Below are 72,089 nucleotides of genomic sequence, written 5' to 3'. Positions count from 1 at the left end.
AAATAAACTTGCAGAATCACATGGTTCAAATGTGGATATTCAGTAGTCTTATGCCTCAGAAAGCATAAGGAATAATGGAGATTGTTTAGGAGAAGAAATTATAACCAAGAGGGCACTAGGCATGACTTATACAGCCCAACATCATTGATTAGGTTTTGTACAAATTATTCTTGAGGGCTCAGTATATCTGTATAAAACTCATTTTCCAGACTACTGATCATATTCATAAAAGTAATAGTTTTAGTGTTTTATCTCCTGTTTTAATTTCATATTTGAGAAATTGGAGAGTCTTCCTTTCAGTGTGAATTATATTTCCTTTTTTATCTTGATTGCATATTGATCTGATGGAACATGAATATGTGGAGCTATTGCTGCAACCTGGCTTTTGGCATCTACAGACTGGGAGTTTATGGATGTACTCCCGCCAAGAGGACATTTTATTTTTTGTATTCAGAGTAAATATTTGCTTAGAGTGAAGCTGAGAATCGGTAGTGGGCAAACACATGCATTTCTTTACTTTTGTTTTCCTATTACTACACAGATTATCATTAAAATTGCTATAATGTCAATCTCTACTTTCTCATGAAAATCTGAAATTCTGAAAATTAGGACACCACAGAAGAGCTGTTTTCGAAAAAATGAGGTTCAAAAATTTGTATGCACAAAAATGCAACAGATTGCTAGCTGCTCCAATATTTATTCCACCAAAAAAAAATAAAGAAAAAATCATTACCTCATTTAGTCTGTTCTAAAGATTGTCAGACTCCCGATGGCACAAATGAAGTAATCTTTCAGCAACCTCACATTGGTCTTTAGAAATGGTGAAATCAGGAAGCCACTTAACATTGAATCCCCTCTCTATTAAGAATTCTTTTGGAGAAACAGGAGAGTTGCTGTTTGGCACCTACAAGTGCATGGGAAATCTGCTGACTGAGAGCGGGCCCAGGAATCCAAGTCTAGAATGGTTTCCTTGTTCAGGAAAGGCTTGCTGTACATGCGTGTGTTCGCAGAGAGGGTAGGGGGAGAAGAATGGTGGTAAGCCAAAAGTGCCAAAAGATTTCCGTCGTGTTTCAAAATGTAATATTGTTCACCTTCCAAAATATTTATTAGACTAAATAAAAAATATTATTTGACCTAATAATTGTTTATGTAAAGGTTAAAATGGTTTCAGGAAATAATTTTTAAAGGACCTCAGTTCCTAAGAAAGAATTGTGTCTGCTTGCAAGATAGTCTTTTAGTGGCCTTAATATTCCCAGCTGTGTTCATTGTGGGGCAGAAATACATTGGGTTTTAAATAACATAAAGTGGTTTCAAAAGTTTGTTTTAAATAGACAAAGTATTTAACTGTGGGAAAAAAGGACGAGAGCTGGAGGCAAATTGGATTCTATTTTTCCAAAGATGAAAGTATGTAAAACTGTACCAAAAAACCCTTTACCCAGCAAAATTAGCAGATGCTCTAAATCCCCTTGGGGTACACAGGCTCAATTCAATACTTATTTGGGATTATTCATTTAAAGAGTATAATCTCTTCTGAAAATTTAGTAAGCGGGGTAAGAATAAACTGTATTACTAAATTTGAGCTTTATAATTTGTCTAACATGATTTAAAAGAGTTATTTATGCTTTGGAAAAACAAGAATAACACACAATTTATTGTTGGTGTAGAACTATTTTCTTACAGAGTTAACTCCCATGTGGATTGAACTTCTAGAACTTGGCTTGGTGAAGCAAGTATGATTCTATTATCTGTATTTGAGATAAAGCTGGACAGATAATGAATACATGGGAGACCAGATTTAGGTTTCCAAAAGAATCCTTCCTCCAAGAGTAATGAGTCAACTCAAATAGGATGATGTTTATTGTGAATAAATGTAATTTCCTTCATTTTGGGTATGAACAAATAAAAACTAAAACCAGAAATTTTAATTATAGGATAGGAGCGATGAAGTTTAGCAGCAGCATATATAAAATTAGCTTGCTGTGTTAGTCAGGATTTTCCAGAGAAACAGAACCAATAGAATATCTCTCTCTCTCTGTCATCTTTATGTCTATCGATTTATCTATATATCTATCTAGGGAATTTATTAAAGAAAGAAATTGGCTTATGCAATTGCGGGGCTAGGATGTCCAAAATCTGCAGGGCAGGCTGGCAGTCTGGAAATCCAGTGAGGGGTTGATGCATTCTTGAGCCTGAAATTGCAGCAGGTGGGAACCTCAGGTAAAGCTTCCATGTTGCAGAAATGCTTCTTCCTCAGGGAACTTCTGTCTTTATTCTTAAGGCCTTCACATTGTATGAGGCCTATTTACATAATGGAGAACAATCTGCTTCACTTAAAGTCTACTGATTGTAAATGTCAATCATATCTAAAAACCGTCATCAAAGCAACATCTAGATTGGTGTTTGAACAAATGACTGGGCATTATAGCCTAGCCAAGTTGACACATAAAATTAATCATCACACTTGCTTAACAAACATATGGTTTGAGAGGCACAAGGTTTGGAATACTTAAGTAATAGTACTTTTCAACTCTGCGTCGTATGCTCACTAGCTCCCACCTAAAGGATTATGTTTGCTTCTAGAACCAGAGACAGAGGACAGGATGCTGCTACACTAGCTGTAGGCTATTTAGAAGTGAACATGATATTAGGGAGGCTTTAGCCTATCATAAGAATGATTGAAGGAACTTAGGTCATTTTGCCTGAAAAATGGAAAAGTTGGAGATGATGTATTAGCTGTATTCAATTTGCTGTATTAAAATATATGGTGCTGTCACACATAATTTGTATTGTTCCAAGGAGGAAGAATAAGTAGCTATAACAGAAAGATACTGTTTACTTCAACATAAGGATGAATTTACTGATAGTCATAGTTGCTCCAAAGATAAAATGGATTACCCCTCATCAGAAACTGTGAGCTCTACAGGGGGTTTACAAGCATAGACCAGCTGGTTTTTGATAAGGACATATGTATATATCCCTATATATACACATATGCATGTATATATATGAATATATGTGTGAGTGAGTGAGTGTGTGTGTGTGTGTGTGTGTGTGTGTGTGTGTGTGTGTGTGAAGAGAGGGAGAGGCACTATGAGACTATGTACATGAATGGTTACAAGAGATTCAAGCATCGGGTGGTGTATTGGATTAATTAGATGGCCTCTATTATTATTCAAATCATTTTTGAAATAACTTCATGAATTTCCTTTGACAGCTGAAGCATTTGAACCCTATAATGATTTTACATGGCTACACAGAGCTAGAATAGAAACTGGTTTGGCTTCTGCTAGACTATCACTCAGTCACCTGTCCTTTGGTGTTCATTCCACTTAGTTTTTTATCAAGAATAAATATAGAAATAAATAAATATTAGTTAATAAAATTAAATATTCTGCAGTTCACACTAAGTCACAAAATTGAAAAAAAATGCCATTTTTTTTTAAACAGTAAAATTAAACTACCAAGACCATGTTGTGTTCATTTGTGGGCTTGGGTTCACGGCACAGGCAATGGTCTTAAGATGGCCATAGATATTTTCTCCAAGACAACTTGAAAAGTTAATTATTTGTGTCTCAAACTTATTCAGATTCATTGACTAGCCTCACTGCTACTTATCAATGGTGTGGTGGCTCGTTTTATGTTATTAAATGATTTATTTTCTTTCTTATAAAAAAAGTCTATATTTTTATTTTTTAGGAGACTCCTTTATGGACAGTGGTTTTATAAAATCTGTTAAACAATGACTACCCTGAAACAAAACTTCGGTAGTGATTTTTCCATATATAGTGCTCTCATTTCAGCATTTAATGCTGGCTATGTGGAGAAGGATTAGACGGAAGAAAAAACATTGAAAACGGGTGAAGGAGAAAAAAGATTGATTAATAAAGTTCCATTCATGAAGGAAGGGTCAGGATATGAATACTTTTCCCTATACGTTGCATTCTAATGGAAAACTTATATATTTCTGTAAGTTAAGCAATATATTAAAAAACCCAGAAAATGTTCTAACCTGATTAATCTTGCTCATCTTCCATCCTCTGCTTGGTTAAAATAACACCACCTTAATTTCTTTCTGAATGTGTAAAAACGTAGCTATGTGATGTTATAGCTAACCTACTTTGAAAAGATTGTAGGAAAAGTGATATCAAGATGATATGTTTGGGCTTATAACTTTTTCCTTTCCAAATGTGGCACTTTTTGTATGCTGAAAATATATACATGCAACTTCGATGCTGGGCCCAATGGACATTCCCTATAAATGGGCATACAGGATCCACTCTTTATTCAGGAGAATGCCGGTCCTGGCCAACTGGGTAGTGCTGTCCAAAAGCAATGAGATTTTAGTAGAAAATTATCCCATAGTAAGAACATATTACTGACTTGTCAGACTTCTAGATAAGGTGAATAATTGGAAGCTCAAGTGTTTAATCCAGTCCAAATATGTGCAAATGACTAAAAAACATGATAATCATATAAAATTTGGGTGATTTCAAATAAAAGCCTTGATTGCATTTTTTTTTTTTTTTTGTAAATAATTGAGGTTTCTGGCAATGTTGGATAGCGTATTCCTGGATGGCAGTAATCTTCTGGAAGAGTATAGCCAACCACTGCTGCCTTGAGGCAAGGAGGCGAGCTGTGTGCTCTCCAGTTGGACATGGCTCCTGCTACTTGCTGAATGTGTCCATATGCCCATTCACCAGGTGGCTTATATTACTTATCACCTTCCAGCCTTGGTGGTCCTTAAAGCTTGTTTCCTGTTCTAGAGAAGAAGGGATGCTCAACTTAGCTACTGGGTTCAGGACAAACTCCCACAATTCTATAACGTGTATTGAAAGTATTGCAGTAGTCTGTTTCTAGCTTGCATGTTGCTTAGAATTGTTGGCTTTAAAAGGAATAGCACTGTCTATGACAATAGAAATATGATTAGAACAATTTTTCCTACCATTATCCAGTTTGTGGCTTTCAACAAAGATTTGCTGGAAATACAAACCTCAATTTCAGTGCTTTTATGGTCAAATAGGGCAGTATTGGTGAGCTGATACAGTAATTGCACTTTAATAGCCATCAGCACTCCAGTTTACAATTATTTTAAATTTAATGCCTTTGATTAGGCATTTCCAGAAATAAGTAAGCTTAAGTAATCCAAGAAACAAGAAAATGCCTTACAAATCTGGGGATGATTTAAAGGCTTTCTTAAAGTTATTCAATATCAGTTACCTAGTAAAGCTAGTTCCTGGAATTGATCATCTGTAAATAAATAACTGTGAAGAATTATAGTACCATAAATACTGTATTCACCATGAATTCTTCATTGAAACCATCTAGAATATATTAATAAATCTTATATGTAAGGGGACTTATTTAAAAATACCTGAAAAACAAACAGAAGTTTAAGTATCATGCCATGTAAGAAAAATACATCAGTATTTCCACTAATGGTCTTAAAGTAATAAATTCAGCATTTTAAAAATAACATTTTCCCCTTTTGTGGTAAAATAATATAAAATAATATGTATAATACAATAAAACTTTAGCCTTATAGCTGCTTGCTAAGTTATCAACTAACAATTCATGCTGATCAAAAGTAAGGCTAATTTATTTAGGTTTTAGACTCCTGAGATTAGAAATATTTGGTTAGATTACTTGTCGAGCTGGGAAATCGATTGGACTTATGTTTGAAGCTTGTTTGGGCCTTCTTTGAAGTGTGGCTGAGTCTGTTTTTACAATTTGTCTACAATGCTGTGTGCCCTGAAATTCCATTAGGACATACAGCCAATTTATTTGTGTATAATAAGAGTACCTGGACTACAACTCATTTTGTAAGTAACTGAAAAGTCTATAGCCCTCCTATAATTCAGCTCTGCAGTAAGAAAGCCATTACACTGTTTCTTTGATATAGCAACATACTAGTTAAAAATAAAAGGTAAAGTGAGCTGGGCCAGGGTGGGGGATGGGGGTGGGATCTCCGATGTTCAAAACTATTTTCTGACTGCTGGATTAACTGATTATTTTAATCCAAATGAAAAATCAATATACATATATTTGTATGTTACTCAGTTTAGGCCCAAAAAGGAACTCTGAAAATGACGCTAAACATTTGGATGGAAGCTACGGACTTCATGAAGCATAGGGGTTTAGAGACACACATTTCTTTTGTTTGTTTTATAATGTCGTGCTTTAGTGTGAAGCTAAAACTTTGCTTTGAAGACAGAATGTAATCTGTTTTTCCCATATTTAAAACGTGCTTATATTGAATAATATAAAGGATATAATTCTCCCATAAGCGAGATCCTAAAGTACTAACTTACTATTCTTAATTTACAGCTCCCTGTGACAAGGAGGACTTTTTACTTTCATTTTCTAACTGGAGTAATTCAGTCCTTGAGAGTTTAGTTATGTGACTTTTAAAGGATGATGGGAATGAGCCATTTAGTTAGAAGAAATAGTTACTAGTCAGAATGCCTTCTTAGTCTAAATTCAACCTTCTTTAGGAACTAAAGGGCATTGGCCACTTTTCCTCTGATTATGAAACATTAAGTCCTTTTCTGGACAGGATAACTCCTCAGCTTTCCACTTCTGGTGCTATCAGACAATGATGAATATTTCATATGGCTAAAATTATTCCCTGATAGAAGCATATGCTGCATGTACAACTAATCAAATATTCAGCCAAGTCACCCAGCCTGTAAGACAAGAAATCTCCCTGATAAGGGGCTCCGTGTTTTCCAATAACTGGTAAAATTTCCTTTGAAATTTTGTGGGATGTATAACATTGTTGTTCATCACATTTTAAAAGTAAAATAGTAACAAATAATGTGAGCTACTTTATCTCAACTATTTTATCTTTTCCTTGCTGAAAGCCTCTAATGGAATTACCTTCTTCTTAGCTAACCAATTTGTAGAGTATGTGGGTAGTGGTATTCAATATTTATGAAATGCTCATTTTCTCATAGGACAGAGCTACTGATTTTTTTTCTGTAAATGTCAGAATTTATTAATTGCTACTTGAACCTGTTGCATTTTCATTTTAAGTTTTAAAATAGTAGAAGACTTGATGGTTATGTGTTCAAAGCAAAACCTAAAACATTGCTTAAAAATATCTGGCTTGAAAGCTTCATTATAGAGTAGAACACACATAATAAGTTTCTGGAGAATGAGAAAAAGTTGCAGTTACTGTCAACATAATTAGGAAGACCTAGAAGAAGTTTCTCATAACCGTTTAAATTACGTATTTACTTATTTACTATTGATACATAATGCACATATTTGGGGGCACATGCAATAATTTGATACATTAATGTTTTTATGTTTTTAATGAGTACCTAACCCCCTCACATACAAGAGAGCTTATATTATAGGTATTTGAAAAATCAGTAGATTCATGAACTTCATATTTATTCATGGGTAGAATAGTATTATAAGAATGCTTGTTTGTGGTGAGACACTTCTCTGCAGAACATGAGCCTGGATTTGTTTGGTGTAGAAAGTGCCAAGCTCTCACTCAACACTGAACAGAAAATAGAAGGCAATGTGAATAGCTTCTGGCTATTACATTTTTAGTGGTTACATTCGATTTAAAATCACTTACCATTTAGGGAAAGAGTTTGATCCAAGGGGTTGACTAGAAATTTTAAGAGGCTGAACTCTTGGATTTTAATCTCAGTTCGCAGTGGCCATAGGCAACTTGCCTCTATCCCAGGGGTAACCAAGAATGTAACTATTGTAAGAGTATTTCAAGCCAATTAAATAAAATGAAATCTTATAAAGGTTAGGCCAGTAGAATCACTGATAGAGCAATGTGCTTTTTTCAGGGTAGCCATTTTTATTAAATGGCAGATGGAATAATATAAATCAATACAAAAGGCTTCAATCTTCCACACAATTATCCCTAAGCACAGTAGTGCATTTCGGTACTAAAAGAGTAGCCAAGTATTTCACTACTTCACTATGGCCAAAGCATCCTGAAAAGTGTTCGCTGTGGTGCCTGTATCCCAGCTCCCCACTCTTTTTTCCAATGAGAAATCATAATAGCTTTTGGAGTGGAATGCTTAGATGACTTCCAAACTGGGTTCCAAGCACCAAAGGCTGGTGGAGGCGGGAGTTGGCTGGAGGCCCCTAAACAAAAGCAGAGGTTGTGAAGCAGGTTCAGTGTCTAGCTTCCTACACAATTGGGTCCTGTTGGGTTTGTTTGCATTGTCGGCCTCTTAGTCATTATTATTCCAATCAAACAAGTTTCCACGATGATATTCCATATCCCATTTTCATCACTACTTGAAATGTAGTATTGAAAGGGCCCGGCGTCTTTCACAAAGCACAACAGGACATTGATAATTGTGCAGATTAGCTCCACTTCCAATCCCAGGCCTTGTTTCTTTATGATTTTTTTCCAGCAGGCTTTCCCTCATCAGGCTAATGATAGCTCACTTCACATATACCACTCACGACTTCTGTACAGTATAAAATACAAGCTCAAACATGGGAAGGGGAAAAAAAAGAGTAAGGGAATGAAATGAAAACAAAGAGAAATAGAAGGAAACAAAGATCTCTAAAAGATGAGCTCAGGTTTCGTGGTGGTGATGATTAGTCTTGCAAAACCTTGTGAGACCTGTGGAAGCAGTTGCTTGTCTGAAATTCAGTTTTTTCTTTCTTTTTTAAAAAAAGATTTCAAAAAGAGCAGCTCTTCTCTCATTTGAAGGCTCGACTCCTCTCTGAAACAGTTTGGTAAGGTCGGGCGTTTAAGCGCTCATTCACATGCGGCAGAACCTAGCACATGGAGGACAGCTGACTCCACAGAACCAGGGACTTGGGTAAGTGCCCAGCACTGAAGCCACCTGAAGTGACTAAAAATGCTGCCTTTTTAACCAAGCATGGAAGACTCAGTTTAATTTAATAATGTTTTCTTTTTAACACACAAGACAACCTTCAGGAAAACTCCTGTAGTTGTCGTGGTTCTGGTGATGGGTAACGTTTGGCTTGGGAAGTGTCTTCCGTATAGCAAAAGGAGATGAAAAACATCTTCCCTTATTTGGGTACAGGAAGATAGAAACAAAATTGTATTTTGTAAATTTCAATCCATCCCACGTATCTTGATTATATTTGAAGGAAGGACTGCATCTTTTGGCAGTTTCTTCAATCTTGAGGTTAAGGTCAAAAGTTGTGCAGGATTTGACACACCATTGTGTTTCAGACGTGAATTCCAGCCACAGACTTTGCCAGCCGGCTACAGCCCACAGATGTCATGAATGAAAGCAAATTGTTTATATTTTAGATTTCTTATCAGGGTTCTATTGGACCAGAGAAGCTGGCTGGATATGTGTGACATCATCTTTCATTACAATGATGATATGATAATTGAAAATAATTATGGTGTGATTTTCTTTTAAATAAAAATTATTCTAATGATTAGCCTAGTATTGTTAAAATTGACACAAAATCTCACATAACCTGGGAGAAGTTATCTATGACTAAGAAGAAACATCGTGATTTCCATTTCTTGGGTGATTTCTAAGGCTCCTTCCATTCCAGTGGCTTATTCCATTTTGTCTGTGGTAAAACCAGTTACTTTTTGGTGTTAAGGAAGGGACCTTAGATTTGCATATTTGAGATAATCTTCTTGGCTTTCAGGGTTATGACATTATTCATTTTGCTCCTTTGAATTGGGTTCTTATAATTCACTTTAAGGGTCAAAAATAAAGGAAAACCAAAAACAGTTCTAAACTGTCAGTTTAAATAAATTTGGTAGCAACAACAAAGAGGTTAAATTTAGTTAAACACCCATCTTTCATATGTGACACATTTCAGAACTTTCATTTGAATAATTGCACCTAGTTTTGTATTTTTGTTTCCCTGTGTAAGTTTTTATTTTTCTTTACTATTGTAATACTTAGCTAAATATAAAAATCTAGAAATGTGTTGTATATACTTTCATTTTAGAGATTTTCAGAAACATCCTCAAAATAAAGTAGAGTTATCATTATTGTTAATAGCTGCGTAATAGAGTAACAAGATTATGGTAGACATTACTGCAAATTCTATATTTCTTTCTTTCTCTCGGTTGTCTTTCATGGTTCTGGGAACTAAGGAAAAATTCTACATTTCTTTCAAGACATTTAGAGCTTTTATTCCCTTAAAAAGGCCTATAACAATGCAGAGGTAATAAACCATTGAATTTTTTTTTTTGCAAGGAATCCTTATTTTAAACATAACTTTTGAACCACCAAACTGTGAGCAGATGCTCAGACTGTAATCTATTTAGTTATATCAAACAGTAAATGACTAAAGGTACATGTTTTCATAGCTTTTTCAGTAGCTTCAATCACATTAAGTTCGTGAGTAGAGAATGATAATCTTTTGTGTCATTTAACTACCTATTAGAAATGTTTGCTTGCAAGGAATTCATTTTTTTAATTAATTTACCAAATCTGTGCTTTATTTTTTCCCTGTATTTAAGCTGAAATGTAATGTAGATCAAGGCTATTAATTAAGCTTGATCCGGTTTGCTGTGTATTACAAAGTGGTGTAGCTGGAAGCCAGACACAACAGCTGAATCAAGACATGATAAAGCACTAGACTGGATTTTACAGATTCAGAGTCACTACTGATTATTATTAGATGTCTTCGTTGATTTCAAGTGGGAAATTTTAGGAATTTCAAACTCTCAAGACTTCAATGATGAGGTAAATAAAGGTATACCTTACAAAAGCAGCTGATCAGTTCTACCAGTTTGAATGAACATCATGGTAATTTATTGCTAATGGACAATGGCCTTTACCAAGGCTTACAGAAAACTATATGAATGAGAAAGTACTAAAAGACAATATTTGCCGAAAGGAATTTCCTTAGAAATAGATTGTGTCCTGCTCACCAGTTTTATATGTTGTGCAGTATATAATCATATTGTAATTGTTTATAGCAGTGTCGGCAAACTTTTTGTAAAGGGCCTGATGGCAAATATTTTAGTTTTTGTTGGCTTTTGTTATGATTACACAAATATGCCACTGTATCTCAAAAGCAGCCAAAGAAAATTTGAACACAGATCAACTGTGTTCCAATAACATTCCATTTATATATACTATTCTTTGAATTTCATATAATTTTCACTTTTCATGCAAGGTTATTCTTCCTTTGATTTTTTTTAACCATTTGAAAAATGTGAAAACAATTTTTAGCTCATGGGCTATACAAAAATAGGTGGCGCGCAGAATTTGCCTTGCCTGCTGTAGTTTACCAATCCCTTGGTTTAAATTTTAATTTTCTAGAACTCACAATAAGATATCCTAGAACATCAAGAGATATAAAAACCAAAATTATATACATGGAGCTTTATGGAATTTTTTCTTGGAAAGTGGCAAAAATATTTTTTAAATTATGAAACCAAAATTTTTAAAAAGTGGCTAAGCCACAAGAACAGCAAAGTTAAAGTTATACTAACATAATAATTTGGTTATATCTATTGCTGTATCTGTGAAAAATACCGATGCTAAGCTCAAAAAATATATTTAGTTTGATTAAAAATTACCTAAGGCCGAGTGAAAATGTCAATGGCTTTGTTTGTTTGCAAAGTTGGGATTCTCTATAAAATGATATTTACTTGAAACTTTCACTAACATTGTAAGTTCTTGAATCTAAAATTGCATCATTCAAAAAGTAAGAGAGCCTGAAGACCACTTACTGTCATCTGCTAGAGTTTAAAGTGTGATATTTGCTCATATGTGCTTATCTGTGCAAAGCCAGAGTTATAACTACACTGTCTCTCAGTTGAACAAGACAGAATATAAATCTTTACATTACATGGGTTGTATTTTCAAATTAAATCATTTCTCTTTAAATGAGAAATATTATGGAATTGGAAAGAATTGATGGCCAACTTTTCTATTTCAAGTGTAATTTTTCACAATTTTCATTTAATAATTTATAATAATTGATTAAAAAAATTACTCATCTTTTAGAAATTCAAAATTCTTATCAATAGAGTACACACACAAATTTTTTGTGCATTTGAGTGTTATGTATTTATGCTCATGTATTTGAATTCTGGCAGAGCAATTCTAATTAGAGACCTCTTGAATAAATATTTAAAATTAAAGTAGTATATTTCTGTTTTCTAAAATTCTTTATCACTTCTATTAAAATGTGTGCCACTGCTGTCAGTAAAGTAAAAAGGAGACTTCATAAAAGACAGTATTGTTTGACTTTTTTTAGTTTACAAAAATCAAAGTTATTTATGGGGCATAAAAAGTACATTTATGGGGCATAAAAAGAGCTTTGTTTGAAAAAGTGAACCAATTAATTAAAGCGATTGAAAGAACATAAAAATACTAGTGAGATTTTTTTTTTAAAAAAAACTAAACCTATGAACTCAATATTCAAGCAATTTTTAGTATGAGTTTTATATACATAGGTATAATTTCAAATCAATTTCTAGACCCTAAGTCCCATTTCCCTTTGTATTAAAAACATACAAAAATAAATATAAATTATTTCTAGTGACGGGTAGATTGATTGGATGATTTTAATTTGATTGATGTCTAGACAAAATTGAAAAGTTTAATCAGTAATGGAATATTTAGACAAGAAAGCATTATCTTGAGGACTAAATGTTGATACACTTATTTTTCCACATTTTGATGATGTGGTACTATCCCTTTTGTACCAAGATAACCGTTCATTTAACAAACATTACTTGAAAATCTGCAATGGACCCGGCACTCTAGTATCTCCTAAATACGAAGATGAATATAATATTCTTGCTGTCACGAAGCTTAGAGATTTACTAAGAAAGAACAAAGATGTACAAGAACAAAGATGTTCTTTCTAGGAAAGAACACAATCCAAAGGGTGATTTTGCCCCCTAGGAGACATTGGCAAAGTCTGGAGATATTTTGGGGTATCATGGCTTGCAGCGAACTATTCCTGGTATGTAGAGGATAGAAGATGCTGTTAAATATCCTACAATGCTGTTACGGCATTATCTGGCCCAAAACGTCAATAGTGCTGGGGTTGAGAAATGATGATCTAAATGCATAGCATTTTTAGAAATGCTACTAAAGTATGATGCATAGGCTCTGATAAAAATACGGAAGAAGTGGTGATCAATCCTATGAGCAAGAAGGGGTTGTTTTGATAGAGGAGTGTCTTGGAAGAAGAGCTTGGGAAGTCTTGAAATGCTGAATGGAGAGATGTCTTTGTGGAGCACTGATGGGCTTGGGAAGAGCTACTTTATAGCTGGAAGCAGTAAAGTGAGCAAAGGTATGGATATATAAAATAACTTATTGAATTTGGGAGCTGTAAGAAGTCTAGAGTGGATACAATGGGCATGGGGAGTAGAAACCTGACATTGGGCAGGTAAGAACTTTTTCTTGTTGTTTTTCTGTGGTATGATGTAATTGGAGCTTTCTCCTGAATGGTATTGAAAATAATAAAGGGTTTCAAGCAGGGACATGACATGATCAGGCAGTCTATTTATGAGATTCATCAACCTTGGTGTGAAATGTCACAGTTATTAAAGGAAGCACAAAGTTTTGTATCATTTGATCAGAAAAGAGCCACAGGCAGAATGAGTCTCTCAGTGGGAAGAAGAATCTCTCCTTTTTTCCCTACAAATGTTTTGCTTTTGATCCAATACTTGTCACTTTATTTGTGAGGACTCTATCAAAGAAATACAAACATTCTGAATTCATTTTCAGTGGGTTCATAGCCCATGATGTTGCTGATTGACTTCTTTGGTAAACCGCCATGTTATAGCATCAGGGTTCATTGTCCTTTCTTGGAAGTTCAGATTTCAGATTCCAGCTATGGAGTAATGGTGAAGAAAAAGAAAATATGCTTTCCAATAACAAAAGACGGCTAGAAATGGAATCTCAACTCTAGCCAAAACTTATTTCTCTATCTCAGTGGTTTTTAATACCAAAGCTTATTAGAATCACTGTAGGAGCAATTTGGACGTTCATATTTCTCAAAACTCCTCAGGTAATTCAAATTAGCCGTTACGATGGAGACCATTATATTACCTTAACTCAAGGAACTCTCCTATAAATACAGAATATTAATCTTCCAATTTTATTATGGCTTCTTAAAAATTTTTTGAAAGTTTTTTTTCTCCAGTAAAGTTACCTTCTTATTTGTTAAAATAAATTTGGATTTTCTTTTTTTTTTTTTTTTAAGATGGGGTTTCACCATGATGACCAGTCTGGTCTTGAACTCCTGACCCCAGGTGATCCACCCACCTCAGCCTCCCAAAGTGCTAGGATTACAGGCATGAGCCACCATGCGCCCAGCCTCAAATTTGCATTTTCTAAGCATATACCAATTTTTAAAGAGTAGCTTTCTGACATTGTTATGGTACAAGGTGGACCTCAACTATGATTTCTCACCTAAAGTTCATGAGTTAGGTGACTCTCCCTCAAGTAGCAGAGAGATAACTAGAGATTTCAACATGGAGTTTTTCAACGGTGGCGTGCACACTCTTAAAAAGTCTTATTTTGTGCTGCTCAGCTCCGTAATTGATTGGTTAACATGGCTAGTAAGTAGCGTGCTAACCATGGAAAGGCTGGGAAAGGCTATAGCTCATTCTCTACTCTTCAGCTATTGATCACATACTCCATCCTAGGTAGCTGCCTTGGAAACGGTTTTTTTGTTTGTTTGTTTTGTTTTTTACTAGAGTACTACAAGAGAAACTACCAAGGCTAATTCGTCCTTGTAAAAAGTAACCAGTGATGTCAGCTTTAATCCGTTGTTTACAATTAGTTGTTAATTATCTGCTGTATATAAGGGGATTATTTTTTTAAAAATCCATGAGGAAGCAGAAAGGAAACTAAGGTTCAGTCTTGGTTCTCTATGAATTAATTACAACACTGCATCAACGGGTAAAAGAGACAACACTATTGGTATAAATTGTCCTCGTCTCTCCAGTCTCTCGAATATACATATGCTTTGCATTTCCTTTCTCAGCCAAATAATAATAATAATAATAAATCGTGAATGTCAATGAGAACAGGGTTGAAGATGTGCTTTAGGCAGAATAAAGTACTATTATAGAATACCAGCACCCAATTTATTTCGTGATTATTGTTTCCTAAAGGCCTTTGAAAAACAAAAATGTAGGCTCAAAAATGGAGTAAAATAAAAAAAGCAATAGCAACTTATTTTTTTCACGTAATTTTAGTTTTACCATTTTTGTTTGGAAGGAAGGGCAAAATCATCCTAAAGCAGAAGGGCTAATGTTTTTCTTTGGCAACACTGAGATTAGGTTGTAAGACCTCTTGCTGGTGTTATCGCTTGTACCATGACAAGAGGTAGATTTGAGGGTTTTGGGAATGCGTCACTTGCTACCTCTTCAGTTGCCATGGATGAAGCAAGAAGACCATGGAAGATCTCTAAATCCTTTTGGAATAGTAAAGCCCATGTTCTGATAAAGGAGATGATATTTGAAGGTAGATCCCAGGGAATGTATTACTATTTTATCCCCCAGTTAAAACATCAGACTTTCATAGACACTTTATCTCACTCATCATCATCTCACTCATCTTCTAGGCCAATACTTCATTTCACATGTGAAGTAATTGGCAGTAAGGCCCAGCATGTGACATCCCCAAGCGGGTACACGTAATTAGTGACAGAATGATAATTAGAGTCCAAGCCTATAGTTATATTTCTTCAAGGGTGTGCTCGAGTATATGGCCTAAATGACATGTTATATGAAATACAGACAACATGAAGACACAAATATCACGGTGAGCCTCTAGAAGTTGTTGGCAGGCTCAGCCCACTGTTTATGATGGTAAAACATTTTTTTTTCTGAAAAACTTCCACTATCTCTAGATCATAAAGATACTTTCCTATACTAACTTCTGCAAGTTTTATTGTTAATGCAATTATTATAAAGCTGAAGTGTTTCCCTTTGATTATGATGTTTTTGAGGGAAGAAACAGATATTCTATGCAATGAGTGAAGTCACATCAAACTGGTGTTTTTATTAACAAACTCAAATATATATTCTCAGAAAAAAGAGAAGCGCAATTAATAAAAATAGTATGTGTAGTCTTTCTGTTGTTCCAATGAATTTATTTATGACCCTGTATAAATATGAAAGAGAATATCAAACTGATTTGCTTCCATTGGTTTCAGTTCTCATAGAACTCTCAGTGTGGGCATCTCATCTTATAGTCTATGATTTTACTGCTTAAAGATTTGAATCTTACATCTAACAAGGCTTCTGAAGCAAAGCAACCACTTATTTTGTGCTCATTGTGAGATGTTTTTGATGCCCTACACTGAATTGTTTAAAAATACATTCTAAAGTGTTAAGCATTGATAGTCAAAATAGCTAGGCTGAAATCTAGTCCTCAAGATTTTAGGTTCGAATTCTGATTTTTAAACAAATTCAGGGAGCCAGGCGACCTGGCTTGGCGGGTACCACCTCCGCAAATCAAGCAATGTGAAACGCTGTGGATTACTAGTTTTGCAGCAGGTGCAGCTGGACCCAGGACGGTCCAGCTCAGTGTGGGGAAGGGCGCCCCCCACTACCGAGGCTGTCAACAATAATGTTTAAGTGGTCTTTGAAAAATGCTGCATCTTATATGCAAAAAGAGTTAATTGATGTACTGAAAAAGAAATCAAACATACTACATTTTAAATAGGGTCAGCTTAATATGTTTACAGGAGTTTAATTATCTGCTATTTAAAAATCTCAAGCATTTAACTAATCCTTAAAATTAAAAAAATTTTAGGATTAAATCTTAGGTTTTATTAAATAACCTAGGCTTTATTTTATATATACACACACACACACACACATATATATGTATATGTGTGTGTGTGTGTGTGTATATATATATATAAAATATGCACCATACATATATGCTACCAAGGAGACATCTATATATCTATATATAGATGGAATATAGATATCTCCTTTGTAGTATTTCGGTTTTACATAAGAAATTTCAGTTGTGTACTTGTTACACATTTTAAGTAACAATAAAAAGACTAACCAGATACCAGATAGGTCAGATTCTCTAACACATTTGAACTGCTAAAAAAACCAACATGCATAGATTCTTTAACATTAAAACAATTATCTAATTGTTAATTCTTTTAAACCTATGCTTACATATGCCTGGGTTAAGTGATGCTCATCCACTTGAAATGCATTTATCTTCTAAACTAACTGAAATTACCTATTAGTCAAAGGTTTTGGCTGGGTCTATGACTAGATTCTTATTTGCAGCCATCTTGCAATATAACCCTATTTATAGTCCACATAAGGACTTAATAAATTAGGGAAGCTCCTTTCATTGATGTTATAGCCCACACAATTCATCTAGCTCATGTAATCTAAGTATCTAACATCCCTTAGATGCAAGTGACACATTACCCAATTCTTTCTGCAACCATGCAGCTTTTAATGTTTGATTAAACTTTGCATTTCTTGATTCTTAACATATTTGAATAATTTGCCATGCCACTTTATTTCTGATTTGACAGGATCTTGCATTTTCTCCCATTCTTCTAGTCTGGTAGGACCATGAAATTCTTATAGATTTAAAATGGTATCTGAGGAATGGCAATTTCTATATACAAGAAACTAATGGAATATAACAACCAAATGTAATACATAATCCTTTTCACTTAGTTGTATTATCTCTGTGGCCTCCTTTTAGGGGTTCCTGGATTGGGGGGAAAAGCTATGTAATATACTTTTTAAGAATTGAGACAGTTTCACCATGACTTGGTATTGGATGCTCTTATGAATTAATTGTAATTTTGTTGAGATTGATAATGTCATTGTAGTTATGTGGAGAAGGGCCTTATTCTTGTGAGATGTGTGCTGGAATATGGATCAAAATGTCTAAAACTAACTTCCAAATGATTCAGGATCCACCACCACCACAACAGATATATGGAAAGATAGATAGATGCATATGTGTATAGACTGATACATAGATTAAAAAAGATGAGAAATATAACATCTCATTGGAATCTCCATATCTCAAGGCTATATTAAACTCTGTTATAATCCTATTTTCTGAGAATATAACTTGCGAATCATTCTTGATTCCTTTTTCATACTCACTCTGCACTTAGAATTTAACCAGTCCTATTATTTCCTTTTCAAAATAATATGTTAAATATGCTTAACTTAATGTACCCCTCGTATTATAACCCTAGCACTCAATTCAAAGGTGACAGTGATTTTCCATTCCACTTAGGAGAAAATCCTCTCTGCTGCCTACAGGGGGACTTAACTTCTGGCCCTCTCCTCCCAGCTCAGGACGATGGACTTTCTTCCACATTTGAGGACCTATGGTCACGTGGTGAACACTACCTAGTGTGCCCTGCTCCCACCCTCATCTGATTACCTCAAATCAGTCCTTTAATAGTTTTCAACTATTGCACTTCTCAGAAAGTCTTTCTTTGATGCCTGCCATCTCAATCAGGCTCTTCTGTGCTTTACTTTTCTTTCATAGCATTTGCCTAATGTATTTTTTAAACATTTTTTAATGTTCGTGGTTATTAATTTAATAACTCCCTCTGTCTTTAGTCTATTAGTTCTGTGTGGCTAAAGGCTATGTTTGTTTTGCTTACTACTGGCTCCCCAAGACCCTGAGTTCAAAATATATGAAAGAAATAAATAAATACATTAATTCATAGAAATCTCAAAGAGAGGAGCACTATTAGAAAGGGAGCTGTTTTATTCTTAGAAAGGGTTGACAAAGATGTGAAATTATATTTCCATTATTAATTGTCGGTCCTCACGAACATACTTTTGAACATTGGGGAGTGGGTTTAAATTCAGCCAAATGACATTGGTATTGTGTCCCTTGTGATTGATTTCTGTGGTATTCCTTCTCATAAATATTTTGCCTATCATCTCTACTGAGAAAGAAATATATTTATTCTGAAATAATCATACCAATAGTCAAACTTTAATTAGAGGGAAATGAGCAATTAAGATAACTAGTAAAATTATTTTATTATTAATTTGTTTGATTACACTTCATGAAAGGAGGAAGGAAGTCAATACCCTAGCGTTTCTTCAAAGCTGCTTCAGAAGAATAAAATGTGCAAGTATCTTGAAAAGGAACCTGGTGAATTATTAAGGAAAAGCTTTTAAAGGACTTAGTTCAATCTATCATTTCACTTACTCCCCAAAACTAAGGTACTACAATAAATGTTCTAAACTAAACACTGTAGATCATTTAAATGCTGTAGATTATTTGAGAAAACCCTCAACAGCAAGACAAATGAGGAAGGCAGGCAAAGGGAAATAAATGAACACTCACTTTGTGTCAGAGAAAATTGGAGTAGGTTTTTCTCTTAGGAGCAGCCTTTAGTATTCATATTTCCTTATGGTATACATCAGCATCTTAAGAGCCATAAAATTTCTCAATGTCTTCTTGATGGCTAAACATATTTCCTTCTTTGTTTGAGGCATTATTCTGAAAGTACATGGTGTGTTTTATTCTTTGTTTAGCAAGACAAGGCCATTCTACCTTAAGGAATGTATATGTACATAATAATAAATATTTCCAATGAAGGTCTTATATTTTCATTTTTTTAAAATATATATGTTGCCTCTAATGTCCAAGTGCAGGATAAAGATAAAGAATATAGAGCTTCAGTCTAGACACCCCATCAGAAAACATGTTTCTTTATTAAACAGTTGTGATCCTTAGCACTTTAAAGCTAATGATTTAGGGCTGGGGAGATGGTTCATGCCTGTAATCCCAGCACTTTGGGAGGCCAGAGCGGGTGGATCACCTGAGGTCAGGAGTTCAAGACCAGCCTGGCCAACTTGGTGAAACACTGTCTCTGCTAAAAATAAAAAACTAGCTGGGCGTGGTAGTGGGTGCCTGTAATCCCAGTTACTCCAGAGACTGAGGCAGGAGAATCACTTGAACGCAAGAGGCAGAGGTTACAGTGAGCCGAGACTGTGCCATTACATTCCAGCCTGGGTGACAAGAGCGAAATTCTGCCTCAAAAACAAACAAACAACAAATAAACAAAAAACATTGATGATTTTGGAGGGCAAGTTAACATGTACTTTTCCTGGAGAAAAGACTGTGTAACATGATGATTCTTAGCTGAGCAATACAGTTGACCTACCTGCGTGGCTTTGGTGCCTCTGTACCTAGGTTCTGCTAGTTGTGTCCAGTGCTGGAGGAGAACATAAACGTTGATGTCTGTTAAAATACACACATATTCTTCTCCTTTTTTCAGAGAACTTTTAATGTTTCCAGTAATTTAAACCTTAATGAACTGTCGTGATCTTTTCAAGAGCAGGCTTGAGTGGGTGATGCAGAAGCACCAGATATGAGGCCATGCACCTGCAGGAGAGGCAGCCTGTGGAGAGTAGCTGCTCAGTAAATGCAGAGGTGACCCAACAATGAGAGGATTAGGGCATCACTGATGCCAAAGAACTCATTTTATATTTTTGTGAATCTGTATGATAAAAACTCCGCTTTAGTTGAGTGGGGGGAACCTGCATACATCTTGGATTGATGTTTAACATTGGAGAGATGATATTTAGTTTGAATTTTCTCTTTTTCTTTCCAACTATAACAACAGATCAGCCTCCATCAAGGCAATAAAATTAAGGAAGCTTAAAAGTTTGATAAATCGTTGAGCTCATTTGTCTCTGCAAAAGTTATTTCTTGAGAGCAGATAAAGGCACTTTTGAACATGTTCACTTTTTTCGGGTCACAGGGGTGCTATTTAATAAATTACTTATCTCAGGCACTAAGAGCCACCTTTATTCATCTGAAAAGGTTAATGCAGATTTTTAAAGTGTCCAAGTTATTCCCAAAGAGTAATTTATGCACTAGGAAAGTCCATTTTATTTGGGAAGTACCTAAATAGCAAGAAAAAAAAAAGAAAGTGAGGTGCAAATTATAGACACATAGATCTGGTTCTTTATAATCAATATCCTCTCAGAAGCTTCATTTATATGGGTTAATTTTATACATATATACACACACACATATATATAGACCACTTTATTTAAAATTTTAATGTTTCTTTCCTTCTACCTTAGAGCTTCCTACTATTCTTCTTGCTCTGTTCTTCTTCGTAGCACTTATCACAAATATATTCTTTATTTTACTTATAGATTTTGGTTCCTTCTGACTTCTCTTAGAAATTAGAATGTGAATTCTATGCAGATATGCAGATAAAAAATTTTCTAATTGCTGTACCTCAGCCTCCCTTCACGCCCTGGAGAATACCAGACATATAAACATTCAATAATGATTTGATCAGTGTATACAAGAAGAAATCAATACTGATCAAATCTACCAAGAAATGGCCAAAGTTCCATTTTATTTAGCATTATATGCATTGTTTTTTGGAAGGTGGTGACACATCATAGTTGAGAGTGATTTCTGGAATCTTTGTCTTGCGCGTGAATCCTGAATTTAACACTGGCTGTCTGCTTAGTGTTGGGCAAATGAGTTCACATTACTGTGCCTTTGTTTTCTCATCCCCAGTATAAGGAGAATAAATTGCCTATCTCATAGTTATAAAACACGTATAAAGGACTTAAAGCATTCTAGTACACAGGCAGTTCTCAAAACTTATAAGTATTATCATTAAATCAACTTTTGAAAAGAACAATATTCTTTATGCACTCACTGCCTAAGTGGGAGTCATGAAAATTATGTAGATATTAAAAATATTTTGTCTCAGTAATCTGAATAATTTAATTCAAAGCATATTTTAAGCATACATTATTAATATAATTTACTTTCTGAAAATTATTAGGACATTAATTTTATTTGTTTGACAAACTCCAATCAAGTTAAACAGAGTAATGTAATAATTCCAAATGTCCAGCTCATTTTTGAATTCTGCATTGCCATTTACTATGTCTGTGACCCTGGGTGAGTCAATTAAAACCTTTAAGCTTTGGTTTTTACATTTTTATAATGAGTAAAAATTAAATCTATGTAATTAGTTGAATATTACACATAGCACAGTGCCTGGTACATACAGTAACAGATCTCAATAAAAAGATGAAACAAAGATTATTTTATAATAAAATCTAAAGAACAATGTTTGTGACAGAACTATATCAATTAATATAATTGAGTAGGAATTGAAAATGAATTATATTTTTCTGACTCCAAATTTAATACTAAGCAAAGCAATGAAGAGATTTACATGTTGGAAGAAGTTATTTCTTTGATATGAACGATATTGACAAATTTAACAGCAACTCACTTAGCCTATGACTTTGTCTACTAGTAACAGTCGATGAGATGAAGGTGTCTCTTTTTTACATAAATGCTTATGAATTTCTTAAAATTCAACATTGTACTTATAATCCTCCTTTTCCTCCCCATTCCCATCAATTTAAACTTATAAAGATCCTAAGTAAGAAACACATACAAAATTCTTGTGCACACATATCTTCAAGGCCATTATTATCTCAGAATGTGTTATTAATATTTTGTAATGTCGGATGTATGAGGCATCTTGTAAACTGCTATTAGAATCCAAGCAGAGGCACTAGTTGCTGTACTTAGATGTGGTGGAGAAGGTTAAAAATGCTTCTGCTCAGTTTCTCTAACAAGAGTCTGCTGGAGCCACAGTGGGACTGCAGGCACCTCAGATCATTCCAGAGTAAACCACAGGAATCAAGTTCTTCATTCTGAAAACAAACTCCACTAAACCTTTATAACCAGATCAGGACTAAACTACACATGTCTGGAATTGCACCTAAGAGCTAGGGAGCCTGAGCAGCCTGGACAATATGTTTTGAGGAATGTAAAGGGTATTAACATAATCCCCCAATCCCAAACAATTCAATTTCAGAAAAGAATTTAGGGACTGTGGTAAAATAGCATCTCTAAGCTGGCTACTGCAAAATGATGCTCAGGTTTTCCATGTGCAAAGGGAATGATGAAGGTAGGGTTGAGGATGGGAAATCTGCAAGATAATAGTTCATCAGTTTGTTTTAACTTGTAGGCGAACTATAAAGAACCTCCAGACATCTTGAAAATGTCATAGGCTCTCCCAAAATTATAGATTCAAAATATGGATACTGCCTCTATAAGAGATATGGGTGTCCTTTTAAAATCTCTTTCCTAATGGGCCTTAATATTAAAACACAGATCAGCACAAATCTCGTTGTAAATCAAGTAGATATTCAACTAATTAGGGATGTCACTAGCCCATGAGACACTTTGGGTTTTAGCTTAGCTCTAGAATATATGGCTAGTCCAAAGAAATTCAGACCTAGTCATTGTTTTCCTCCATTGGATGCCCTAGTGGAGGGTACAAACTACACATCAATATGTGGTGGCCTTGAAAATAAGATTTCAATGCCTTCTGTATGTCAAACTGTAATATTCTTTATGTTCTTATGCTTTATAAAGTGTATGATCATCATCTTTATTTTTAAATAACAAATCTAGAGAATGGCTAAGAAGGGATTCATTTGAATCCACACCTGCTGACATAAAAATCAATATATTTTCTGTTAAAGAAAGCTGCCTTCTACTTCCACCTCTTACTCATTAGAAAAATGGTTAGGGTATTAATCACCATGAAAGTGCTGTAGGTTTTGTGAAACAATGTGGGACAGTGGCATGCCTTTTTAAGACGACCTCAGGTGTGATTTAAAGCCTTAAGGCTAAGAGTTTACTACTTGGTCTCAGTGAGCTGTTTCTATTAACATAAGTTTTTCATTCATTTTTGGTCAACACAAATATGTCTAGTTTAGGCAATAATTATTTTTTCTGTTTTCACAATGAGAAATGAAGGTTCCTCTCTGTCTTTTTTTTTTTAAAGTAATTTTATTCCTCATAATGCCCTATTATAACATATATCTATAAAGCAAATTTTATTAATTATGTAAAAATTTATTTGCTCATTTTAAGATGAACAGATCTATTAAAAAGCTAAAGAAAACAGCTGATGGTAAAAGGGAATCAAGAAAACCTTAAATTTGTTTAATAACAGATGAAATTTAGGTAGCTTGTTCAACAAACTTTATTATCAGGAAGACTTTGGGTTGAATTCTAGTTCCTCCACTTAATTTTCATGTCATTTAAACTTCCTGAGACTCATTTTTTTTCTCTGTACATGCAGTAATAATTCTAACCTCACGATCATTATAAAAAATATAAATGAGAAGCTAAGGAAAGTTATCTGGCACAAAGTGCCTTCTTTGTGCAAAGTGCACATTCAATAAGTATTATTTTCTTATTGTAAAGAAAGTATTATGTAATATATTTCTTATATAAAGAAATATATTAGCTAGAAAGCATTTCAGAACCACAAAATAACTCACCAACTTAAATTCCTGATTCTATCATTTCTTAGGAGACACCTCTATGTTGGGGGACAACAGTGTGGGTCTAGAGCCTCCAAAGCCTTGGAACCCATCATGAGAAGGAAGTCGTGGGCATTGAATAAGTGTGGGTGCAGTGGACTATGTTGCTTACAATCAGGCTTCTTTATTTTCTAGTGCCTTCCAAAGACCCGAAAAGAACAAAACTGTCTTAATTCTATTTGAAGTATCTTGAGGAGCTGGATAATGATGGCATAGGTATGGCCAAGAGAGCCTAGGGTCTAGGTCAGTCAGTGGTATGAGCCTTTTGCTTATGGACTGTCACAGGCAATCAGAATTAACCAGGCATATCGCTGTTCTCCCCAAATTCTTTAGGTCTGTTTCTGAGTAGTATGTTGTAGTGCCGAAGGAAGTACCTGCAGAATTAGTATTTTTTTTTCAGTCTATTTTTCAGAGTAAGCATGCCTTTCTTTCCCACATCCTCTCCAAAGTGACTTTATTCACTGTAAACCTGTTATTCTGAAATGATGATTCAAAAGCAAGATGTGTTTCCTTCCCTTTTCTAAAGACTTGATTAATTGTCTAAGGGCAGGTCTTTAAGGAGACCTAAAAAACCATTTTTCCTTTCAAACCCAAGCTTTTAAAATGCACTAAATTATTTGGGTAAACCATTTGCAATGTTTTTAGCTTTTTATGTATAGACCCAAACCACCAACCCAAAATATTTTTTTTCAGTGTACAAACAATGCTCTAAGTTAGATATTTCTGAAAGATGTTTTAACTCTTATCAGCCCAATAAATGAGTATCCAAGAAAAAGAATTATTAAACACAAGACTGATTGGTGTCTAAGTATTAAAGTCCATTTCTATTTAACTGTTCAACCCACATTGATATATTTAAAAACATTTTCCATTGCTTTCTCCTAAAAATTCAACATTTTCTTACGTCTGTATCAGTCCTTACTACCCACCAAGGAGCAGTCATAGAAGGAACTGCAATGTTGCTCACACACACAGTATTTTCCTGTTCTTCCTTTTGCTTCATCACTATGTTTCCTAAGAAAATGATACGCAAACCATGGATTTTGAAAAGTAGCAGTAGTCTGGAATTCTTCTGTTGGGGTAATTTTTTTTTCTGTTGAGGGAAAGTTGTTATTTGGTCATTAAAATTATTGAGAGTCCTCTTAGAATCAAGTATTCAACATTTAAATTCCTCTGACTTTATATTTGTCAGTATTATAAAATGTAGACTCATCTCCAAATTAGTCAGTCTGCCTAGTTATGCTGTTCCAATCTGCTAGACATTTGGTTTGAGTTCTCCCTATGCATAATAAAGAATTTTCCTTTGTAAACTTTATGGTTTATACCTTAGCTTGTCTACTATGGAAATCTAGCTTTGTCACTCTTAGCCAACTGAAGCCAGCAATGAAAACAATATTGAAATATTATAACCAAAGAGTCTACCTTTATTACTGATAATCCTTAGTTATTTCCTGAGCTTTGACTGCATGGATGTAGACTGCTTATCCAACAGTGAGCTCAGATCGGCCTCAGTTTTTCCAGTGAGTAGGAGTGGAGAAGTAAGTAGGAGTGTCCACATGATAAATATCTCTTTTCTAGGTTTTGCAATGGAACAAATATGGCTGCTGCTGCTTCTAACAATTAGAGTGCTTCCAGGGTCTGCTCAGTTCAATGGCTACAACTGTGACGCCAACCTGCACAGTAGATTTCCTGGTAAGTATAAACCTAATCTGTTCTCTAATTGCTTCTGGAAGAGTGTTTATATTTGAAGTGCAGTTCATTTAAATACATATGGAGAATGGGGGGCTATCTCTTTACATTAAGTGGATATTAACAAGTGGCAAATGACAAGATATTTTTCTGGAGCTGTAAATTACATCCATATTAACATACGAAGTGTTCATCACAGTTATTATAATGGCTGCTCCCATATATGAAAAATATTGCCTTGTGTATAAAAAATTGGGAGGGACTAATTTCATTCAAAATTTGTAAAATTTGTGCCTTTTTAATAAATCAGACTTTTAAAAACTGGTCTTATATGCTAATATGTATAGGAATAATCTTAAGAAAATGATTGTGAAATTTTGTACAATACAAAAAAACACTATTTCAGTGAAGTGATGATTACCACCAAAGTACAAAGGTCAGCTTCAGAATGAATTTCACAGGAACCCATCAGCATTATGAAAAATATGAGATTTTGACAATATTGATGGGCATGTCCCACAGGTTTCTAAAACCTGTACTCAGTGAGAAGTTACTCAATGTTTTACCTAAGTATTCATCATTTTACATTAGTTAAAGTTATGGAACCCCAGTTCAGCATTGACAAAATAAAGATTAGATGATTGGAAACACTGTTCCAAGTCTGCCATGCAAATGGAATCTCTTTGGGCGTGGCTTACGTTCTGAAAACCTGCCAGTCCTTCCGTGTTCGGAGCATGCCATGGAACTGCAAATCTGCATAGAGCAATCAGTAGGTAGTTGCAGAGATGCAGTGCCATTTCTACAACAGAGCACACATCAGAAATTGTCTGAATGTCTTCATAAACTCAGACCTTGAATGTTAAGTGCTTGGTGTGTTAGGTAAAATACGAAGGTCATGGTGGGAATGACTAAAGGAATTCTAGAAAAATACGCCAAGCAGGGTTGTGAATAGCTTTGAATATCACAAATGAGCTTTTTATTTACATTTATTATTATGGAAAATTTTAACCATATACAAAAGTAAATGTTTGTAGGAAGAACACTTATACAGATCATCCAGCATTATCAATTATCAACACTTATAAATTTTCTTTGATCCCTGTTCTTACCACTCCCATCTCTGGCATATTTTAAAATAAATGTATTATTCATGCTTTGGTGTTTATATGTGATGGAAAAGAGCTTAAAAATCATTATCCTTTACATATATATCCAATAAGTCCAACAGTAATTTCTTAATATCATTAAATTCAGCCAAGTTGCCTCTAAAATCTTCACACAGAGTATTTGTTGATACAGCTTTTATTTCATTTTGTTTTATAATGTTTCCCCTCTGTCCTTTGCTTTTACAAATGCTGTTTATCTCTTTGAGCAGTTTGCTCATTTGTCTTGTAGAGTTCTGACCCTGGATTTAGCCAACTGTAACCCTCAGGTGTCGTTGAACACGCTCCTCTTTCCCTGATGACCCTGTAAACTAGTTAGAGCTAGAAGTTTGAATAAATTTAAGCTCACTTATTTTGGTGAGACTGTGTGTTATAAGTGTAATGAAAGTGTTTTCATTTTGTAGGCAGTCGAGAGTCATGGAGTCTTTTTAAACGTGCCTTTTAAAAGGTCTGATGTGGAAGAGACATTAGGAGAAGTATGAGAGATAGAATCAAGTAAGAATAGACTAGAGGCAGAGAGAAATATCCTGAAGGCAGTGGCAGTGGAAGCACTACAAGGGGACAATTACTAAGAGATATTTTTGTGGTAGACTCAGCAGGAATTGAGAATTGATTTGATTTGGGAGGTGAGAGAAAGGGAAGAGTAGAGGATGTTTTGAAGTGGAACAAGTAGATGTTGATGCTGTTAATTGATCAAAGGACACTTGCATGTTTTAGAAAGGAAATTCGAGTTTGGAAATAATGGGCTTGAGGCATTTTAGAATGTACAGTGGCAATTTCTTTCTATTCAGCAGCAGGAAATATGGACCTGGATCTGAGAAGAGAGATCAAAACGGATGACAGCTGTATGAGAGCTGATTCCTCGTGCAGTGGATAATCAATGAGTACGGACTAGGAAAATACAATGTATGAAAATAGACTACTAGTTAGATAACTTTTGTGTTTAAAAAAAAAAAAAAAGAAGAGGAAAGGAACAACCCGAGCCAGGAATTGAAGCAAAAGAAAGGTGCAACCTGAGCCAGGAATTGAAAACAATTCCTGGGACTACAGAGGCCTAAGCATAGGGAAAGTATTCAAAAAATGGAAATACTAATAAAGAAATAATTGATGAAATGAGAAGAGAAAATATTGAAGTGATCAATGGTACGGTGAAGGAGTTAACCTTGGAAAAGTAGTAGTTGTTTGTTTAAGAGACAAAGAGAGATGAAGACACAGTTGGAGAAGGTGAGTGATGCAAATTGTGTTCACTCCCTCAGTGTAGTGGAAGGCAGTGGCTCTCATCAGAGTCGCTGGAGGCCTGGGAAGGATGGTCAAGCAATGACCCTGTTGTGAATGGATAAGAAGGCCAAGTAATAAAAAGATTGCTCAGCAGAGAAGATCTGGCTGGTGTGGTAGTTATACACCTGTAAAGGTGAATAAGGAAGGTTAAAGAGCCATGAATTGACTAGGACAGGAAAAAGAAGTATTTATCATAAAGTGGATTTTTAAAATATCATGTTAAAATGTCTCTTTGCAATGGTATCTACTGACCACCTGCATCAAAATCAGATGGGTTAGTTGTTAAAAGTGGGGACTCCCCTGTTTCACCTCAAATAAGTGATGTCATAATCTATGAATGTGGTCTTGGAAATCTGTATTTTAAACTCTGCAGGTGAATCTAATGTACATTTATGGTTAAGAACAACTAATAGTGTATTCTATTATTTTCTTGAGTCTATGATTCCAATTAAAAGCACAGTGATTTGTTGGGGAAATAAACCTAAAAACAAAATCTTCTTCCAACCCAGAAATCCTCTCTGCCTAGGTAGTAAAGTAGAGAAATAAAAACACTTTTCATTAAATAAGCATTAAACCAGACTGTGATGTACATTATAGCTAATTGGTAAGAGATTACAAAAACAGAAAGAAACCTCACCCTTTTATACACCCTTTTATACAGAGACAACTCATTACATATGTTTTCAATATAGACAATAACTAGTCCTCAAGTAAGAGGACTTGATGGGACCATTTTTCACACATGTGAATCCCCACTTTACGTGGTAAGTAGAATGACCATCTGTGTTAGCTCATTTATTTTATCCAGAAGAAAAGTTAACTTCTCATATCTTTATGACAGGAAGTAGTTTTGCAATTTGGAGCAAGGCTCACATCAGAATTAGGCTCCTACCCTACCACAGAAACTGAGACATAACGTACCCTCTCCCTTGATGTTTACATTTCAAAGAGATGGCTCTCAGCTCCTTGAGAAAGACATTCCTGGGTCATAAAGCTTGCAAGAATCCAATCTAGTTTTCAAAAGGATTAATACACACTTTAAAGAGAGGAGACAGTACTTCTAATTACAAGTTTTCTAAAGTAAACGCTCTAAGAAAAAGGGAGGGAGAAGTCTTTTCCTCTATTTTCGATGATATTTGTTTTTTTTCTGACACACATTAGCACTTTAGGTATTATCTGGCTTAGACAACAAACACCCAAACTTTCTGGACGTATATTCATAAACACATATACCCATTACCACACGCATGCATGTGCGCACACACACACACACACACACACCCACACCCATACCACACACTTACAATTTTAAAATTTGTATTTAAAAAACACTGAGTTCATATTTTAAAGAACAAATATTAATGAAATTCAAATAATGCTGAAGTCCCGGCGAGACTTTATATTTAGCTGCGTATTATTTAACCCATTTTTTTGGAGGTTGTTTGCAAAAAGATCAGAGTGAGCCTAAAGATTAATTGCTTACTGCCCTCTTGACTCTCAGTATCTCTTCCACATTGGGATCACTCTTGATGTCATCAGAAGCTCCACACACTACTCAGAGCTTAAGCAACGGGATGGAATGAGAATGAGCCTGGCAAAGGAAAGGAGCTATCTAAATGCAAAGCAATGTTAATAATGATGAGAGTAATCATCTCACCCTAACTGACCTTTGCTGTTTCATGACATTACAACTATTTTCTTTAATTTCCATGGCATTTATCGTGGAGCCAAGAGAAGCACCATGGTCTAATTCATTTAAATGTAAAGGAATGCCATTTAATTTTAGAGGTAGTTAACTCTTGGTTATCCAAGCTAATAGCAAAAAGCAGGCTCATGAACCATTAAAATTACAGTTGTGATGATTCTAGAATAAAACTCAAAGTATAGTTGACTCTTAGAGTACCAAGGAATTATTTGGTTAAAGTGAAACATACAGAGGAATGTACTTGGCCTTTGTGACTGATGGATATTTTCTGAAATCAGCCCCCCTTATTTGGAAGGACATGAGAATTAGGCTAAACTTTCTGGCCTCTAAAGAAATCTTTAATGATAAAGGCTATCCAAGGAGAAAAATGGGCTTATCGCACTAGAAACTTCATGGTTTGACACTGTCATGACCCTCTGACATGAACTAAGTAGCCGTGGGAAGGTGGATATGAGTCAGTGTGTCATAACATGTGATTTGACATTATGTCATAAATAATACTATTAAGGAAACAAGCACTAAGTTCTATGTATTGAGTACCAGGCACGTCACAGAATTCTTTCATTTCTTACAACAAACTTATAAAATCTTTTTAAATCCTCTCTTTACAGTAGGAAAACTGAGGGCATGAATTTGTTAAATATTGCAAATCTACAAATTGATAGAGATATAAAACTAGGATTCTTTCCCTTAAACAATGATGTCTAAAAATGAAATTTGAATACTCAGTTTAAAAAATGATATAGGTAAGGAGACTCTCAATGGAAATTACCACGTTTAAGGATATGAAAAGTCATGTGTTAGGAGAATTTGTTTAGTCTTTTCAAGAGTTGCTTGACTAAGGAAATCTTTTTCTCAGTAATATTTTAAATATTTTAATATTCAACGAACACAAGTGTTTCACAGGAGGTAAAATTGAGAATCAATGATTTAACAATAGAGTTCATGAGTGAGTTCAGCAAAATGAACTGTTAAATTGTGTGTTAGGCTTTGCTTAACCATTGCATTGTTCTCTGCCCACAGTAAGAGAGGTTAGTGGAATAATTATTGCAGGGAATATGTTCTGGCCCTCTGTGTAGAAAGGAAAAGCCAATTCTCCTTTATTCTTGCTTAGCGATAGTTTTTGGTGTCCAAGTTGTCAAGAGGATGCCTGCTTTCCACTTTGCACCTGTGACTGCAATTGCTACAACAGATGAGGCAAAAGAACAGATCCAGGCAGCTATTGCTGATCACATTCTGTTTTATTTACAATGATAAGGTGCAGTGGAGAAGACCACAATTAGCAAGTTCAATTGTGGTCTTCTCCCATATTTTAATAACAGAGTTGTTTATTGCATGAATTTTCACTTTTTCTGTTTTTTATAAGTAAAGCCCATTTGCCTTTTTTTTTTCTGCCTGAAAAAGATGACCAAACTTTTCTGGTTCCAAAGAACATGGAGCAGCAAGTGTGATTATAAGTCTGCAAAGTTTGCCTCAGACTGCATATGAATTTCCTACAGCACTGGGAACAACAGCTTGCATTTACTAACGAGAAACAGATGTTGTGATGAAAAATTGAGGTGGCACAAAACCTGTTCAATATACAGAGGAAGCTTGAATTCCTAATCCACTTTAAGTTCCTCATCAGCTGTTGGTATTTTGGGTAGATGAAATACCAACACCCCTTTAGGACTTCTAGCTCTTTTAGCACCAAAACCTCAATCTTATATAAAAACTTGGTAAGAGCAAATTTTAACTTTCAAAAATGAGTTAAAACAACATATGTAGCATCTGTTCCCTAGGCAATGTGTAAGCCTGTATAGTACCAAACATCGCCACTCTCATTTTAGAGATGAAAGCAGAACTGATATATAAATTATTCTTATGACCTACAGAGATGGTATAAATTAGTATTGGAATATTTATTGGAGCCTGGAATGTAAATTATTTCCAGATGAGATTTTCTACCACGCAACAAAGCACTCTGCAGCATACAGAAAAGGTTCCTCCCACTATATTGAATAGCTTGCTGTTTATACTATCAGTTTTAAACCAATACTACTTTTAAGTGACTACAAACCAGTGCATCAATACTAATGTGAGGATATTTGCAAGAATCTCTGCATTGGAACTGTACAGAGCCTCCTGCCTGCTCGCTGTGGACTACCCAATCCACCCCCATCCTCTCTAATTGCTTTCGAGTCCCCAAGACGGCATGTCACACACGCTCAGCAAAGATCCACTTAGGTTCTTTGCTGTGGACTCCTTGACCACAGTGCCACAGGGGCCACCACTGCCAGAAATGCTTTTCATGAAAACTGCTCCAGTCGGCGAAGCTGCCTTTTGACGTGGGCTGCTCTTCTTCCTCCGGGTCTTAAACTGCTATGGTTTGTAGAATGAGAAAGAGATGGGGGTAAGAGAAGAGCCTGATCCTGTTCCCAATTTTGTCTCACGCATTGTCACTGGAGCACTGAAGTAGGCTTACTTAGATTCAGCCTCACAGAACATTTTATGAGCCTTCTTTCACTGAGTTTCAAAACCAGTTAGTTCTTTAGACAAGAAAGGGATTCAGATGCAATTCTGTTCCCTTCATGATTCTTGTCTCTCTCCCTCCTGTCCCTTTAACAACTAAACTTTTATCTCTTATAAGCATGTAAATCAGACAAATAGATATTTGGTAGGAGGCTTAAACCCACCAGGTGAAATCCACCTATGAGCTTTCTCCTGTCCAGTCAAAATACAAAGCTGTGACTTAGCACCTGAATTGACTGAGAAGTAACGTCCACAACACCTGGAAACTTGTAAGAAATTCAGAAACTCAGGCCCCGATTCAGATCTACTGAATCAGAATCTGCATTTTTATAAGATTCTTTGGTGATTCATCTGTACAGGAAGTGTTGATTAGAACATGGCACTCTGATGGTCTGCTAGCTTTATGTTGTTACAAAATCACACAGTATTTACGGTAACCCCAGCTGGCCATCATGCGCTTGCTTACTCCTCATAGTAACAGGTATTAACAAATCTATCACTGTTAAAAATTCATTTTTTAATGAGGCAAGGTAACTAGCCAACAAGTCTAATACACTTAGAGAGATAAGCTACATATATACAAATTGCAATAATCAATTTTATATAATTTAATGAGTTGCATTTTGTCAGTTTGAAGTTAGACATTAAGGATTTTTATGCTCATTGAAAACTCTGAAAACAGAGGCATCATCTCAGGCAGTTGGCTGAATACTCACAGATGAACAGTCAAGATGAACCCAAATCAACTGTGCATTTATTTTGTTTGTACATGTTGAAACTTGATATTAAAGACTGAAAACCCACACAGGGTTGTTTATTAAAGAATTGAAATAAATGTATTTTAATAAATATTTGCTGAGTATTTGTTACACGCTGTAGGAAAACCTAGAACTCTGTTAGTTTATAATTCAATAGGAAAGCAAATATTCAGTCTCAGACATAATGTGAGACAGTAGACCCATAGTTAAAGTCAGATGAGATAGAACATGAGAGGATGATCACCATGCCATTTGGAAAATTACAGAAAGGCTCATCAAAGGTCAACTTTGATATTGTTTTCCTGCTTTAAGATTATTTTTCTTCTTATCTGAATACCCTTATTGGTAATTTCAGCTATTACTGTTGTTTATTATTGATATGTGGAGTATTTGGTGATTCTGAAATTTGTATTTCTTATTTTCCAACCCCAAATATTAGACTCATGTTTCCAACTACCTGCTGTACATTTCTGCTTGAATGTCTCATAGGTAACTCAGCCTCTCAAAAACCAAGCTTATCATCTTTCTGCTTTCCGAATTTTTTATCTTAGGGAATAATCCACCCACTCACCAAAGCTAGAAACCTACACATCAGTGACATCCCTTTTTCTTCGTGCAATCTTCTGATCACTTTCTTATAGAATCTAACCAGTTGGAACTATTTTATTTCTTCCTAACAATCCTTTTCAGACACCTCTTTGCTACCAAGACAAGGTTGTTTATAATGTTGCTTACAAATCTGTAGTATATCATTATCAGGCTGTATTGTAATTGTTTATTTTTCTTCTGTCTTCTTTATTCAGTAAGCTCCTTGAAGAAACTGGGTCTTTTGTTAATGTTGGTAATCTCAAAGTCTAGCACAGAGACTGGCACATGCTATGTAGTTTAGATTTTGAAAATGAATAGAACCAATTGCCTCTAGACTAGTAGAAAACTGATGTTACTGATTTTGCATGTTCAATTCTTATGCATACCATTTTTTTTTTTTTTTTGAGATGGAGTCTCACTCTGTTGCCAGGCTGGAGTGCAGTGACACCATCTCGGCTCACTGCAACGTCTACCTCCTGGGTTCAAGTGATTTCTCATGCCTCAGCCTCCTGAGTAGCTAGGATTATAGGCACCTGCCACCCCACCCAGATGTTTTTGCGTTTTTAGTAGAAATGGGGTTTCACCGTGTTGGCCAGGATGGTCTCGATCTCCTGACCTCATGATCCATCCGCCTAGGCCTCCTAAAGTGCTGGGATTACAGGTACGAGCCACCACATCCAGCCTCCCTATCTTTTTTCTTTTACACTATACACTGATCTGCTGAATTTCTTTTCGTGCAGATGTTTACTTTTTCAGATCAATGATGAAGGAACATCTTGAGCCATTGCACTACAGTGCTGAGTACCAGCTTACAGCCAAAGTTTGGAGTGTTGCCATCTTTGTATTAATAAGTGTGTTAATCTGTACTTATTATCCTGTTTCAATTATACTTTAAGTTCTTGGTACAAGTGAAGAGTATGCAAGTTTGTTAGATAGGTATACTCAATAACTGGAAAATATTCAACATTCCGATGCCAGTGAAGGGAAATGAAGGTTTCAACAGTACTGAGATGATCTGAAAATGATGCAGTCTATCAAAAGCCTCACCATTAGCCACATTTGAATGCTATTAGATTTAAGCAAGTTGAGTATAAAATTGCTAAAACAAGAACAAAGTTAAACCTACTTATTAGATATGTAAATAATATACTGCAAATATATTTTCAGTTAATTGTGTCTAAGGCAAAGGTATAATTAAATGTTTTAGGAATAGAACTTTATTGGGGGTAAAGAAGTTGAATGAATCCTTATTCATATATAGAGGACTCGATCCGTTCTTTCTTTACTTCCATTTGTATGGAACCACATTCTATGAACCCCAAAGCAGGGCATATTTTATACGTGGAGAGACAGATGGCTGACAATGTGACAGGATATTTAAAATTTGCAAAATTTTAGAAAATCTGAGATACAGAAAACCATTGCCAGATAGAAGGAGGAGAGAGTACAGAACATTATTTTTACCCTATTCAGTTGAATATTCCATTATTTTTAATTTCTATGAAGAGCCTAGTTTGATTAATATCAGGGAAAAAAACATCGTAGTTTTGGAAATGTAACTGCACATAAACTCTGTCAGCAGGCCTGCCATTTGACATACTTAGTATCTTTATACATAAAACATTAAAAATCAAACCCCTAATGGTATCTACTCATTAGGTTGTTTAATACTCTTGAACACCGTAATTCAAGCCAGGGATTGGACAGTAAAAGGCTTAAAAAATGTAGTTGTTGAGAGCAACTGTTATTCAGTCACTGAAAAAATACTCTCTCCTTTTGGCAGAAATTGTCCTTTGGCAACAGAAAGTATCCTTCTTTTTTCCTCCACAAAGCCTCAAAAATGGTAAAGTTGAGCTGAATGGATGTCTTTAGTACCTACAACCAGGAAAAGAATGTGTTTCTCTGAAATATAGTGAAAAGTCCTTAGAAAACTGGGTTAGGAAAGATTTGAACAGATCTCTTTTCTTACACTGCAAAAAGCCTTTAGTTCGTCATCTTATCTTAAAGCAGGATCAGCTTGTAGCAAATTCAATTTCCTTGCAGGAATTACAAATTGGTTATAAAGCAGGAAACAGAAAAGAGTGCTACATCTGGTCACAGTAATTATTTGCCATTTGTTAAGATATTTTAAACATTAATTAATCCTCTTAAACAGAGCTGAGGAACCTAGTCTTTAGTTGGTTTATGTTAAGAAGAGTGATACCTCTCTTTTGTAACAGATTTATTAATAGGCATTCACTTTGATACATTTACGGTATATCAAGTAGAGTAATGATATTTGTTTGATTTCACCAAGCATAAAATGAATTTGTGTTGAACTCTCTAATAGCTGAGGATTTGATTTGACATTCAGGTTGATGGTATCTTAGAGAGGCCATTTTGTAGGTACAGGTTCCTTGTGATCTCACCTGTGCCTAACACATGTCCTCATTGACTGCTATTTCCTCCTTTGCATTTTAATTACAAATGGATGAGAACTACCTGGCTCCCAACCAGCCAGAGCATAGTTCATTATTCACATTTGTTCCCTCTGTGTTATAAAATTTCCACTCCTTTACCTAGCTAACTCCGACTGATACTTCAAGACTGAGCTAGTGCCATCTTCTCCAGGAAGCCATTCGTAACCAGCTGGTCTGGGCAAATCTCCACACAATCTTTATCTCAATGTGGGTCACGCTAATGTGTCTGTTTCCCCGGAAGGACTGTAATATACAGGAGTCCCCTTTATCTGCAGTTTCATTTTCCATGATTTCAGTTCCTGAGGTCAACTGTAGTCAGAAAATATTGAATTTTCTGGAAAATTCCAGTAATAAACAACTCATGCATTTTAAATTGTGTGCCTTTGTGAGTCGTGTAAAGAAATCTCATGCTATTCAGCTCCATCCTGCCCAGGACGTGAGTCATCCCTTTGTCCAGCTTATCCGTGGTACATTTGCCCCCTATCAACTAGTCAATTAGGAGCCATTCTGGTTATCAGGATGACTGTCGCAGAATTGCATTGCTGTGTTCAAGTAATCCTGATTTTACTTAACAATACTTGATTCATGATAATTATTAGTATTATTGTTAATTTCTTACTGTGCCTAATTTATAAAATCAACTTTATCATATGTATATATGTATAAGAAAAAATATAGTATATATTTTATATATATAAGGTTCATTGCAATCTGTGGTTCAGGTACTCAATGGGAGTCCTGGAATGGATTCCCTATAAGATAAGGGAGGACTCCTGTGCTTGGACATATGACCACTATGTTTTGAATCCTCAGTGCAGTCTGTTGCTCAAGTACCTTATGCAATTAAGTAGCTAATTACTCACTGGAGTACATCGGTTAATATAAAACCTTTCCTGCCTCTGGGACTTACAGTTTATTAAGAAAAATATACAAATAAATATATGATTCTAAGGCAATACAACAGCATAAAACAGAGTGGCATACCTTAGACTTGGGATCACGTCAAGTATTTGGGTAAATAAAATTTGAAACCTGAAGAATGAGTAGAAGTTACTTAGGCAAAGCCTTTGGGGTAGCTGGAGCATTGCAAATAGAATTTTTTGTGTGTGTGAGTACCTGTATTATTATGTTTTAGAAATGCCCACAGTAGTTTAGTGAGGAATATTTTACATATAGTAAGATGTGACGATCTTCAGGGTACTGCTTGAAATGTTAACATGTGTATATATTTATGTAACCTCCGCCCAAATCAAGATAGGGAACATTTTTATCTCTTCCACAATTTTTCTTGTGCCCCTATTCTAGACAATTCCACCCCAGGAAGTAATTACTTTTCCAGTTTCTATCACTCAATATGACGCATTTAAAGACATGAAAAATGTTCAGAGTCACAAATTTAGGTAGGAAGGTTGCCAGAAGAGAGAGAGGGAGGAGAATGCAGAGGTAGGCAGGTAACAGATTATGGAGAGTCTTGAGGATCTAGTTCAAGATTTGGGCTTTTGCCCTATGTGAAAAAGTAGCTGTTGAAAATCTGAGCATGAGGGTGACAGGACTGGCTTGATGTATCAACAGCTGTTCTGCTTGAAGGACATTAAGACTGGAAGTAAAGGAGCCAGTTAGGAAGCTAGCGCAATATTCCAGGGGAGAGATAATAATGGCATGAGCAAAGGAATAGCATGTAGATGGAGAAAAATCAGTGATTTAAGATATATCTTGAAGTTTATAGATGCTCATAAACATTTATTAAAATAAACAGTATTATTTTAGAAAAAAGTATCATTTAAAAATTCAATTTGCATTTAAATAGTTAATGTTGCTGAAGGCTATGGAGATAGTCCCTTAATTTTAAATGATGTTTATTATTTTCTAGGCTGGCAAAGTATACCTTATAATTAATTCATTATTTTTCCACCAACAAAGGGAATATTGCATAGAATTTTCTATTACACCTAGCATATTGCCTTTTGGCCATGAAAAAGATTTTTCATACTTCTTTATAGGCAATTTTAATGAGTTTAAACTTATTACAAAACATAGACATTTCCATATTGCTTATTCACATTCCCCAAATATGACTGACTTTGCTGGAAGAAAAATACCAGTATTTATATATCTTTAAAGAGATATGCTATTGAGCATTTCTACTATTAGATTATGACTGAATTATTTAAGCTAATTAATTCTATGCTAAAAACCTTGAGTGAAACTTGCATGCTACTTAGTTGAACATACCATCAAATTCACCAAAACTACATGTTATTTTGTTTGGTTTTCCTCCTCTGAACAATCAAGGTCATTTTCCCATTGAAAAGCATAATCATTTTTTGTTTGTTTGTTTCTACATTTTGAAAACTAGATACTTGTGTCAGACTCTATCCAATTGGTATAACAGAGTGATAAAATGTGGTAAAGTTACTCTCTTAGTTTTCTAGGGATGCTGTAACAAAGTACCACAAACAATTCGATTTAAGACAACAGAAACTTGTTGGTTTAAACTGGGGTGATTTAAAACTCAGAAATTTATTGCTTCACAGTTCTGGATGTCAGAAGTTCAAAGTCCAGGCAGGGCCATACTCCCACTGAGAGTCTGGGAAGAATCCTTTCTTGTCTCTTCCTAACTTCCAGTGGTTTTCCTGCAACCTCAGTGTACCTAGGCTTGTAGCTGCCCCATTGCAGTCCTCTGCCCTCACATGGTCTCTCCCTGTGTCTCTCTCTGTCTCTTCGTTGGATGCTTCTTTTAGAAGGACACCAATCATATTAAATTACGGGTTCACTCTACCCAAGTATTACCTCATCTTACCTAATTTAATCTGCAACAATGTATTTCCAAATAAAGCCTAAGGTACTGAGGGTTAGGGCTTCAGTATATCTTTTTTTTTGGGGGGTGGGGCATAATTAAACCCATAGCAGTTACCAAAACTGATGAATGTAAAATAATCTGCCGCTAGGGAATTACCTACCAGTCACTCTTTCCATTTCCTTTCTACATTTTCTACATTACTACATTACATGTAGAAATAACTAAAGATACGAAGAGCTTGTGTGTGTGTGTGCGCTCACTTCTATAGACATGGATTAGACCCCATCACTGATAACCGATGGAGTCATGGAGAACCATGCAAATTGTGTTTTACATTTCCATGTTTAGGTCATTTTTTACTGAGGCATGCATAGTCGTTGGCAAAATTTTCTTAGAGTGAGCTGTGCATTTTGTTCATAATATCAATGCTATTTTTCATTCCCTTTCTCTCTAGTGTGATTTAATTTAGGCAAAATAAAATTGAATTCTGATGGATGGCTTTTATTTATACAACCCATAAGATGGGTTACCAAATACCAAAGTGCTTGACAATTTGGTTTAGGGCGGATTTCAACTGCTGCCTCCTTACACTTGGGAATATGCATCATTTGTAGTGATTTTCACCACTCTTGACAGGTGATCTGAATAATCCGGTTGCTCTAGTTCTGAATTTCCTCAGTAACCTGATTTGTTTCCACTCAGTTCTCTGGTCATTTGGCAATATTTGATCAATACTTAATGTACATCCACTGGACACCAAGCACAAGGAAACAGAGGTGAACTTTAATATTTACACTCAAAGATCTCTCCTTAAATAACTAAATAAAAGGCTATTTTTTTGGCTACTTTTCTTAATAGCTTGCACATTGGATTATGGTGTATCAAATATAAAAATGAGTTCACCAGACAAAGGAGATGAATAAATATATCAGGGGTATGCTAAAGTTATTCATGATTCTGCATTTGTGATTCATATTTGTTTTTATATATTTTTATTTCAGCTGAAAGAGACATCAGTGTCTATTGTGGGGTGCAGGCCATTACAATGAAGATTAATTTTTGCACGGTACTTTTCTCGGGTTATTCGGAAACAGATTTGGCCCTGAACGGAAGGCACGGGGACTCCCACTGCCGAGGGTTCATCAATAACAACACCTTTCCAGCAGTGGTCATTTTTATCATCAATCTCAGCACCTTGGAGGGCTGTGGAAACAACTTGGTGGTAAGATTAGTGTGAAATTCTGTGCTAGGTCTGGGGTCATAAATAAAAAATCTCCCCATTTCATGAAAGAATAAGATGCCCAATCTATCTCTTAAGGAAAAAAAAAACAATGAAATTGAACAAATAACTTTCCTTTGCCTGTTTGAGGCATGCACTCCCGAAAATACAATTCTATCTTCCCATAATGGTTCTGCTTATAGTATGGGGCAGTCAAGGGGCTTGAGGTCAGCTGTGCTCCTCTAAGCAGCATGATTTTGTGTGAGCGACGTTGATGGATCTGTCTTTACAGTGTAGCGTTAGCCATATTCCTCGTGCTTTATAAGAAAGTATCTGACCATTCAAACAATGTTTGTTCCAGTGAGTCTGGCAGTAAGCCACTTGGCTTGCTGCGTTAGTGACCTCATTTAGAAAGAAAGGTGAAAGATAGAATGGGAAGCTTGTAATCTTCTTTCATGCTTACCATTGAATGATCAACACGAGTGCTTTGTAACAAGGGGCTGTCAGTATTTCTGGTACAATATTATTAAATGTGTGGGACTGTCCTTTGAATTTCTAAATGTTTATCATATCCAGTCTTACCATGAAATCCCAGTAGCACACTATCTCTAATCATTGTGAAAATGGAAACATCTCTTTAAACATTTCCACCCTGAATTAGAAATACTAGTTTGTAGCATTCATTTGTTTATGAATGCATTGAACACCAAAAATAGAATTGAGTAAGGAATTGACTTTCCAGTGAACTAAAATTAATTGAAGTGAGTATATTGTGATTTGAAGCGAGTATTAAATAGTTACACTGAAATTCATTTACTATTTTTTATTTTGCTTATTTAAATATAATCGTATTGGTAAATTAGCAAATATGAAAAAGGAAATGCAATAAACATGATCACTTAGCCCAGGAAAGGAGATATTGACTTTTCTCTTTATAAGTTATTATTTTGTATTAAGGAGAAAGGATTGATTATTCCAAGGCCAGGGTTTCTAAGACTTGGTGGGAGATGGAAGACAGAGAAAATAGATTTCTTTGAATCTTCTTCTTTATCTTTTCCCAGAGGGCTTTTAGAATATTGTGCCCATGACCGTTTCCAAACCTGCAGCTTGAGTATTGTTGACTCTTTTTATTAAAAACGTTTATTCAACTCTGTGAGTTGTGTGCAGAGAGGTTATAAAGTGGGCCTAAGGGAGAGTGATGCAGGTTGATTATTACAAGTCCCTGTTCTGTGTGGAGAGAAAGAGCCTATGTGGAGATGAGCAGCATTTCCACGTCTCTCACCATGCCCTAAGCCTTTCCTTCGCTTTCTTGTCTGAATGCCTCATCTTACCCTGCTGCCTAGAAAATGATTCAGGAGAAAAGCCGGGAAAAGTGTGCAATGCGTGTGCTGTTTACCTTTTTAAAAAGCTGAGTAAATCTGCTATAAAAATGGCAGTGGCTCATGCCTGTAATCCCAGCGCTTTTGGGGGCCGAGGTGGGCCGATCACCTGAAGTCAGGTGTTCGAGACCAGCCTGGCCAACATGATGAAACCCTGTGTCTACTAAAAATACAAAAATTAGCCAGGCATGGTGGCATGTGCCTGTAACCCTAGCTACCTGGGAGGTTGAGGAAGAAAAATAACTTGAACTTGGGAGGCGGAGGTTGCAGTGAGCTGAGATCATAACACTGCACTCCAGCCTGGGTGACAGAGTGAGACTTTGTCTCAGACAAAAACAAAAATTGCTATATGTATGTATGTGTGTATATTTTTTCTCATAGACATAATTGGTTTGTTTAGCTGTTGAATCAAGCAAGTACTGGGAGGAGGGGAAGATTTGCTTATCTTTCATTTTTTGCCTTAGATTCTACCAGCTTTGGCAACTGCTCTAAGGGCGTTCTGCATGGGAAAAAATTAAGTAGGCTACTAAGTCATTGGATTGGAATCAAGATGTTTTCATTTGTAAAGATTCTTGTCCCATTTATAAATTAACTAGGTAATTGCCACAGCTTTACCCATGTGCTGTTAGGTTCATGCATTAAGTTCACTCTGTTGTTGAAAATCATCATAGATCTTAGTAATACACTAGTGTCTGCTAAAATATTTATTGAGTGCCCTCTTGTATTTGACAAGGTAGAAGAAGCTAGAAGAACTCTCTGGTATTATGAAGGTCAAAGAATTATTGACTATTCCTAAAATGGTGGACCTAAAATTTTAGTAAGACTGGAGAATTCAGTGAAAGATAAGCAGACCCAAGGAAATATACAGGGATAACATTTTTACATAACTTCTGAAAGTTCATGAACCCCCAAATCCATCTATAAACTATTATCCTAGAAGTTGATAAGCATATTTATGAACCAGAGAGAAAGACCCTGAGAAGATTAATCCTCAGAAAATGTATGACCTTCATTCATTTGTTCAAAAATCATTTCGGGGGCCCAAGATGCTGGTAACTGTGATATGCTGAGTTTGCAAAGGTGGACAAAATGGTCCCTGTCCACAAAGAGCATCGATGATGGCTAAGGGAACTGCCCAGAGAGCAGGCTGCTTTTGATCTGCCTACTAATATGATAGACATAAACACTGCATGTGGGAAGTCAGGGGAAATTCCTAGGGAAGGTGAGATTCTGAGGAGAAGTAGGATACGTTATGGGAAAGTGGGGAGAGTGACAGCATTAGTCAAAATTTGGAGTCTGGAGATACGAAGCTAACAGGGAAAAAGGATCAGGTTAACAGGGTTTTTTTTTTTTTTAAGCCATGCCAGAGAATTTTGCCATCATCCATAAGTGTTTTCAGATTACTTATTGTAACCCTCTGAACCTATAATCTCTCCTCTTTCTTTTTTATAAAGTATAAGTAAAATGTCTTTAGTAAATATGAAGTTTCATTTATACATGTTACTTATAAATTGCATTTGGATTGTATGATTTCAAAACCTTCTCATTGTACAGTTGAATTAGATCCTAGAATTGATCTTGCTTAATGTTTTATTTTGCATATGATGTGCCTGGATGTATATATAGCCATTTAATCATTAAACTGCATCTACCATTCTAACAGGTATCCACAATTTCTGGAGTCAGTGCTTATGGAAATGCAACTTCAGTACAAATAGGAAATATTTCAGGATACATTGATACTCCAGACCCACCAACAATCATCAGCTATCTACCTGGGCTTCTTTACAAATTTAGTTGTAGTTATCCATTGGAATACCTGGTTAATAATACCCAGCTTGCTTCGTAAGTTTGCATTTTATTCCTGCTTTCTCATATTGAATTTTTGCTTCAGTCATTTCATATTTTTCAGGGACTTAGAAAGGTAGCAGGATTTATTGAAAATAGTTAAATTGAAATAATGTAATGGGAAGCATATTAGGTCATATATATATATATATATATATATATATATATATATGATGATCCATAAGAGACCCAAACCATTTTTTCCCCAAATTCAGACTAGCCAGTTGTTTTTCTTGGGTTCTCTTCACTCCTTTGCCCAAGAGCTTTGAGAACTTTTGCAGCCCTGAAGGCCCTGTAATGTCCCCAGTGTGTTGGCATTTGGTAACTGCATTGCTGAGTTTTGCTTGGATTCCCCCTCTGCCATATGCTTTCACTGCTGGGCTCCGCTGTCCCAGATCCTGGGATCTCCATTCCTCTGTTGAGCTGTCAGTTGGATGGGTGCTGATGATTCTCCCAGAACCATGGCATGGCCGATGGACATGGAGCTCCAAATATGGACTGAGAATGTAGCCTTTTGTTTATATCCATGTGTTCATTTTTCCCAAAGCACATACTCCAGGAGAGGGCTATGTCCACATTACAATATAATCGCCTTGATTTGTTGAATGTTTTTGACAAAATGGGATGATTAAGTGAATGCTTTCTCCAATTTTGGGGTTTGCTATTATTAAGTCTCAGTTATTGCTTAATCTTAGTTATGAGGAAATGTGGAGGCTACATTGTATTTCAGTGAAAAAAATATTCATAGCTGGTTTTAATAGTACAGTGATGACAAAGACCTTGGTCAGAAGCAAGGCTTTGATGAGGAAAATGAGAAAGGAAAGGCCTTGAGTCAAAACAATATGGGTATACAGGGAAACATCTCTTCCTCTGCCCCCCGCTCCCCACACTGAACACATTCCTGAGCTTTATTCAGATCCATGGAAATTCACTGATTGTTCAATTTCTCACTTACCTATTATTTACCATCCAATGTTCTAGCAATGAACAAATTAAAACAAATTCTCTGATCTCATGAAACTTCTATTCTAATGAAATTGCTGAAAGTGTATTTGTATCAGATTCAAGCCTTTATCTGCCAAAAGTCTAAGAGTAATGCACAACAAACAAAAAGATCACTTTAAAAATAAAATGATCATAAAGCACAGCTTGTCTTTACTTGTTCCCTCTTGCTTTTTGTTGTTTTATCTGTTCAGAGATTTAAACAGTATAGCAACTCCAAGCATAATTAACAGTATGTCAGAATTATTCAGGAGTTTTAGTGCTTTAAATGTAACACCTAGATATCACTTTTACTTTAACATCTCATGAGTGCTTTCCTTTTTCTAAATGTGTTTTAGGTCCTCAGCTGCTATTTCTGTGAGAGAGAACAATGGCACCTTTGTCAGCACTTTGAACCTACTTCTTTATAATGTAAGTTGATGGGTGAAGGATGTTATTTTCTCTTTCACTGTTGTAAGGAGTCATTTCTGTAAATGGCTTTTATATAAAAATCTACTGAAAGCCACATTAACCCTGTTATGTCTTGGTAACATTTATGTATTTTTGCTACCATTCTCATATATCTTAGTGATAAAGGTGTAATAACATCTCCATTAAATTTTCTTAAAGTTGATAAATGATTTAAATTTTATTTCAAAAATGTGATTTTAAATAATAACTTCAAATGTCTATCTACATTTATGTATTTATTTGTTTATTTAGGTAGAGGTGTGTGAGTAGCTACAGTTAGCTTCAAGATTTGGGAAGTAATTTTTTTATGTGTGATACAAAGTTTTTAACAGTACAAATGGTATTTCCCTTGGAGGCATCCTTGGTGATGAATGTGTTAATATTTTTGATATGGGTTTTGGCTGATGACAATTCTGTCATATATGAAATAATTTGGATTGACTACATAGCATTGTCTAAATTTTTGTCATGCAAATATTGACAGTGGCAGCAAAACGTGAAAAACACATGGATTTCTATTTATAACTGTAACGCTAATCCCCCAAATGATATTTTCATGTTGATTAAAAATTTTTATTCATACATTTTAAATGCCTGATTTAAATATCAATTTTTCAATCTATCCACCAACATTTTTGTAAATTATGAATCTGATTTTTACATTATTATTCATGCCGTCATGGTGCTGAGTTATAATTCATGCAACTGATTTAAAAGTCAGTGCTTTATACTTTGAATATAATGAGCTATAAATATTGTAGGAGGACATTTTCCAAAGGCATTTAAAAAAATCACGTTTATAAGTTTGTAGTCTGACACCACAGAGTTCTAAACAACAAATTAAAATGTGTTAGAATCAACATTGCTTTTCTGTCGTTTCTAAACTTTCTTCTGCAAAGAGAAGCTGCCAAGATACTTGATTCTATAATACTCAGCAAACGTGCGCCAATATCTGTTTTTGATATGGCCAGACATCTACTATTGTTGTTAAGAATATTTATAGGACTTTAAACTGGAAAATTTCTATCTGTTAATTTACATGCATAAGCTCTCTGAGATAGAGTTGAGATTACTAGTTGGATTTAGTATTATTTATTATAATTGAGTGAGACAAAGATGAGAATTCCTGATTCTAAAAAAGAAAAATATATATCCATATGACATTTAATGATACTATTATTTGCTGTGAAATTAAACTATTCTCTCATTGAAGTAGCAGAAAATCAAAATTTAGAAATGTGGATTTCAGGAAAGCTTTGTTATTAAGATCTTTCTTTTATTATTAGAGATGATATTGTAGCCTGTTGCTAACAAAGTATGAACTTCAAAGAATCTCTGAAATTTTAATGCTTAAAAATGTCTATAATTTGATGATAACCTTAATATTTTAATTATACAGTAACCAACTTTTTGATATTAGACTACAAGTGAAATAGATATTGTCCAAATACTTCTCATTTTAAATCAGCTATAGAGCAGTTTTAGTTTGACAGAAAAGTTGATCAGAAAATAGAGATCCTTCCCACACATAACCACCAGCCTTGGACACATTTTTTTTCTATTATGTACATCTTGTATTAGTGTGATACATTTCTTAGAACTGTTAAACCAATATTGATACATTATTAACCAAAGTCCATAGTTGACATTTCTTTTGTGTTTAGGCTACTCTTCCTCTTGTACATGCTATGGGTTTTGACAAATGTAAAATGGCATTTGTTCATCATTTCTGTATAATACGGAAGAGTTTCAATGCCTCAAACAAAAATTTTTAACACAGTGTCATCAGTATTTTCCATGTTATAGGATATTTAAAAATTAATAATTTACACAAGAAAAAAATTTGGGTATACTTTCATTAGTTGATCCAAAATCATATTTATCATTTGTTTGGAATATTAACATGTAGCTAGCCAGATGTAATTTTTATTGTAGCATTCCAAATAAAATATTATAATTTTTAGAAGCCATTAATTCCTATTTCACACACAAAGTTTTTATTTCTAACCCTTGAGGATAATGAAAACTTATATTACATCCTTACTACTTTCATTTTCTGAATTGTTATTTGGAGAGGAAAAGTTGTACCCAATTCGATGTAACACCATAATTTATTTTATGTGTTCTGGGATTTATGTATAAGTATCTGAGGGTAAATTATATTTAGAAAACCAATGACTTCTATCAACTATGTGATTTTCATTGCAAACTACTAGTTGAATTGTGGCTTTATTTGGTGCGGTATAAATATGTCAGTTTTGCTCATTGTGGAAATGGAAAGTAAGGATGCCTTTGTGTATTGGAATTCTACCTAAATGTTAGATTCTTCTAAGAGAGTGGACAATCAGCAAATTCTAGATAAGGTTATTATCATCATGAACATTTTTTAACTATTGGAGAAAAATTAAAATGGATATAATTGATTTTAGGGACAATATATTACTGAGTAAAAGCCACCATACAAATTGAAGCAGAAAAATTAACTCTTAGAAGAAATTCCAGCAGGAAAAAAATGATGATTCATAATTAAACCACAGCTGGATCATACACCACTTGCAAAATGACTCAGCAATATAATATTGTAAATAAAGTAAGCATTCTTCTGGACAACATTGATGCAAATGTAAGATGAAAAGGCTGCATTGTTAATGAAGTGTAGATTACTTAGAGAAGTTGGAAAAGGGAGCCTGAAAGATAATTGCATAAAAATACTCCTTATCAGACATGGTTAGAGGAGCCATTATCATTTATCACCAAAATGTAGAAACCAAAAGACTGAAGAGGATCACTTTTTAAGTATAACATATCTCTTATTTATTTGGCTTTGTTTGGGAATAAAATGTTCCATATTCACATTTTTTTTTCAAAAGTAAAGCATCTAAACTATTACTGTTTTAAATTATAAAATTCAAAATACGTTGCTTTCTTCCAAGCCTTTTAAAGAGATTATGGTTGATATGTTGTCTTTCTTGATGACTTTAAGATTTTATAAGGAACATTAAAAACTTTTCTTTGCCGCCAAACAGTAATGTCTTCAGAATTACTAAGTTTAGAGAAACAATTGTCTTCTGTGTTAAATGATGTGACTGCTTAAACTTGGAGAGCTTTTCTGGTTTGATTTTGCACTCTACTTTTTCTGGTTTTCTTCATTATCAAATTATACCTGCCACTTCTTAATTTCTAATTTGATGCTTTAATCTACTGTGGATTTGAGAATGATACAAATAAGCTTTCTAGAATTGGTCTAAAATAAGGGTTGAAAAGTAAAAATAAAGTCCTGAGATACCCTTTTATAAGTGACCCCTAAGGAATTTGTGCAGGAACTATATGGCATGTATTTTAGCAGCTTGGAGATTGTGTTTGTCTCAAAAGCTGACTCTTGCCCTATGAACAATATAATGTGCATTTACCTCATTTTGGTTTCCTGTGTATTATTATTTAAAGTTTGTATCTTGAAGATATTGTTATATTCTAGAAATTTGGTTCCTCTGTACTTTCTCCTATTATGCCTAGAAGAAAATTTTTGTTCTTGTATGACTTTAAAATGGTCTTACTTTGGTTTTCAATTAAATTTTAACAATTTCAAATTGCCAAGTAAGTGATTTTGGGGAAATAAAATATTAGCAGAAGTATAAGACCTACAGTGCCAACAGCAAAGGGCTTAAACTGAAGCAGATGTAATTTAAATAAACTGAATATTAGTCTCTAATATAATGCAAATGAATGGAATATTAATTTAAGTAAACTAAATATTGACCACTGAATATTAACCAAACTGAATATTAACCAATGACTACTGGTTATAATTTAGATATAATAACCAATGACCACTGAATATAATTTAGATACACTGAACATTAGCCACCATATATGATAAACTATGAAAAAAAAAGATTTATACATGGAATCAATTTGTTACTTGGATATGGCTTAGTAGCAGTTCTGTCAAGAAACATGAAGGTTACATAAATCCTTTTTGGATTGGTTCTGTAGATTTATGTTTGTTTATTTTCTCTTTTATTTTCTCACATTGTTGTTTTAAGTGGTAAGTGTGCTGTTGTTGGGAAAGCAATGATAGATTGTTTATTGTTTCATCATTAGGATTCGACCTACAACCAGCAGTTAATTATCCCCAGTATAGGATTACCTTTGAAAACCAAAGTATTTGCAGCTGTACAAGCCACTAATCTGGACGGCAGGTATTTTCAAACTCTTATCTTTTGTAGGTTAAAACACTTTCACTGCCTAAACCCTCCTGAGTCATAAAGTTAGCCCATTGATTTTTAAACTCAGTTTGAAAAATATTGTCATTACCACAGCATTTAGGCATGCTACTAAAAAGAAACAACAAATGACAAAGTTTAAGAGGTGACACTCATGTTCTGTCATTACTTGGAAAATAACAAGTCTTCCCATAAAGAAAGGGAGTGGTTCTTGGAAGGTGGCATGGGGAGATCTGGGATGCCGGAATGTTTTATTTCTTCATCAGAAAGATGATTAACCAGATATAGTCATTTTTGTGAACACTTGATTTGCTTGCTTTTCCATATGTATGTTACTCTTCAATATAAATTTATTAAAGAATGAAAGGACTATTTGCATAAGAGTCTGTGTCAAAATTACATAAAATGGTCCCCAGTAATATCCCTGTTAAAAAAAAATAACTATCAAATTTTAGATGATACTTAAGAGAATTCAGAGTAATCAAACTGAAAAGGAACTCAAAAGCTGAAGATCTAATCCTGCCTTACAAAAAATGTAATGTGAAATGGCTTATTTGGGGTTGCTCATGTGTTATTATTTAAACTTTGCATCCTGAAGAGATTGGTATACTCCAGAAATTTAGTTCATCTTTACCTTCCTTCTTCCCATCCAGAAGAATACTTCTATTCTTGCATGAGTCTTCAAAACTGTCAATTAGCAATGCAGGATTTTTTCCATTTTATTGGCATTTACTTCCCATGGATTAGCATTTTTTTAAAATAACACCAGAGTTGGAATGGACTAATATATAAATGTGAGCAAAATCTACCCTTCTGGGGGAAGATTGTGGATGTGTATGTGCCTCATGGCTTTCTCCTCTCTAACACAGTATCTACTGTGGACTCCATAGTCGCCAAACCACGGTTCTGGTATACAATTTATGCTCTAAACTCCCTTGCTGTATTTGGTATTATAATATCTTCTGATTCTCTTAGGGACAGTAATGTCTAGAAACTAAAGGCTATTGTTCATCTTGAAGACATAAGCAGCTATGTAGCTCATTTTAAAGTTTGCTTCTCAGACTTTGACCACTGAGTTGTCTTGTACACAATTTTTTTATGGCATTAGCTTTGACTCTCCTTAATGTGAAATTGACAATTTGGTGCGGATTTTTAAACACTTTAAGTTCAGGAGAAAGTTGTTACTTTTAAAAATTTTTTATGGGTACATGACAGATGTAATTATTTCTGGGGTACTTGGAATGTTTTGATACTGGCATGTATGTGAAATAAGCAGGATGGAGTAGAGAAAGTTTTAATAAACAAGAAACCTCTGCAAATAACAAGTTATTAACAGTTATATTCCATGGGATAAGAAGTTTGTCGATATTTACATCCCTTGTATTAGTAACTAATACCCAAAAGGAAATTCTGACTCTAGATTATATTTGCTTACATTCTTTCAGATGGAATGTTTTAATGGATTATTGCTACACAACCCCATCAGGAAACCCAAATGATGACATTCGATATGACCTCTTCCTTAGGTAAGACTTAGCTGTCTAAGTATTGTATTGATACCAAAGACCCAGTTGTAGGTAATTGAAATGGAAAATGTAAGTCAGGTAAATTATAAAGCACTATTATAGCTTATGAATTTCAAGTTTTACATTTTGAACCTTGAGCCCTTATAAAACTGAAAGTATAAAAGTCAAGAGTAGTTTTCAACACAAAATAGTGATAAGGCTATTGCTGAATCAGAGTTGTAAGTTCGGTCCACCAAAGATGTTTTATTCATGTTTAGGAGGTATGGGAGTATTTCACTGTCTTAGGAAAATCATGGTTAGGATATTATTCTCAAGAAAAGAAAGGCAATAGAGGTTACTATTTATCTGCAGCTAGACTATCTCGTATGTCAAAAGGAGAGTAAAATTAAAGCAATGGTCTGGATAATTTAGACCCCAAAATACTTTTGTTCATTTATCAGTATTTAGTATAAAACTATAATATAACCTACCACTCCTTCTTTTATTAGAGACAATAACTTCAACCTCGTTCCCCAATAGACAGTGATAGAGTGAATGTAATCTACATTTGGGGAAAGAGGACATTGATCATAAAACCAATCACCCTAGTTCCTTTTCAGCATTTTTATCTGACAGCAGAACAGACTGGAGAGTCAAGCAATGTCTTCTAATCATGCTTATAAAATGCAGTTGGCTCAGATCACTGCAGCTTATTGACACATGATGGAAGTAATATAATGGGAAACCAAAAGAATACACTTTACTGGCTAATCAAGAGCAAGACGATGTACAGAGGGTATGGTCAAACTGTTACTCTTACATATCCTATTTCTGGAAATGTTACTTTGGGCAACATTTTTGGGAAAAAAATGTCAGTATGTATCAAAAGCCTTAAAAGTTTCATATTCTTTGATTCCAGCTTTACAAATTGTGAAGTATATTTAAAAATATTTATGATGTTCTGGTCTATCAGTGATATTTAAAGTAGTAGAACATGGGAAAAAACTGTATATTCAGCAATAAGGAAAGAGCTAGGTGAATTATGGACAACCAGTAAGTTGAGGGTCCATACGGGTATTACCTTCATATAAAGTTACATATCAGATAGAAAAAAATGGTTAACTTTCTCTTACTTTCTTTCTTTTTGCCTTATTGGTATTTCTATCTTTGAAAATATGTGATTATTTAACATTTAAAGATATTAAAATATCAAGGAAAAGGATCATCATATATAATTGTATGTATAACTTTAAAACTTTGGAATAAGGAAACTGTCTTCTGTCCAAATACTAGAAACCACAAAATGACATATTGAAAATTTCATTACATAAGAATAAAACTATACACACGCGCGCACACACACACACACACACACACACACACACACACACACAATGTCCAAAGCCAAATAACAAATTGACACAATTTACAACTTATAAAACAAACCAGTAAGTACTTTTCTTTTTTTTTTTTTGCACTGAACTGTGGAGTATATTTCATTAATATTTATGTAAAAGTAAAATCTTACTATTGTTTTAATAATAATTTCATTATTAAAATAATTTTCTTTTATTAAACAAAATTTAATAAAATTTTGCTTTAAGTTCTGGGCTACGTTTGCAGATCTTGCGGGATTGTTACATAGAGATGCATATGCCATGGGGGTTTGCTGCCTCCAGTCCCCCATCACCTATATTAGGTATTTCTCCTAATGTTATCCCTCCCCAGCCTTTCCACACCCTGCTATCCCACCCCTAGACCTGCAACGCCCAAAAGATCCCAGTGTGTGATGCTCCCCTCCCTGTGTCCATGTGTTCTCATTGTTCCATACCCACCATTGAGTGAGAACATGCAGAGTTTGGTTTTCTGTTCCGGCGTCAGTTTGCTGAGAATGATGGTTTCCAGATTCATTCATGTCTCTGCAAAGGACGTGAACTCGTCTTTTTTTATGGCTGCATAGTTTTCCATGGTGTATATGTGCCACATTTTCTTTATCCAGTCTATCATTGATGGGCATTTGGGTTGGTTCCGAGTCTTTACTATTGTAAACAGTGCCGCAGTGAACATACAGGTGCATGTGTCTTCATAATAGAATGATTTATAATCCTTTGGGTATATACCCAGCAATGGGATTGCTGGGTCAAATGAAATTTCTATTTCTGGGTCCTTAAGGAATCACTGTCTTCCACAATGGTTGAACTAATTTACACTCCCACCAACAGTGTAAAATTTTCCTATTTCTCCACATCCTCTCCAGCATCTGCTGTCTCTTGATTTTTTAATGATCGCCATTCTAACTGGTGTGAGATGGTATCTCAATGTGGTTTTGATTTGCATTTCTCTAATGACCAGTGATTATGAGCATTTTTTCATATGTTTGTTGGCCACATAAATGTCGTCTTTTGAACAGTGTCTGTTCATACCTTTCACCTACTTTTTGATGGGGTTGTTTGTTTTTCTCTTGTATATTTGTTTTAGTTCTTTGTAGATTCTGGATATTAGCCCTTTGTCAGATGGGTAGGTTGCAAATTTTTTTCCCCATTCTGTTGGTTGCTGGCTTGCTCTAATGATTGTTTCTTTTGTTCAGAAGCTCTTGAGTTTAATTAGATCCCATTTGTCTATTTTGGCTTTTGTTGCCATTGCTTTTGGTGTTTTAGTCATGAAGTCCTTGCCTATGCCTATGTCCTGAATGGCTTTGACTAGGTTTTCTTCTAGGGTTTTCATGGTGTTAGGTCTTATGCTTTAATCTTTAACCAATATGGAGATAATTTTTGTATAAGGTGAAAGGAAGGGGTCCAGTTTCAGCTTTCTGCACATGGCTAGCCAGTTTTCCCAACACCATTTATTAAACAGGGAATCTTTTCCCCATTGCTTGTTTTTGTGAGGTTTGTCAAAGAGCACATGGTTGTAGATGTGTGGCACTACTTCCAAGCCTCTGTTCTGTTCCATTGGTCTACATCTCTGTTTTGGTACCAGTACCATGCTGTTTTGATTACTGTAGCCTTATAGTATAGTTTGAAGTCAGATAGTGTGATGCCTCCAGCTTTGTTGTTTTTGCTTAGGATTGTCTTGGCTATGTAGGCTCTTTTTTGGTTCCATATGAAGTTTAAGGTGATTTTTTGCAGTCTTGTAAAGAAGGTCAATGGTAATTTGATGGGGACAGCATTAAATCTATAAATTACTTTGGGCAGTATGGCCATTTTCACGATATTGATTCTTCCTAACCATGAGCATGGAATGTTTTTCAGTCTGTTTGTGTCCTCTCTTACTTCCTTGAGCAGAACCACTCTTCTTAATACATAAAAGAATTTACAAGAATAAGAAAGTAAAAAGCTAACAACACAACAGAATTTGGGCAAAGCACATAAATCATTTTCAGATAAAGAAATACAAATGACTCTAAGTTATGTAGAAAGAAACAGAAACTCATTAATTATAAGACAAATATAAATTAAAATTATAGGGTGATAGTTCATTTTTACTCTCAAATAGGGAGTAATAAAAACTTTTATCCATATACTTTGCTGATGTAGCTCTGGAGAAGTAAGCATCGTTTTCATGTATTTCTTGTGAAGTCCAAAATGGAACAATATTTATAAAGGGCAATGTACCAATATCTATTAAATGATTCTAGAGATGTATTTTGTAGATAATCCTGTACATGTTCAACATGAGATATTGCAAGCCTATTCATTATTACTTTGTTTTTAAAAAGCAAAAGATTCAAAAAATGCATGTACATGAATAGAAAACAGATTAAATAAACTCTGAAACATGTCCATGATGAAATACCATACAGCTGTGGAAAAAGAATGATGAAGGTTATGAATAGGAAACAGATTAAATAAACTCTGAAACATGTCCATGATGAAATACTATACAGCTGTGGAAAAAGAATGATGAAGCTTTCTAAATATTGATACAGGTAGATCTCTAAGGTAGACTGCTAAATCTTTAAAAGGCAAGGTACAAAACAGTGTAGGCAATATGTTCTAATTTGTTTAAGGAGGGAGGACAATAAGAATACATTGCTTCTGTTTCTATTTTCATATATGCTGGGAATGATGTGAAAATAAATGAAAATAAGTGTGAATGAAAATAGATGTGAAAATAGGTAAGATCACTGCTGGCAAGTTTCGATGTATTTTAAATTATTTGGAGTTTTGAACTATATGAAAGTATAATTCTACAAACTATTATTGCAATCAGAAACTGATCTGTTTATATTTTATGATCCAGGTTATTTTTGTCATATCTTTTGAATTGGCATATGCTCTTATTAAATATCTGTAACATGGCATGGCTCTGTTAGCTCTTAATGTAATGGCAGGTTCTTAACACTGTAGAAATTAATTTACAAGTCCCAGTAGGTTGGTACTTTCCAGTGATGTCCTGTTTGCACATCCCCTAAAATTTAGCTGTGACAAAGATCCTCAGACCACCGTCATTGAGAATGGCCGAAGCCAGCGGGGCCGGTTTTCATTTGAAGTGTTCCGATTTGTGAAACACAAGAATCAGAAAATGTCCACTGTGTTCCTGCACTGTGTTACCAAGCTCTGCAGAGCGGATGACTGCCCCTTCCTTATGCCGGTATGTTTTTAAGGAACTTTATTCTAAGTTGTTGAATTGATCTGAGCTGAACCGTTATCAAATGTCAGAAACTAATTTCTGCATAGAAAGTGGATGTGTGTTAGGTCAAATAGTTTGATGTAGGATTTATTCATTTGTCTAGTAAAGGTCTGCTAAACATCCTACTTTGTGCCAAGCATTATACCGAGGATAAGAGATGACGTCTGCACAAATTCTGAATTTAATTATATTATCCTTTAGGATCATGAGATAGTCACAGAAGAAAGCAAGATAAAAATCTTATGGTGCAAAGGCAGACAAATACATGGGTTGTAGTAAGAGGTAGTATTCACAATTGTGAGAGAGATGAAACAGAAGAGGCTGAGAGGATTGGTGGAGGAGATGAACTTCAGCTGTTACTCTGAAGATGGCTGAACCCCAAAGAACCAAAATCAAGAGTGTGAGAGATATTGCTGACCAAATGATGGTCAAAGACACAGACGCATAAATTAGTGTGATCAGAGAGCTTCCAGTTCTTCAGCAGGGTTTTAGAGCACTTTAGAGATGGTTGGAAAACCTGGGGAGGGAGAGGACTGGGTTGGTGCTAGAAAGGTAGATTGTGGCTGGATGGTCAGAAAATCACTTAAATTAAAAGTTAAAAGCAGCCCAGCCCGGTGGCTCAAGCTTGTAATCCCAGCACTTTGGGAGGCCAAGGCGGGCGGATCACGAGGTCAAGAGATCGAGACCATCCTGGCCAACATGGTGAAACCCTGTCTCTACTAAAAATACAAAAAAATTAGCTGGGCTTGATGGCGTACACCTGTAGTCCCAGCTACTTGGGAGGCTGAGGCAGGAGAATTGCTTGAATCTGGGAGGCGGAGGTTGCAGTGAGCCAAGGTCATGCCACTTCACTCCAGCCTGGCACCTGGTGATGGAGTGAGACTCTGTCTCAAAAAAAAAAGAAGAAAAAAAGTTAAAAGCAATGAAAGGTGTGCATCTGAATTGCATACAGCCACCATTAACATAAAGATCTATTTAGTATGAATAACAAAATTCTATTCTGACCAGCTGTCTAGGGTCACATCATTATTAACCTGAGAAAAATGCAGGCCCTTTTTAAATTTGAAATACCATTAATATGTTTATATTTATGTTCAATTCATGCATAAATGGGAAGCTATTTCTTCATGCTCATTGATCCCTTTGAACTAATAAGCTATGTCAGATGGGGGTAAATGGTGAGTCCACATTACCTTGAGTCCATGCTGACCAGCATTTCCAGGAAGGATTTATTAAAGGCTTGAGAGAAATAAAAGGAGAAAAGTTTGATAAACACAGCACTTTTTCAAGAGAGCCATTGAGCTATGCAAATTTATGAGGCAGAGCACAATTACAGCAGGAGGAAATAGGAAATGTGGCCCACACCTGGGTAACAAACACTGTAGCGGTTACATGCAAAGTAATTAAATAAATTCATGGAAGTAAATGAATAAAATTAAACATGTGGTATCTCTTCCAAAAGAATCTGCTTTCCAAATGGCCATAAAGAAACAATTCTGTACCGGTGTGGAATTTCATTTGTTTTCATTAACACCTCAGATTTGCAGCCACAGAGAAAGGAGGGATGCTGGGAGGAGGTCGACTTGGAGCCCCCAGAGCTCTTCCGGCAGCGCGGTGCTCTCTGCTGGTCCCATCATTACTCGGAGTGGTAGGAGTGCTCCTCCTTCTGTATGTAGTAATAGACGATTCCAAAATGCCTCGTTACTTGGCTTCTAACGAGAAGTCAAAGTGGTTCCTAAACAGCACTAATTAACTGTGAGACAAGATAAACGGCTAAGCAACTTTAATTTCACAGTGGTTTTCCTGTTTACTCAACTTTCACACAAAGGGCAATGTTGTTTTTACTACATTTCCTGTTTACACACACACACACGCACACGCAAGCACAAAATATAAAGGGATATAGAATTTGTAGATTTGAGTGTGAACCCAGAGATAATACGAAGATGCAGTGTAAAAAAATCAGAAACTAAAGCCAGAAAAACTGGTTCTAGGTTTAGCTTTTGTTCTAACAAGCTAATGTGACTAGAGATTTTACTTCATTTCTCTGGGCAAATATTTCTTCATTTTTAAAATGAAAGTTTTAAAAAGTAGCCTTTAAGATATTTTTCTAACTCCATAGTTCTAAATTTGTGTCATAAAAGAGAATAATTCTGATTCAGATTATATGCTAATAATGTTTTCTCCATTTTATATCAGCCTTAATGCTGTTATTATGTTTTAGTTATATTTCCGGTACCTTTTCTCTCATGCTGTTCATCCCACAGTCAAAAGAAAGTTTTGCTTCAAATAGGCAAAACAGCAAAAAGTGATTTTGGCCCAAAAAATTCAGACAAAGTAATTAAAATTGCTTTAATTACTTTCTTCCTTGTGTTCATGTAGACATAACATTATTTAGAAACAAACTAATCAGGCTTTTCAATAATGCAGAGACGTATTAAATATGAAATTTCAAACTTAGTCCATAAAATCCCTGAAGATTTTTGGTATGTGCTTCCACTGGTTTAAAAATGACTCATTTGTGGCTTGTGAAAGGCCCAATTTTGATCTCTATCTAGCTGTGAGAAATAGCTCATAGAATTACATTGAATGAAAACTCAGTTCTTGTTGCGGATAGTTAGGATTGCTTTTGGGTAGGCACAAGAAAAGAGATTCTTATTTCCATGGAGCTTATCTAGAGCCAGTTTGGTATAAGAAAACAACTATTAAAGTGACATTTCTTCTGTTCATCTTGGGTAGATGGCTTTTCCTCCTTAATTACCCTCCTACTTCCTTCTTGCCTATGCCAAATTAAGTATTACAAATTTTAAATAATTTGTTAGCTGTATTCATCCATTCTTATGCTGCTAACAAAGACATACATGGGACTGGGTCATTTATAAAGAAAAAGAAATTCAATGGACTCACAGTTCCACATGGGTGGGGAGTCCTCACAATCATTGCAGAAGGTGAAGGAAGAGCAAAGGCATGTCTTACGTGGTGGCAGGCAAGAGAGCGTGTGCAGGGGAATTGCCCTTTATAAAACCATCAGATCTCATGAGACTTACTCACTATCATGAGACCAGCATGGGAAAAACCCACCCTCATGATTCAATTACCTCCCACGACCTGTGGGAATCATGGGAGCTGTAATTCAAGGTGAGATTTGGGTGGGGACACAGCTAAACCATGTCATTAGTATAAAATAATTTTTAAAAATACAAAAAAAAAAAAAAATTCTAAGACCCCCGAAATTCCAGTAAGGATAAATAAGTAGAAGTCTCTAATTCTAACATAACTAACCAGCTGTCCAAGTTTATAGGTTTCATCCATCCCATGTCTAGTTGCCCAAAATATCTATGTTAACACCACTAAAAGGTATCAAAATGCCTCTGATGTCATGCCTGGATTTCTTTCTGATTTTCAAATCCCTTTCCACCTCAAGAATGTCATTTATTGCCCAACATGCTAGGGTTGTCCCAGAGCCACCTCGGGTTTCTCCACTGGCAGAGCACCCAGAGGAGCACACTGACACCTTCAGGGTCCCCTTGAATCCTCTCTCATTCTGTCTGGAATTATTTTTGAGTAATTTTGCTAAATAACATTTTGTCATGGTCTTCATTTTTTGGTGATCATGGTGGTCTCAATACTTAGAGGAACATATATAACAATGTTTACATTGTAACACTATGATACCCATGAAGAAATATATGTTTTAACATTCCACATGAACACAGAACTCAGAACTCAAGCCATATCCATCCACAGGCAAATCCTGTACAAACTTCGTGTTCAGCTTCATGACCAGAGCTACCCTCTTTCATTAGTTCCATTTTATCAGCTAGAATTTATCTCTCCAGGTCGTGTGGTCAATTTTATATAGACAAGTCCAGTGTCAGGCTTGATTTGCTCTCTTCCAAGCTCTCCGATACTTGGAGGTTTTGCTCTGTTTGCTCATTGAACCGCTTCTTTTCCCTTGACATCTAGCTTAGGTCAAGTTCAGTAAGTTGTTAAACTTCAGAACTCCTGTTTTGTTTTGCTTTTTAATGAAACCAAATCCATTCTGGCTATTTTTTACCCAACATTGTTGATAGTTTTTTTACTTTACTTAGGAAAACCTTCACATCCTCAAAAGACAAACCACAAGAAAAATTTCCAAAGTATTTTTATTTAAAACTTCAAAGTGCTATCTTCTCACTCATAGGTGGGTGTTGAACAATGAGAATACATGGACACAGGGAGGGGAACATCACACACTGGGGTCTGTCAGGGGGAAATAGGGGAGGGACAGTGGGGGCTGGGGAGTTGGAGAGGGATAACATGGGGAGAAATGCCAGATATAGGTGATGGGGAGGAAGGCAGCAAAACACACTGCCATGTATGTACCTATGCAACAGTCTTGCATGTTCTTCATATGTGCCCCAAAACCTAAAACACAACAAAAATGTATATATAAAAATAAAATAATAAAAATTTTTTTTAAGAAAACAACAAAACTTCAGAATGCTAAAAGTGCTTAGATAGGGAAATGCTTATCAAAGAGTCAATTCTGGAAATCTAAAGTACCACCAGAAAACAATACCTAATTGTTTTGTTTACTTAAATTCCTGCGGAGAAACCCAAGCGGTATTCTTGTCCAACTAGTATTGTTGAATTTTGTGAGTAGTTAATAATTCATTTGCGCATACCTGTATAGTCCCTACATGGGACTAGCACTGTTCTAGGAACTGGGAGTACGATAGAGAGCAGGCCACAGACTGTCCTCAGGGATCTCAGAGTTCAGAGGTAGGAACAGACTATTAACAAACATAACACGTGAAAGGAAAAAGGTTGGAGCTTATTAACTTGAAATGTGTGGTCCATTTTACTACATAGGTTATTGAATATTTTTTTAAGAAATAGTTTTCTAGTGCGAAGAGAAAAAAATTATTCCGCATATATCTTTGGTGGTCGTTTTTTCTATTTATTTCAACTACTTATATGAGAAAGCAGAGAATGAGTATTTATTTGCCACTTGTGACTTTCAAATGGCTGTGGCATTGCTGCTATGACCTTTCTCCTATAGGCTCTCAGATAGATAAATATACTCCCGGAGATCCCAAAAAGTTTGGTATTCCAATCAGTTCTAATTCCAGAAGGCTTCAGGTGTTTCTTTTAGCATTTATGTACATGTCATGACCAAGTGGGTTTGAGGGAAAAAACAAGTCTCCTGAAAAATGCCCACCTTCCCTTGCAAGGCTAGGCAGTGCTTTGATTTTTTGTTTGATTTTTGTTTACAATAATACATAAATAGCAACTAGATAAAGCAATTCTCTTTACCTTTATCCACTATCAAATACAATTCCAAATAGTATTCAAATATCACAGGTTTCAATTTCAACCACCTGCCAAAGATAGCAAGCTTTCATTTTTCAGAGTCCTGGAATCTGGATTTCGTGGTTCCAGTCTCATTTGGAAAAGGGAGTGTCTTGTCCCCACACAGGGAGATTTTGTCCACAGCCAAGTCCTCATTTGTGACGACTGAGATATTGTTTCTATAGAAGTGTTGGTGGTACTATGGGGAGTCGAGGGAATAGTCTGACTTTTGTTAACCTTAGCATGCAGAAAATAGCAGGGAGAGCATCTAGTCATAGCACTTTTGTCTTATTTGGGACACTTATTAGAAAGGAACTTTCTAATTTTTAGTGGAAATATTTTAAAACAATTAAGTGTGATTTCTAAAAAAGGAATAGCTTTTAAAAAGAAATTTTGGAGCCTTATATATTTTCCTCCTATGTTCCAGTGAAGCAGCTCATCTTGGGAAAAGAGCACATGGATATTTTGGAAGAATTGATAACAGTCCATTCATCCCACCTGTTTCTATGAGAGGCAGTGTTAAAAAGTAGTGTTGGTTAGAGGTTAGGATTTTTCTTGATGTTCTATAATAAAAATATTTTTTATTTTTCTTTTTGTCCTAAAGCAATGCATTGCAGCATTCTAAAGAATCCTGAGTGCTGTATTAATTTTGAGCATTATACTTCAGGGTCAGACAGCAGAACCATTGTTTCTGCCAAAATTTATGTCTCTGAAAATAAATGGAATCAGATATTTTATAAATACCTTACCAGGTTATCTCATTACTTGTTTTAAATAATAATCCTAAAGTTTCATAGCTTAAGATACTCATCTCCATAACCAGAAATATTTTTCATACTTGCTTAGCTTATATTATTTTAGAAAAAGGACTCTGAAACTGAGCTTTAAGCATATGTTTACTCTGTCATAAAGGCTGTGACAGATGGAAATTGCTTTATCTGTAAAATGGGAGTAACAATAATATCCGAACCATATGGCTTCTGTGAGAATGAAATGTGATAATATATGAAACAGCACTTTATGAGCTATGTGGTTTTATACACATATTGATTGTAATAATATTTATACTCCAGAAATAAACAGTCAATGGCATACATTTTATGGTTCAAATAACAAACACAAATATTAAAACACAAATATGAAATTATTTTTATTTCAAATATGAAATATGAGCTTGTTCAAGCTCAAGAGTTAATAGCACATGATGACAAATTGGACAACAAAAATTGGGAAATCAGGTAATGTGTTCATTACATCTGTTATTGTCTTTGCCAGGGAAAAGTGAAAAATCAACAGCTTCAATCTTTTACTTAACTGATGCAAATAAAACTGCAACTCGAGCTCAGGAGTCATGTTTTCCTTTCATATAGTTATTAAGTGTAAATTTATCTTCTTGGAACTTAAAATGATGTGTTTGCAGATTATGTTGGGCAAATTGGCAATACTTAAAATAGAGTGGCACTAAATAATGAATATTCTGTAGAAAAGAATAATAAATGGCAGGTTACAGGGCCATAAAAAATGTAATAGCTGTTAACAATTACTGCCCCCACTGACCTGACTGGAGAGCTAATGAGGAAACAGAGTTGGCAGGCAAGAATACAGCACAGTATATATTTTATCGATTATGTTTGCATACCCAGGGCAGGGGCAGGATGTGGGCTTGGGTGAAAGATGGTGAAATCCGAGACATAGGAATCAGGGCATGGAAAAGCAGAATGGTTTAGGAGGACTTTCATTTTTGTCTTATTCAAGGAGATCATGGGTGGAAGTAAGAGGAGACGTAGGTAAAATGTAGGTACAAAGTAATTATGAATCAGAATAAACAAAGGTAAATATTTAGAGAGACGATGTCACTTCTCTTTTCCTGTTTTTCCCCTCAGATGAGACTCCAACCAACAATTCACAACTTGGTAAGATAATTAATGTATTTTGCTATGTTTTTTTACATTTTTCATGATCAGCTCCAAAGTTACAATCATCTAAGTGTACAGAGCTCGAGTTTTACAAGTTTGGTGCATTTTAGGTAACAGTTCACTGAGGGGTTTTGAACTCATGTGGTCTATTGGTCAATTTTTTAGGATTTGACAGCTTTTGTGTATTTTTGGCTTTGGCTGCCCATGGACAGCCTCTAAATCTTACAATCCTTTGGTATGGGGTTGAATTAAAGTCAAATAGACGGTAACAAAATTCAGTGCCATGCTACTATGCTATAAGATGCGGATGAAAGGTTTTGCAGGTAAAATTGGCGCCTTTACAACCGGGTGTGTTTCATTACTTGCAGGTTCTCCAAGTGTGCCTCCTTTCCAGCTGAACGCCATCACCAGTGCACTGATATCAGGAATAGTCATTCTGGGAGTTACAAGCTTTTCTCTTCTTCTATGCTCACTGGCCGTTCTGCACAGGAAGGGACCCACCAGTTTAGTGTTGAATGGCATAAGAAACCCAGTCTTTGACTGACTGTAACAGTCAGTTATAGTTATAGACTGAATTTCATGTCAGTCAGCATTCAATATTTGTAGGTTTGATAAATTTCACAGTGTAGCGTATCAGTATAATGATAGTGAAAGAAGTTTATAATATTGCTCTTGTCACTTATGTGTGTGGCCAGCCCTGTTTTTACGCCACCAATGAATATACTAAGTGAAAAATATTCAGGACTTACAGGATCAGTAATATTTCATTTTATTTCAATTTTCTTTTGATTGTTGGCTAAAAGATAAAAGGTGGGAGTAGACAAAAAATGAAATGTGTTGCAATTCCCCCTTAAGCATTAAAGCCCACGGCAGTGGCATTTAGATTTGCACATGTGGTCTTAGGATAAATGTTGCTTTTTGTTTTAATCCAGATATTCTCAGCTTGGGGATGTGTTTTAATTGGACTGGCCAATTTGGATACCTGAGATTTAACTACTCATTCTATGACCTCCTGTGTTTTTGGCTGATTTCCACGTCTGACAATATTCACTTTAAAAGAAACTCTTGGGATACATATCTTACCCTGGGGTGTCCTTTTGCATAGTAGATAGTGAAAATACTTGTTAGCTTCCTAGGTAATACTAAGTGGCCCCAGATCATTATTCATTAGAATAGGAATGGCTGTGCTCAGTTTTCTTCTTTTGGTTCACTTGAGAACATCAGCACATGTTACTTCTCCCCTAGGTAAAGAGTTCAGCTGCTGTTGCAGCTGTGCTTCCAGCAGTGAGGTAACTGTGCAAAGATTATTTTTAATTCAAGAATCATTACATGTGAAAACAAACTGTAGTTGTGAAAAGAGAACATTATCATCAGTTCATAAGTATCCTGTTCCTGGAAGGATTTTTAACAATTTAGATTCCCCTTTTCCTGAAACAAAAGGAAACAGGTTAAGTGCAGTTTGTAGAACACTGTTAGAATCTACATAAAAAGATATTCTTTTCTCCAATATTTTTGATGCCAGGCAATACAAATAATCAGGAGAGGGTTTCTTTTTAAGGTACCTTCTTGTAGGTGTTATAATTGCCATGAATAAACAATATTTTCTTCTAATAGTAAACTGTAAGACGCATTTGATCCTTTGTCAGTTTTACAAAAAAGCAAATTTTAAGCAGTCCATGTTCTTACAAAAAAAAAAAAATCTTTTCTTTGTTCAAGCTACCTGTGCACTGAACAAATAAAACAATTTAATAGTCAACACCAAAACCCAGCCTGTGAAGTTACCAGAAGTGCCGTGTTAACTATAAGCAATTGCTGTAATAACTAATTTCTATTCAACATTTGTGACCCATTAGTTGGGACTTAATTTATTATACTCCATGCAAATCATGAAGCAATATTAGATTGCTTTAAATGAAATGTCTACACTATGAGTTTGTAATTAAATCAATCATCAAGTTGAAAAACAATTTTTTCTCCAATTTGCATGAATATTTCAGGAGAAAGTATATTGCAATAATTAGCTGTATAATTACATCAACTTTGTATTTCAAGGTGTAGACGCAAAGTGAAGTGAGATCTGGAAAGTCTCTGGATAACTTCTTCAATGCAAAAAAGTTTAAATCACATAAAAAACTAATCTACTTTTCCTTGTGTTACTTCAAAATAACTTTGAAGTGACTATTCTGAACTTTATCTGTGTTAACATCATTAACTGAGCATACTACTAATGTGACGCTATATGTACACGGATAGTGTAGAAATATGCTAGTAAATCTGTTTCAGATACTTTAAGTGAATTGCCATGATTTTAGGATTAAGTTCTGTGAATAGGACATTATATCATTTAAGCTGTTTTGTCAATTTGATTTTTATGCTTTTGGAATGGATGCTGTTTCAGCTATTAACCTTTTAAATTCTATACACCATTTTATAGAATTGAATAATGGACACATATCATTTGGGAAGTAACTTAAGTATCATATTTTTTGCCACCTTTCATCATAAATGGAAGAATCAGAGTTACAATGAGATAAACCAGGTCTGTTTTTTTTTTTTTTTTTTTTTTACAACTTTGTTCTTATAAACCTGAAGTTATGTGGAGTATTTAGTTATACTGAATTTTACAGTTATTATAGTGTGAAAAACCTTACAAAACATGTGCAAATGTTTCTTCAGTTGTAATACCTCAAACTGTTTTTTGCACTTCAGGGGTAAGGTCTGATGACATGTAAAAGGTGATTGTTTAATAAAATAATTGTAAATGAATATCTTTAAAATGTCAGCCTTTTTTTTTTTTAAACTCTCCTTTCTGCTTTTAACATCCTATTCCCACTTTCACAAGTACGGAGGTCTCCAATTTATGATGGTTCTATTTACAATTTTTGACTTTAAGATGGGTTTATTAGAGTATTAAATGCATTGTTGAACTGTGATTTTTTTCATGTATGATGAGTTTCTTGAGACATAATGCCATTGGAAGTTGAGGAACATCTGTATGGAGAAAGATGTAGTTTAAAATAAGCTGCCTAGTGCAACAGGGAAGGTTGGTGATCTCTGTGGGTAGATGAAGTCTGCCCTCTCAACAGTAAGCCCTGCGTTGGGAGACACGTTCTTGATATCAGCTGAAGGTAAGGAAGTACATCTTTTGTTGAGGTTGAGCTCTAACTAAAATAGAACTTACAAGTTTAAAAACTTTGATTGGAACAGAAAAAACTGGAAAGACAAGGAGCTTAGCTTCTGTCCAGACTTTCAGTTTCCTAACTGCCAGCAGGATCTGGCTGTCTTTCTTTGTCTTGGGAGGGAGTTGGTAGGAAAGTGACACAGTGTTGAGGCAAAATCCTTTTCCTGATCCAGAGATAATCCGGTCTCACACAACTGGGCACTCCCCTCCACCCTTAAGTATTGACAATTAGCTTTGGGAGCCTCACAAGACATGATAGTTCATGAGGGGCATTGTCAGCTGCGGAAAATGGAAGGCCACTTTATAAAGCCTCACAGACAGTAAACTTCCAGTAATGAAAATAGAGCAGGCGTTCATGGGAGACCCTGGTTTGTGAACACGGGGTATGAACATAGTATGAAGCATAGTTCAAGGAACTGAAATATGGGATAGAGGGCCAGTACACATTTATTTTAGTTCCGTATTTATAAGAAAAAGAGAAAGCTAATCATCGAGCAGTTACCTTTGGGAATGAGGTTCTTCAATTATTTACAAGTGGGGAAACATTTAAAATAAAACAATCTAGAGTCATAATTTGGGAAAAAAACTAAAAATACTTGGATAGTAACCAAAACAAACATCAGAGTGAGATGGAGCTGGTGTATCAGTCAGGGTTCCCCAGAGAAAAATAGTCTATTAGATATTGGTATATATGTTACATCTTACACATATAATATATATGTGTGTTATACATATGTTATATCTTGGATAGTAAACAAAACAAATATCAGAGTAAAATGGAGCTGGTGTATCAGCTAGGGTTCCCCAGAGAAAAATAATCTATTAGATACTGGTATATATGTTACATCTTACACATATAATATGTATGTGTTATACATATGTTTTATATATATATATATGTTGTGCATGTGTGTGTGTAACATAAGGAATTGGCTCACATAATTATAGAGACTCGGCAAGTCCTAAGAATAGAATCACAGTTGACAAGGTGGGGATCCAGGAAAGCCGATAGTGCAGTTCCAGTCCAAAAGCTGGCAGGCTTGAGACCCTGGAAGACCTGATGTTCAGTGCAATCCAAAAGCAGGGAAACCAGTGTTCAAGTTTGAAAGGCAGGTAGGCAGAAGGAAATCACTATGACTGACAGGAGGGTCAAACTTTTCTATTCAGGCTTTCAACTGATTGGAGGTATCATACTGCTAGAAGATAAAACTTTCTAATCAGTCCAGTGATATTGGGCAATTAATAAAAGTGTTACAAAATCTGACAGTGCAATTGAAATGATTTAAAAATATTTACTGTCTGGAGGTAAGGATAAGCGTTCATGAATTTAGGGTCCTCTTTTGTATTAGCTGAATAATATTGATCAAATGGGAGAAAGACAGGGCCATGAGTATGTGGGGAGTGATGAACTCTAAAGTTATGCAAAATTATTCCACAGCATCAAGAGAAACGGAGTACAGGGATGCGTGGCCAGGTGGTATTTATTGGACCCATATCCTACAGGGTTGGCATCAGGGGTGGTGGTAGCCAAGGAGAAGAATTATGACATCACCCGTGACAACAGGCTAGAAGCAGTAAAGAACATCAAACAGCGTAGCTGAGATAATAGGGGGCAAATGCAACAAGGGACTGCTGGACACTGGGAAAAGAGATCACTGCCACTTCTTAGGAGGAACTTAGTTCTTTCGTGGAAGACAGAACTAGAATCACTGACAGCTGTTACCCACATTCCTCATGATGGCTTCCCGTCCTCCTGAAGTTCAAAGGTAAGTGGAAACGGAATGAAAAAGTTATGTCTTCATGTTTGTGAGGATATCTTGCCTGATGGCTTATTGACAAACACAGTCTCTGAAAATTTGAATAACACAAGAAAACTAAATAGCCTTAATTAATGCCATGTTTTGCTGAGATAGCAGGAAGAAGATTGGTTTGGGGGCTTCTGATCATGTGGACTCGACATGGTCTTTAGAAATCTCTGCTCTATAATCTTCATTTATAAAATGCTTTGTATTCCTGGCAAAGTGAAATTGAGAACTCAGGTTGTTATCTGCTTAGTTCAAATCTCCAATTCCCCTTTCCCTCAAGTATCTGGATACTTCCTTTTTTACTTAAATTGCCAACATAACTACTTCGATTTTCTCTTTCATTTTCTGTGTAGAAAGGAGCAGTGCTATCATTACATAGAGCTTTATTCAAAGGCACTGCAGACCAAATTTTGAGGTTAGTTTTCATCATGAGCAAAGCTTTGTTAGCATTGCCCAGAGCAAAATCCATTACTGAATAATCCTGCTGGTTTGTCTAATCAACTAACACTAGAAGATCTTGGGAGAGCCGTGGTTTGACAATTTCAGGCAACCCTGACTCAAAGTTATATGGGTCCTGAAGATATTTCTTCTCCTGTATGCCGTTTTGAAACTTATTTATCTATTATTACAGTAGCAAATAATTGTCTAAATTGAAAAATTACTCTAGAGGAAATATAGTTGTGTTTATCAATTATTTATGACTTGGAGATTAGAACTTATTTATTTAAAAGCTATTGTTTTGCTAACATATATTTTGTGGCTGATAAAATGAGATGGCAGAAAATGATGGAGGATGCTTATTGTAAACAAAATGAAACCCAATAATTTCTTTTGAATCCTGCAAAGATAAGTCATAGGTGCTGCTTTGGTATCCCATCTCACTCTGTAAATACAATGTGGAACAAAGGCGATTCCCTATTGCTCACCAAAAACTTTAATGTGGGCTGGGTGTGGTGGCTCATGCCTGTAATCTCAGCACTTTAGGAGGCCAAGGTGGGCAGATTGCTTGAGCCCAGGAGTTTAAGATCAGCCTGGGCAGCATAGTGAGATCCTGTCTCTATTTAAAAATTTCGAAAATTAAAAGATTAAAAAAGCTTAAATGTTTTCTTTCTGCTTTGTCAATGGATATATATTGAGAGTTGCTCTTATTTCACAAACTAATCATCAACTTGGATGATTCATGCTTCTAAGACTTGATCAGAAACTCTTTTGAAAGTTACCGTGAATATTGTGAATAACCTAATAGGACCTGTGGTTATTTTTCAAAGATATTCCAGGCTGATGAAGTGTGCACACATTTGGCCTTGGATTCACAGCTGGATGTGTAAAGAACTTTGCCTGGTTACTATCACAGTGTTTTCCAAATCCACATGGCCCATTCCCCCAGGACGGTTTCCACAGACCCATAGGAATTCTCCTCAAGCTTGTTGTCCATGATTTCCATAATTTTCTCCTCTTTGTAATTCCTGAAACTTTCAAACTCACAGGAAACTGCAGACAGCAGTGTAACAGCCACAAAAGTTTTACCATCTTGGATTAGCAAATATGCATATATTTTTTATTGTTTCAGATCTATGAAGTAAAATTTGTATTTAAGTTGAAGCCCATTTTGTCCTCCTCTCTAAACTAATTTTTCTATGTATCCAGAGGAATCACTGTCAATAAGCTGCATGCTTTCTTTCCATCCATTAAAATGACTACATGTAGGTATTTTTCAAACAGTTTTAATGTTATCATATGTTATACTTCCTTATCATACTATATGTTTTTTGTGTGTGCTGATTTTTGAAGTCAACAGCATGTTCCGGAAATTTCTTTACCTTGAGACAGATGAATTTCATGACATTTTTACATTCCTGCCTCAATAACTTTTGGCTTGCATTACGTTCTAACAATTATTACTTTGTATATTTTATAAGAAAGTCCTTTTCTCTCCCTCTCCCCTTTTGGCCTTCAAAATTGTCTTGGTTCTTTCTTGCATGTTACTTTTATGTATGGATTTTCAAAGCTGATATCATGAGAAAAACTATGTTAAAACTTTGATTGGAATTACATTGAAGTTGTAGATTAATGGGGAAAAAATTGCCACATTTTTGATACTGAAGAATTATTTTCCATCATTAGTCTTGTTCTATTGATCCATTTATTCAAGTCTTCCTGTAATACCTTAAATTGAGTCTAGTACTTTCTCTATAAAAATCCATAATACCCAGGTGTTGTGGCTCAAGCCTCTAATCCCAGCACTTTGGGAAGCCAAGTTGGGCAGATCATTAGGTCAGGAGATAAAGACCATCCTGGCTAACACATTGAAACTCTGTCTCTGCTAAAAATACAAAAGAATTAGCGGGCGTAGTGGTGCGCACCTATAGTCCCAGCTCCTCGGGAGGCTGAGGCAGGAGAATCGCTTGAACTTGGGAGTCGGAGGTTGCAGTGAGCCAAGATCACACCACTGCACTCCAGCCTAGGCAATAGAGCGAGACTCTGTCTCAAAAATCAAATCAAATCAAAACAAAACAAAACAAAAATTCACAATATACAACTTTGGTTAGAGTTATTTGTAGGCATCACAGGTTTTGGCAGCTATTATAAATGAAATCTTTCCTGGGAACTAAACTTTCTAATTACATATTGCTGCTGGATAGAAATGTTAGTGATTTTGTTTTTATATTTTATTTACCACTATTGACAGAGTATCAAGTGTGTATTATAACCCTTCTGACTGTGGATCCCCCTCAGACTTGCTCAGAGCACCCAAACGCCACAGTGAGGCTCTGGACCAAACACTTTCATTCAAAGTACGCTTTATTTTTCTCAGTAACATCCTTGGAATTTTTTTATTTTTATTATTTTTTATTTTTTTAAGACAGACTCTTGCTCTGTCACCCAGGCTGGAGTGTAGTGGTGTGATCCCTGCTCACTGTAACCTATGCCTCCCAGGTTCAAGCGATTCTCCTGCCTCAGCCTCCCAAGTAGGTAAGATGACAGGTGTGCACCACCACGCCCAGCTAATTTTTGTAGTTTTAGTAGAGATGGGGTTTCGCCATGTTGGTTAGGCTGGTCCTGAACTCCTGACTCAGGCAATTCATCCACTTCAGCCTCCCAAATTGCTGGGATTACAGGTCTGAGCCACTGTGCCCAGCTAGAATTTTTTATTTAATCACATTTTATTGTCTTTATCTCTTACGTGAAGGTTTTTCAAAAGGGTTTTTGGAGCGCTACCAAGCAGTGTTAGTCATTCAGGGAAGTGTTTTGTGTCGTGGGGAACTCCTAGAAGTGTTATTAGCCCAGGGCTAGTTCCGAATGTCAAACTCCTGCCTGGCAAAAGTAGGCGAATGACAGTGATCAGAGGACATTGCATTTTGCCAGCTCTTACATGAGTCATAAATGTGATGATATTTGTGGATCCATTTGGTAAATACATAAATGTTGATTATTATTATGTTTTTTCATCAAACTTACCTTATGTTTTAAAATTTGCTTTCAGAGGTGGGTAGTAGTGTACCATGAGGCAATGAGGATGAGATGCATGCTGCATTTGTCGTTCCTCAGCACTCACCCCAAGCCACATGATGGTGACAGGGATGGGGAGTTCCATAGGGAAGCAGTTCCTGCACTTGGGTCACTTAAGGTACTAAGAATGGCCAACTGTCTCTTCTAAAGAGGAAATCAATGGTGTAACAGAGGGCAGGCACATCAAAGGTGATGTCCAGGGTCGGATTTCTCAGCCCACGTTTGCTGAGGGAACAGATGAAGCAACAGAGTTGGGAAGTCACAGACTGGGCCACTGGGTGCCCCACAGTGATGCTGGTGAGTGCTTGACTCAGTGTGTAACGTTTTATTTGATGCCTACATGATGATGACTCTTGTTTCCTCATTTTGATCTCTTCAGGTTGATAGGACATGGGGAAATACTAAAAGGCTTGTTGCCTTTATATATTTTTGTCTAAAGGTAGTCACTTACAAATCACCCACTTTTTTCAGTTTAAAAGATAAACTTTACAAGTTGTTAAAACTTATATTGCTTTCCCATGGATTGTCAAAGAACGGTTATGGGTTACATTAAAGTTCCAAATCTCCTGACCTCCTTAAGAGATAAAGGAACTGTAAATAAATTACATTGAATTTCTCTTAAAAGCCTTATCTTAGGAGATTAGTAACAATATCACATTTTACAGAAGCTGAGATAATAAAATCTCCTTAGTGTAATTGAAATCTAAGTACTTATCTACTAGAGAATTATATATTTTAACAGCTTTTAAAAATTATGTTCCACTCTTAAATCTGAATTTTTAAATTTATATTAAATCTTTTTA

The 72,089-nt window shown here is 35.3% G+C and overlaps 1 protein-coding gene across 1 annotated transcript; it reads left to right on the top strand.

The window, feature by feature from the left end:
- The first annotated feature begins 25,911 nt into the window (after nucleotides 1-25,911).
- On the top strand, nucleotides 25,912-63,343 carry ZPLD1 (zona pellucida like domain containing 1). Its single transcript, XM_032299222.1, has 10 exons — nucleotides 25,912-26,026; nucleotides 40,287-40,507; nucleotides 43,547-43,728; nucleotides 45,072-45,144; nucleotides 49,285-49,382; nucleotides 50,852-50,932; nucleotides 55,330-55,501; nucleotides 57,080-57,188; nucleotides 62,758-62,787; nucleotides 63,159-63,343. The coding sequence occupies exons 1-10, from the start codon at nucleotides 25,921-25,923 to the stop codon at nucleotides 63,332-63,334; spliced, it is 1,248 nt and encodes a 415-aa protein (XP_032155113.1). The 5' UTR covers nucleotides 25,912-25,920; the 3' UTR covers nucleotides 63,335-63,343.
- The last annotated feature ends 8,746 nt before the right edge of the window (nucleotides 63,344-72,089 follow it).

This window comes from Sapajus apella, unplaced genomic scaffold, assembly GCF_009761245.1.
Source record: "Sapajus apella isolate SASKATOON/1434 unplaced genomic scaffold, GSC_monkey_1.0 scaffold40, whole genome shotgun sequence".
In the NCBI taxonomy this organism is placed as follows: domain Eukaryota; kingdom Metazoa; phylum Chordata; class Mammalia; order Primates; family Cebidae; genus Sapajus; species Sapajus apella.
The sequence above is the reverse complement of the archived record's forward strand: the minus strand, read 5'-3'. Positions and strand labels throughout refer to the sequence as shown.

Excerpts from the sequence above, each read along its gene's own strand:
- ZPLD1 (XM_032299222.1), top strand. The coding sequence starts at position 25,921 with ATGGAACAAATATGGCTGCTGCTGCTTCTAACAATTAGAGTGCTTCCA. Across the intron at positions 45,145-49,284 it reads TGAACCTACTTCTTTATAAT|GATTCGACCTACAACCAGCA; the intron begins GTAAGTTGATGG and ends TTTCATCATTAG. Across the intron at positions 62,788-63,158 it reads AACCAACAATTCACAACTTG|GTTCTCCAAGTGTGCCTCCT; the intron begins GTAAGATAATTA and ends CATTACTTGCAG.